Genomic DNA, 72,089 nt, shown 5'->3' on the forward strand with positions numbered 1-72,089 from the left:
CCTTCCTCCCCTGAAAATTATAGCACTCCTCCCTAAAAAATATTAAACTTGAACAAATATATTCACTTCATCTTAAAACTGGCACTGAGTGCAAATGAAATATATCCCTCTGTAATTATTAAATTAAGCAAGCCATAATTACCTCTAGTAAGATTTCCAGGGCTTCAGTAAGAGATGTGCTGAGTTTTAGAGCAACACTTTCACTTACTCTTGTGGAGAAGCAGGAATGGTTCTCAAGGCTGGCTCTGGTCCTTCCAGAGCCCATTTTGCTGGTGTGACCTGGCATGGGCTCCCTGCACTATCATGTTGGCTTGTTCCTCTTTCCCAAGAGCTCATGGAGCTGGATCACTGGCTGGGCTGCCTGAAGGCATGGTCCCTGAACAGAGGGGCTCAGGAAATACCCCCACACTATTACCTGAGGATGATGCCCTCTCCCCCAGCAGGGAGAGGGTAACTGCCCTGACATGGGTGACCACACGTCAGAAAGTTTTCAGAGCCTCCATGAAGGTCACCCTATCCTTTCGTAAAGAGCAGCTGTGGTTTCTTTAATGCCAGTCTTTCTTTGGCTTGAACCAGATTAAACACTGTCCACTGCAGTGGACATGGACACTAGCCCTGGCAAACTTTGGTCCCAATACTGATGCAGGCTTTAGCCTGGGACCCACTTCTATTTTAGGTGCAGAGCCCTCTGAACCTGTCTGTGTGCAAGTGGGCTCCAGGAGAAACTCCCGCGTGAGTGACCCGTGAGGACTTCATTTTGTTTAAGGCTGCTTAAAGTGTTATTGGAAAATTCTGTAAGGCAGCTCAAGTGAGTGAAAATGATTTGCTTAGGATGAATGTAACCACCAGTGCATTACTTCACATAATCTAAACAGAGTTTCAGGCACACTTCATCTATCATTCTCTGAAAGAGGGAGGCTGCGTTAATGCTCTCTGACAAATATTATGTTTCTCAGGCAGCCCTGGTGCTGTCTTCCACGTTTCCTGACCCACTTTGATTAGATATATAAACAGCATGACTAAAACACAGGTTGGATTTTGCTGTTGGAAATGCAAGATAAGGATACCATAAAGACTCATCAACACCCCAGCCCTCTCTGTAAGAGACACCCAGCACACATGAGATTGGAGATTCCTTCTCAGTGCTGTAAGATGAGTCGCTTGGCTAATAACTATGATTTATAACAGCATTTTAATTGCTCCCTGGGCTCTCTGATGAAGACAGAGGAGGGCAGGGTGTCACACCTCAGGACAGCGTCCTTCAGGGCAGGGGGAGAGGGGAGAGCAGGGCTGATGTCCAGCAGTGAGTGAGCATTGCTCAGAGGGCACCTGGAAAGGCCCAGGAGGAAAGAAGGAAAGGATGCCAGGCAGAGCCACTGATGGCTCCTGGCAGCTGGTTTGCTAATGCTGACACTCTCCTCTGAATCTAATATGAATGCCAGGGACAGGACTTGGACATGGTAATAAGGAGGGAAAACTCCAGCTCTTCCATGCTGCTTTTGCTACAAAAAGTGTGTCTAGCAAACCTCTTGGTGCTACAACTCTGTAGGGAGTGTCTGAGTAGGTTAATTTTGCCCTAAAAACACCCAAAGCCTCAAATGTATTCATTCACTAGCTCTAAGTGGGCTTGTAGCCACATCTCTGGGCATGTATACAAGGAGTAATCAGAAGAAAATGAGGACATTTCTTTCCAAACATGTAAACCTCCCACATCCATCAAACTGCAATTCCCCTTAAGTCAGTCCTCACTGCTCACTTTCCCAGAAAGAAGCATTACTGAGCAACTTGGAAGTCAGCAAAAAATGTACAAGGCACACATCCTTGCTATATTGCTAATCCAAAGGGCTCAGAGGTTAACTGAGAGCTGGCAGGAAGAACAAAAGAGTTTTCTTTATCTGGTTTCCCTGATACAATCATGTTAAAACACTGGCTGGAGCAGCAAAAGCTGAAGACAGCACTCCAGAGAGCTGGCCTTGTGCCCTATCTTTGGATCTTCGCTCATTTTTTTGGGGAGGGGAGTACAAGCTGAGCAATGTCACCTTCCTCAGGCTGCCCAGAGAGGCATCTTTCAGGCTGCTGAATTTTCACTTGTAAAAGCCAACCATACAATCTGTGTATCCTGATGGACTGAAACTCAGATTTAATTCTTCATTTTGCACAGGAAGTAAGAGTCTAATCCTACTGTCTTGTCTGTCAGATATCCAATTTACATTTCTAATGAATATTGAGACAGGAAGAAGAGCATCCCAGGGTTAGTGGTATTGTCTTATGTGGGTTATAATAAGGGGAACTTTTATTGCATTTGGTGAAATCTTTATTTAAAGACACTAAAGTTTTTTTAATAGGAAAAAGTAAAAAAAATAGCAAACACAAATTCAGTCATGGCTAGGAAATAAAAAATGGCTATGGTTGTCAGCCACAGCAACAGAGAAATAATTAAATTGGTTTTAACTACTCCCAGAGACCCCCACACCAGTGAGAGATTGCCACACCAAACTGGTGTGTGTGGGGCAACTGGCTGCAGACAGCTTACCTTTGGCCAGGTTATGCGCAGCCCCATCAGGCAAATCTGTGATCAGGATAAATTTACAAAAGAGAGGACAATTTATTAATTAACTGAGTCGACAATTACCAAGGACTCTCCAGCGTGCAATGGGCTGATGCAGCAGGGGTGGGAAGAGGCCTGACAGCCCTGTCACCAGCTCAGTTCATTGCTTACCCAGCCCTGATGCACCTGCACAAAGGGTGAATTGTGTTCCATGAGCCTGCTTTAACCTTCTGTGGGTGAACATTATTGTCTGAAGGTCCCTGTGAGCAGAGCAAGGCTCTGTGATGGGTGTCACTGCTCAGGGCAGGGCCAAGGAAACTTTGGACAACTGGAGCTTTGCTCAGGGTCAGAATAGCAGAGAAAGCAATCAAGGCATATCTTAGTCTGAAATGACAACTGAATTAAGTTAGGAATTCTGAAGAACAGGCTAGTGTTTTCTATTTTTCTCTCCTTCTCTATTGGGCCTTGCTTTCCTTTAATTGACCCATTTTATTGACTATGCTTGAATCATCTTCAGGTTGTTGCCTACATTGAGCCCCTTCTGGAAGCTGATTTCAAGCTCTCTGAAGTAAAAATGGAACTTTGTTTTCAGTGATCTGTGGGACTTTCTGCCACGGTCATCACTTCTGTGCAGCTGTTAGTTAGCCAAACAGCAAAATATGAATGGGGGAATGAAGAGTCACAGGTGGGTTTGAGGCAGCAACACCATCCCTCCACTTCCACAGTTGCAAGCTGTGTTACAAATGCTGGCAAGCTGTGGCATTGCAGAAAGGGCATCCACAAGGCTCTGCAATCCTGAAAACCCCTCAGAAAACATCATACGGCCTCAATCTGGGAAAGACCACACACGTTACAGTACTTGTGACACCTTCTACACGTCTTGCCAGTCACTACCTTACCTTGCCTTGCTGGTTCTGGTATAGAAGGTGATATTGAAAAATATCTTCTTATTTTTGTAACATTACCCCAGTAATAAATATAAACATTCTGAGGCTGCATTGCAGAAAGAGTGCAGGTCACTGAACCAGTGAAAGCCAAATGGCAGAAGCTCAGTTTCTACAGAAGATTAGAAGATTCTAATTAGGGTGGCCACTGGGGCCACCACTGCTTTGGGAGATTATTTTTGTCCTGAAATATAACTCACGCTGCAGCACCTGTTGTTTGGTTTTCCTGGCTGCTGGTTGTTAAGTGCACCCCACAAATGGAGATGGGAGGTCTGGGGGGTGCCTGGTGATTGTGTTTCACATCCCTGTGACTTCCTGCTTGCGCTGGCTGACCTGATTCTGCTGATAGAAGCCAAGAGCCAAGTGCCGTGCTAGCATGGAGGTAGTGGCAGTGAACAGCAACCTGAGGCATTTTGAGCAGCAAGGGACCAAATACTCTACTCCCACTTTGACAGAAGTACAAGTTTGCTACTTCTTTGTATTAGAATGGTCTTGGTCAGGGATTGTGTAGCAGAGGGCAAAATGTCAGTGGTAGTTCTCCCCTGGATGTATTCAGACATCCTGGATGTATTTCAGACATGCTCTGAAATCTGGCATAATTTGCTGGAAGGTTTGCATGAACTTCTCCAGCATATATAAAGTTATTCAGGCTGGGAATGCCATACCTTAACTAAGGTGCAAGTACCAGTGTGTGTCCCCCAGCAGGGACCAGGATTGCCACCTGCAATCAGAAGGACCTTCAAGCATTTCCTAAATTCCTAGGCAATGTGAAGAGTAAATGTGGCAGTAAAGTCACTGCAAAAACCACCTCTTACAAATAAAAAATGGGGTATCTGAAGTAAACTACCCAAAGGCTGTCAGTTCCATTTGAGTAAAGCAGCAGAGCAACTGCACATTCCACTCTGTTGGCTTCCAGGTAAACAGATGCACCTGGAAGGCAGGGAACAGGGCTCAGAGCAGGTTGCCTGTGCTGGAGGAGGGCTCAATTCCCATCACATTGGTGTGGTATTCAGGCTGCATCTGGGGTACTGTGTCCAGCTCTGGTCTCCCCAGTACAAGAAATACAAGGAACTACCAGAGCAGGTTTAGCAGAGAGTTACGAAGATGATTAGGGGCTGACACATCTCTCTTGTGAAGACAGGCTGAGGGAGCTGATCCTGTTTAGCCTGGAGAAAAAAGACTGAGAGGGGATCTTACCAATGCATACAAATATTTATCTTAATGGCCAGACTCTTCTGTGGTGCCCAGGGCCAGGACAAGGGGCAACAGGCCCAAACTAAAATGTAGGAAGTTCTATCTCAGTATGAGGAATACCTTTGGTCTTCTGAGGGTGACAGAGGACTGGAACAGGCTATCTAGAGATTGTGGGGTCTCCTTCTCTGGAGATACTCAAAAGCTCTCCGGATGAGATTGTGTGCAACCTGCTCCAGGTGAATCTCTTTTAGCAGGGGGTTGGGCTGGATGATCTCCAGAGGCACCTTCCTACACCAGCCATTCCGTGATTCTGTGATGTTCATTTTTATTTTCTTCAGTATCTATTATTAGAGGTTTTAACTTTTCTTAAAGTTTAGGAGAAAAAGTCCTAGATAGGTATTGCTTTGTTTCAAAATTCAACAGTAAGCTCTTTACCAATTATTCAGTCTTTATTTAAAAGCTATTTTGTAAGTCAGGATTTTAGACATTAAAAAGCAGTGTTTTACATCAGAACATATGCATGCTGGAACTAGGATTCCATTGTTTCACTCTAGACTCATTAATACATGTTTTATGAGTTCCTCAGGAATAATTGGTGTGTTGTTGTTATTCAGATAAGTGGATGATGCTTTTTATCTCTTCTGGAAAACAGAAAAACCTCCCTTGTGACTCACAGCCCTTCTGGACTCTTGGCTCCATCCTTAATTCCCCCAGCATGCCTTGCCTTTTCTTTCACCAGTGAAATTTAAGACACTTTAATAGCACTGATGACATTGCTGTCCCAAACCCAGAGGTCCCAGGTGACCTCTGAGCCAGTGTCAACACATGTCTACACGTTTTCTCCCCTCCTTTAAGATCTGCTGTAATTGCCTGCCTCCCGTGTTTGGGTCAGATAGGCTTTTTGTTTGCAGCTCCTCCTCCTCACCTGACACTCACTATTCCATGGTGTTTTTTCTTAGCCTCTCTGTTCATATCTGTAGATTTCACAATTAAGGAAACAGCTGTTTTAACAGTGCTCATTTGCTCATGGTTTCTGGAGAAAGTGAGATTGTGCACCTCCGGGTGTGCCATGGCCAGGAAGAGGGACTCAGACGTGGCATCCTCTGCACCACCTGTGTCTGACCTCTCTGTGTGACAACATCTACCACACAACTGATCTCAGGCAAAGGAGGCATCACAGATCCACCTCAGCTGCTGTGAAGCTATAATTAGGATAATCTCCCAGGTCATGGGAGACTTCCCAGCTTCAGGCCACAGCGGATGTTGTGTCTTGGGGACAGCAGAGGTGGTTTCAGAAACCACCTTCACTTTCTAAGCTCCTTTTACAGTGTTTAGAAATGCGTATTTCTGCCTTGCATTCCTGTAAGAAGTTTATGCAGGAAACACTTTCACTAGTCCAAATGTTTTTTCTGGTTGTATCAGCCTTACTTTTGCCCCTCCATCCTTCCACTTGTCTGGTGGGTGGGAGGGTAAATGTGCACTCTTCTGACTGTGGTTGTCTGCCTCTGCTTTATCTGACATAATTGTAGTGTGCATTTTTTTATCCCCAGTACTCATTTTCTTATGTTACAAAATATTAGAGAACTTTTCAAAGCAAAATATAATTTATTTGAGACAGATAAAGGAATGAAGAGAATAGAGAAATATTTTGGCTAGTTTTGTAAATTTATGAAGAAACATGAAATAACAGAGTTTTTTTTGGGTTTTTTTACATACTCAAGAAAGACTTTAAATAGCAAGGGAATAAAATCTAAATAAAATGAAATTTAATCAGTCCAGCTCCATTAAGTATCAAATTTTTTTGGGTTAAGGTTAAAGGCTGAAATGATGCAGACTCCCTAACTTTTCCATTGTGTGTGAAACTTGTCCACAAAACATTTCACAAGGCTATCAGCCAGATTTCTTGAGGGAGAAATATTCAGGGTCCAAGATAGATAGACCAGATACAGATTTGAAACACTAATCCTACATCTCCTCAAAACCAAATGAGGTAAGCACATTCAGAGCACCCTACAGATTCACTACAGCCATCTGAGATCCAAGCTGTCACCTTTCCTTTTGTTGCATGTTGGCACCCCCACAGCTGAAATCCAACAAGGGGAGATAGGTCTCTCTCATGTGGTCTTTGGAGGGCCAGACTCCAGCCTGCTCCACACAGCTCCATGGACTGCTCTACCTGGGGTGGGAGTCACATTGCCAGAGGCAGCATCAAACCATGATTACTCTCAGCCATTTAACACAATTGTAATTATCTCACAAAATAGGCAGATATGCCAAGAAAAGTTAAAATCTGGATCTGTAGGAAGTGAGTCAGCTGAGGCGATGAGAAGTCACTCTGAGGTACATTAGGGCCGTCTCTCACAGCATCACTTCCATGCTGCCTCGCTGAATCATTCCCATGGACATTGCCAGCTCCAGGGATAAGCATCAGGACTGAGTTGAGAAGCACACTTCCTGCTTTTAAAAGTTTCAATGGTCTTAACTCTCCCTATCCTTGATCCCATGTGGCTGAATGCAGCTGAATTTGCTGCTGTGAGCAGCACTGTTGTACTCAGATGGGCCAGTGGTACCTTGGGGCTTTCTGTCCTTTTTAATGGGATCACACCAATGTCAATGTTAGTCTCAGTTCCTTTTCCTTTATTTTTTACTCCAAGTTACTGATCTGTTTCAACCTTCAGTTTTTCACAGTTCTGTTTCCTGCTGCTGGTAAATTTTTAGACTGCAGTCACCTCTCTGGATAAATAAATACTTACAACAGTATTAGCAATTTCTGAAATAAATAGCTTTAAACTTTTCTTTGCTTTTTAAGCTGTGATTCCTAATTATGAAGCAACATAAAATGCATCCCTTCTCATCACTTTCATTACTTCCTGTCTTGCCTTCTAAACGAAATTTTACCTTTGCTGAGATTTTCCCCTGCCAGAGTGTCCTGGTTTCAGCTGGATAGAGTTAATCTCTACAACACTGATGCATTCAAGCATCTGAAGCATCTTCACTCACGATTACTGTGAAATTGTCTTGGTGCATTTCTATAAGGATGCAAGTATTTTTTCCTAAGAGGTTCAGATGTGCTTGAGTGGCCTGTTCATGGACCAACCCATGCCCTGGCTCATACAAATCTCTCTTGCAGTGCCTGTGTCAGTATGGATTTACACTTTGGCACCAATCAGTATCTTTTTACTGCTCAGAAAATGCTGCCTTTAAAGCAGTGCTCTGACTTTTGGTATCAGAGATTTTCTCATCTCCTGTGTCATTCTTTGTATTTTCTCAATCATTTAAAAGAGAAAGCTCAAAAAACTCTCCTGCTGCCTGTAACTCCAGGGTGAGCTTTGCTACACTGCTATACTTTGTCTGCTCATTACATGGGCCTAATTTCTGCCCACAGTGAGACCTTTTGTCAGACAGAAAATGTAAAGACAGGTTACAACTGATGCATGCCATGTTGTAGCCTAAGTGACTCCTTACACCTACAGGGCAGGGTAAAAGGCCATTAACCTAAGTGAAAATCTGCCTCTGGTTTCTTCTCTTGGGTCCTCCTCCACAGATTAAGGATATTTTCTCATTGTTTCTTTCTCTTGCTACATGCTCTGTTTATGGGCATTTCATCTCACAAAACAAAAACTCTAACCAGTGAGAAGGACCACTTGTTTGTTCATATAGATTCCTCTTCTTTCTTACTACGTGTAGCCATCAAGGGTTTGAAACCATTCCTGGCTGATTTTGGGGAGTGGGGATGATCTTCCCTACCAATCCTCTACAACACAATTTTTCAGACAGCATTTTGTTGTGAAATGTTTCACAAAGCCACATTTTCAGTGTGTTGAAGAAAACAAAATGGTTTTATACAGCAGAAGAAGGAGAACGCAAGGCTACTTCTTTGAAGAAAAAAGGGAATCAAAAAATGAAGGAGACCGACTTATAGAGTGGCTTTGTCTTTGTTCCAGCAGCGTATCATGGAGAACACAATATGAACACTAGACAGCTTGAAGCAAGTTATTTCTTAAATACTGAAGAGTCTCACTCTAACCCACTTCAAATCTGGGCACTTCAGATTTTCTGCTAAGAATGTATTCTATTGCTCTAGCTAATTTTAATTTACATGGGCAAAGTATTTTGCTAGTCCATCCTTATCAGCAAGAGTCTGATGCTAGAAAGGCAGGCAACTGGATCTTTGGTTTCAGCAAAGGATTGCCATCTTGTTTCAGACTACCAACTCACACAGAAGTGTCATTTGTCCCAAATTGTGACCCTCCTGTGTGTCACACAGATTAGGCACAAATCAGTCTTCCCAACAGGAACTTATGGGAATGATCTGGTTTTGGTGGGAGGAGATGGTGCCTGCGCCATGCTGCCATTCATCTGGAGGAGAAAACAGTGACAGCACTGATGAGCAGCAGGAAATGAAATGGAATACGTACCCTCACTATCAGCAATATTTGATATACAGTCCTGAAAGAGACAAATGGTGACTGTGAGTGCCTACAGAACTGTCAGTACCTTCATTGAAAAGGTGTTACTTCCATACTGACTGAAGGGAAGTGGGCGAGTATTGAATACAGATACACACCCATCACAGTTTGCAGATTCTATATTCACATCCAGAGGATACATTTCCATTGGACATCAATTCCTAAGAGTGAATTCAAAAATTCACGTTGTAACACTTTTGGTTAACATATATTTAGCTGTACCTAACATGTCACACATCAAGACAAGTGGAGGTTGCTCTCTTCTCCCATGCAGCAAGCAATTGGACAAGAGGATTTGGGTCAAGTTGAACCAGTGGAGGTTTACATTGGATATTAGGAAAAATTCCTTCACTGAAAAGGTGGTCAAGCATTGCAACAAGCGGTCCAGGAAAATGAAATCACTGTCCGTGGAAGAGTTAAAAACACCATGTAGATATGGCGCTTAGAGACATGGTTTAGTGTTAAGTTAATGGTAGTACTCAATGGTCTTTACCTTACTTAGAGGTCTTTTCCAACTATAATGATTCTAACAGGATTGCTTCCAGAGATTGCTCAAATAGCCCAGTATCTTCAGCTCAGTCTACACAATTTTTTAATCATGACTCATATTCCAGTTGTACTTGTACTTTTCCTTAAACTCTACTGCTCTTGTACTTAGGGTCTATTAGATCGTTCTACCACATACAATTAAATAATATTAGTCTGATGATTTCTCTAGAAAGCTAAGTCATTAATTCAATGTTGTAATATTTGCTAATTATAAGACAACATATTTCTGTCTTTCAATTTAAAATTGGAAAGGAAAACTTTTCTCAAATTGTGAACACTCAGAAAAGCTGAGAGGCAGCTGTATATAAAGGTCTCAGAGTTCTCTTTAAAGAGGCGTGAAAGGCTGAGACTTTAAAACCGTGAGTGCTGACTGCTTTGTTCCTGCTGTAACCATACTACTACTGTTCACTCAAAACACTGCATTTAGGTCCCATTTACTTACCCAAAAATGCTAGCACTCACTGCCATCTAGTGTTAATGGCACAGACTGCCAGGAGTTTAAAATGACTGCTATTACATTTTTCAAGTTTGCCCCTATCCTGAGAACCTGGCCAGGTTTTTACTGACAGAGGGAGCTGCAGATGCACAGCAGTGCAGAAAACCTGAACAGTATATTCACAGTAATAGATCTGACTTTAGAAGCCACAACAATTTCAGAGACTGTAGTTAAATTTTTACTTTTTCTGCTCTGACTCTGCTTACATGTTCCCTTCCTGTTTCACTGTTTTGTAACAGGCTTGCCCTGGAGCAGAGCTGCTCCTCCAGCAGCCTCCTCCTTTCTTTATTTTACCTGGCAAGGATTTAAAGTCTCAAAGCTGGGATAGAGCAGTTGGGTGAGAAAGAATTTTGCCTACTGAACATCTGTGGCAATTTTAAGGCACAGGTCACATTAATTTACGGTGCATCTTCCATCTTCTTTTCTGAAGACTGGATAAGTTCTGTACAGTGTGAATTACCTCCTAGTGACTACCTTTTAAATAAACAGGAATCATAATTGGTTTTTATGAGAAGAATTAATGTATCCTAAGTTCTTAAAGAAAATGTCTGAATTCAAATGCAGACCACAGAGCCTTACCACCATGCATAGCCATAATTTGTTTATTAGCACTGGTTTTGAAACAAATATATTCAAGTACTTAAACACATTTTAATCAATGTTTACTAAATTTAATATATTACCATATATTACATAATGCACTGAATATTCAGGAAATGAATAATAAAACCAAAGTGCAGATTAAAGTAGGCAAGATCAGTTTTAGCTTCTCAGGAAAGCCAAAATCACATTAGCAGTATAAGGACAGCAAGCTGTAAATGACTAATATTAAACATGTCATTCTATCACTGCTACATGCATGCTAGTAAAAATTATCCCACTGTGAACTGCTGCCACTTATCTAGAAAAGAAAGTAGCTCTTCCTTTACATTACAACTTCATGATCCTTCATCTCCTACCTTTCAGGTCTGATCCTGCAGTCCCTACTCAGCAAAATTTCCAATGCACTCTGTCAGATTAGTTTTGTACTTTTTCTTTAAGCTACACAAAAACCATTGGCTCTCTCCAGACACCTGAATAATAAATGACTAGAATCTAATTTCTAAAAATTTAGAAATTCTAAAAATATTTGTAACAGAAAATAATGTAATTACATACAGACCTAACTGTACTAGGGCCAAACCCAGGAACAGATCTAGACAGAAGCCAGGACAGCAAGGCTGGCCTCTGTTGAGTTAGGCACTTTCCTGATTAGCCAGTCACTTTTAGGATCACAGTTTGGACGTAGACATCTCCAGTCTCTTTAAATACTGTTTTGAGCACCTGCATCCTGGTTTTGGATCTGGCCTTTTTTTATATTTGAGTACATGATGTATCACATTAGCATTATGCAAAGACAATAAGAGAAGTGACCCTAAAGTAGAACAAAATGATAATACAACATGATATCATAGCCAAGTCTAGAAGAAGCTATTGTTCTTTTCTGTGCTTGGGTTAGGCACATTTGTTTTAACAGCTTTTAACACTGTATCCCATTTACTATTCTTGTGCTCTAACTGCCTTTTCCTAAATTTGTGCTGAAATAAATCATTGCTGTCTTCATCCTCAGCCTCTGATACTATCTCCATTTTTTGGATAATCAGTTTAATGAGGTCATGTTGCTTTTCCAGCAATGTTGATATGTCTTTGAGCCTAAAAAGCAAACAAACAAACAAATACGCATCAGGCTTTGGCATTTGATTTCAAAGGACATTTAAGTCATTAAAATTACAGATGCAAAAACTGACAGTACTTCACCCTTCTGACAGTACTTAACTAAACCCTTCTGCTAACAAGACTGTTATCTAGAATACATGTAATTCTTTAAGCTGAAATACCTCTCCATGTTACAGGAAATAGGATTAAAGAACAAATCTGTGGTTCTTGTGAAAAGTAACTTAATATATAGTTAAGGTAAAAGCAACTTCACTCTCAAAATAAAGTTGTAGACTGCTCTACCAAAAGTTTTTCCTATTACCTACTTCCTTATCTGGCAAGAAAAAGGCCAGAGTTGCAATGGCAATAAAGCAACCAAAAACATTTAGTGGAATTCACAACTACTTTTACAGCATATGAGAAATACTGATGAGGCACTCAGTGATCTTTTTCAAAGTGCTATCCAAAGTGCAATTGATGCAATTAAGTAGTTAAACTAAGTTAGTATCACACATACAAAACACATTATCTGTTATCTTTAAGGAAACAGGGAAATAAATGGATAATGTGACTAGAAACTGTCTTTATAATACTACAAAAGAGGCGTTTTGAAAATCTACTTTTCTGAATGTCTAGGCTCACAAAATTCCAACATGAAATCTGGTGTGACTGAAAAGGTTCTTTGTGAAGAACTGTTGGGGGGACTTCAGATGTAGTTAGGTTTTAGATTTAGTTAGGTTTGTCTTTTTTTTTTTTAACATGAAATGGCTTTTAAGAAATACATCTTAAAATATGTGAAAATCTCAAGTATTAAAATGCAAAGCAAAAGAAAACCCTGCCCCAAACCAAAATGGAAAAAAATGTACACCCAGCACTAACATTATCTCCAGTAGTAACTGAACTCTGTTTTGAACTCTGGTAAAAACACACTGGCAACGTAGTAAAATTTTTCAGTTAATATTTTCAGAGTAGTAAAAATGACTTTCCATCATGATATAGTCACAAGTTATTCTATTGCAAATAATTTCATAAAATTATAGTTTTCTTCCTTCTCTATAGGAAAAAAAATCCCAACCAAGAAAGAGTCTGTTTTATGCTATTTTATAACACATTGATGTAGTATGCATTTGAATAAAGACTTTCTAAAGCCCATGATTTCCCTGTGTAGGGTGTAGTCTCACTATCCTTCAACTCTTGCTGAGTCCTTCATGCAAAAAAAATACTCCATCTGAATCTGTGTAGGCAGACAAAAAATTTGGTAGTTTTTAAAAAAAAGGGAAAGGAAAAAAATGGAGAGAAAACAAGTGCAGGGGAAACCGAGACTAAGTGAGAAACAATGCTTTTCTAGTTGTACATTCACAGAAAGCTTTTTTGAAACCATTTCTATGGATATGTTGGTATGACAAGTAAATCAAGAAAGTACAAAGAATTCCTTCCAAGGCTTTGGGAAACATGCTTTGTTCAAGAGAGAATCAACACAAATCCATTTTTGGGGAAACAATCTGAATCTGATTTACCCAGAGGAAAGTCAGTAACAGATTGTGTATACTTGCAAACCGAACTGGAACTACATCACTTGGGAGTTCTGAATAACCCTTGAAAACCTCCATTTGCAAATCTGGAAAATGAAAATCTATCTCCTCCATCACCTCAGATTACTTCAATGAGCAACAAGCTGCACTGGTTTGGGCTGGGGACACAGAATTTTACTTTTTAGACATAGTATGGAGCTTTAAAATGCTTTTTAAAATAGGAGTATGTTTGTAATATTGGTTCCACTAATTTTTTCAACTGTAAAATATAACAAAAAATACCTGTATTTCTGCTTCAGAACTTCCAATTCTAGTGTTGTATCAGGGCTCTGCGCATATGTGGTAGAGTCCTCACACCCAAAGCAATATTGGAACACGCTCTAAACAAAACACGAAACCAAACTTAAATAGATCCTATAGTCTGACAACAGATTAAACATGTGAACAATAAATCTTCACACAGTGTTAACATTGAAAAGATTTTCTGTTATGATGTTATTTTCTTATATATTAAAACATTTGTTTTATAAGAAAATGCAGTCTCTCAACAAAAGCTCAAATAAAAGAAGAAAAAGCCAAAAGGGAGTAATTCTACTTTTTATCTGAACATCTTTTGTAGTTTGTCTCACTTTAATAAAGTTACAGTTCACTGAGTACTCAAACACTAATTTTATCTGAATACAGCTGCACTCAAACTGATTTATCATTTTCACTGACCTTAGTCAAGGTCTAATCACAATTCCCTTGATGTCAGTTAGTAACACAAAGTCCTTAGCAATGTGTGTACAAAGTCAATCACATCCCTTTTTGGTAAGAATTCTTCTATTCACCATCTTACCATAAATCCACAGTATCTTGGCCTGTTGGGATATACAGTGATTGATTCCTGGTCCACCCGACTTAAGAACCAAAAGGGCAGCTTCTTCTCTAAGTTGGTATGAAGATTAACCTAAATATGGTTTTGCATTTAGAATGAGACATGTTGTCTTTAGATAAATATACATTATACATGAAAATAACCATCATGCCATTTTATTCAATTCACTAGAACTACCCACTGCAAACAGTGGTATAATACCTGAATAGTCCAGCCCAGACACTAAAACTACATTGTCATAACCAGTATTGAGTATCTAAGCAGAATTAATTTCTCCACATAGATGTGCATTCTCTTTACTAATGAGAATTTAGTACAGCAAAATGATTTTGGTACCCTTTTGATTTTTGTGTGCCTTCTTTCCACTGCATAAGTTCTCTACTATAAGAAAACTGCAATTTCAGGCTTTTCAGTGACTGATTTTGAGGTTCTGGTTTTGGAAAAACTCAGAATTGCTTGAACTGATGGTCCAAAAATTCCTTACAAATGTATTTACTTGTACCCTTCCTTGGCAATGATTCATATGAGTGAAAATGAGATTCAGGATAAGATGCCATGTTCACCAATTTGCTTTACAGATATCCTAAGATAGTTAGGAATGTGATGACAAATCAACTAATTAACTAAATGGTGTTCTAGCAATGATGTGTACTTCCAACATTTGATACTTTTCATGGTCTGTTACTCACCTGCATTGCAATCCTTTTGAGTGCAGCATATTTTTGTACTTCAGCGATATCACCAACAGCCAAACCAATCTAGAAAAGAGAAATAGTTCATTATCTACTTTTTCACAGTCTGTGATTTCAATTGTATTTCTCATTCACAGTGAAATAAAAAAATATTCTAGAGTTAAATTTTTCACTTGAATTTGGAAACATTTTTGTATATTTGTAAAATATGTATCAATAAATGTAGAGAGTGTTTTTACTGACAACATTCTGTTGGTAAGGCACTGAAGTGCTACTTTTGCCAAGAATAACATCCCTTCTTTCACATTCTTCATTACTGCTGGAGTGTTAAGAAACCAGTTGATCTCTTGATTAAGTAGAATCATGGCCGCAATAAACAAGTTTAAAAAACATGAGGTATTTGACTTTTACTGCTCAGCTCAAGTGAAAAAAGTGATTTCTTAAATAAAAATTACATTCAACGGAACACGGCTGAAGATGTATTACATATTTCCCCCCCTTTCTGCCATTATTGTGTTTTCTGATTTTTAACTTTCAGGTCAGGTTTGTTAGTTAGTTCTACCACTACTTCTGATGGCTGTTTTATGTGCAGTGTAGATTTGAGTTTGGGCTTTTGGGGCTTTATTTTTTAAATTTAAATTATTGTTAGCGTTAGGTTATGATACAACAAGGGATTGAAGAAAAATCATTGTTCCTCAAGACCTCAGAATAATACATTGCAGCTCCAATTCAAATTCCATCAAAGCTACTACCTAAATATATACAAAATACCCCTGCAGGACTGAGGTGTAGGAAAATACTCAGAGCAGTTCACTGGATGGAAAACAAGTGCAGAGAACAGGGACATTTTAATATGTTACTGAATATATCTGTTAAATAATGAGTGGCTCCCTTACTGAAGTAATTCTACACACTAGAACTCCCTATACATACTCGTGTTTAACCACTTTTGTATATTAATAAATAGCTTATACTTACTAGCAAGTTCATAAGAAGGATTGGAATAAGCAAGGTAAATATAATGAGAACTGTGTAACTCAGGAATGGATATGGCAATTCACTGCTCAGTAAAGGATCAAGGAATGCATCGTGGTAATTAATGTCTCCCAGCATCATTGCAAATGTCTTCATTACTGAAAGCAGAGGTGTGCTGTATGTTTGCTGCAAAAAGAAACATCAAAATAAAGAAAAAAACACAACTGATGGAATTTGAAAATAAAGCCTTGAGGTGCTAATGTTAAAGATAATATTTATAATGATAAAAACTTAATGAGTATTGAACTAACCTGTGAACCCAAAAGGACAAAGAAACTCAGCCCAAAGGCCAGTATCAGGAAAAAGAAAACCACAGCAATCCGAATCAAAGTCCTCAAAATTTCCCAGAACATCACAACATAGATTCCATAGTTCTCAAATCTAGGCAATAAGTAAACAAAAAAGATATAGAATCAGTCATAGAATCACTTAGTTTGGAAAAGACTCCTAAGATAATCAACTCCAACCATTAATCCAGCACTGCCAAGTCTACCCCTAAAGCATTAAATAATGAAGTCTGAGTCCCTTTCAGTCATTTCTGTAAGGCAGTAAGTAATGCTGATTTTCTTCTGTGGAAAGAGACACTGCCTCTCTGAAAGATTCTGTGATGGTAACAAACCTGTTCTCCTTTCACATCCAAAAGAGTGCAAGTGATCCTACACACAGCATAATCTGTGCATAAACTGCATAATCTTATATTTTAAGGCACAAGAACAATTTTCAAGATACTGTTTTTCATGGGTAACATTAATTCCCTCCATAGGCATAGGAAGAACAGTATTATACCACTGTTGCATTCAGAATAAAAACATTACCAAACCATCCAACTTTTTTCTGCTTCTCAAAGCAAAGTAGCAACCAGAACAAAGGACAACCATGGCACCATGATCCACATAGAGCCACACGCCTGATTGAAAAGATTTCACTTTTTACAAGATGTGAAACAAATGACAGTATGTAGTTTTAGTGTAATGCAAACAATGGAAAACAAACAAACAAAAAGAAACACACTGCTCAGGAAGAGAAGGAGAATAGCATAATTTTAAGACACCTGTGTTTCCAACAACAATCTGTTGTTGGCAAGCCTCTCCTATTCTTGGTCAACACAAAAACTAAATGTCAGAACAGGAATTACCATAAAGCAGATTAAATGACTTTTTCTTTCAAACCTGAACTTGGGAATTGATGTCTTCTCTCAAATTCAGGGACCAAGAGGTTTTTTAATGCTACTACAGTAGCAACTGTGAAAATCCCTATGTATGTCTTTCACCCTGACACATTATGTGGAAGACTGAAAAGGTCAAGCTGGAAATAAAGCAGACTCAAGCTTCTCTTACTTATCAGGTATTTATTAGGCAAAATTCAGTTGAAGTCAATGGAATCACTGGTTGCTTTGGGAAAAGACAGCCTGAATGGGTTAGAAAAATCATGTAGAGCTCTACAGCTACACACTTGAAAAAAATAGTCAGTCCAGGAAAGCATTTCATCCCACAGCAGAAGGAAGGCTATGCAATCATCTGTTTACTTTTTCCTGTTTAGGCTCAACCCCCCTTTTGCCCGGAGCAGACAGGACACACCCATTCATTGGTCATCTGAGATCGGACACCGGGCGAGGGGGGCTGGGGATGATGACAAAGTTTGCAGCAGAGGCAAGACCATAAAGGTACTGACATTAACTCTGCTTACAAACCACATCCTTAAACATCCCTACTACAGGAAAACAACCCTGAAATGAATCAGCAAATGTTGTGTTTGTCTGTCTTCAAGACTTCATGGGGGTGATTAGTGCATATATACAATAAGAATTGGAAGAACATTTATGCAGTGTTACCACACGCAGTCCTGCTCAGACACAAATGTGTTTAATTTATTAGTCTTAAGCACTACACCCACACTATTTTTTTCCTCCACCCAGCTCTCCTGCAGTTCATAACTCTTGGACACTATTGTACAAGTGACAGCATTTAAGATAATTCAGGGCAATAAACAGGCATGATGTCAACTGAAGAAATTTACAATTACATAAATTGTAATTCTTTTACAGGACACTATGGCATAAAGTGAGACATGCCATTTAATATGGGAAATGATAATGGAGTTTACTTTCTTCCAGGTATTACTCATAAAACCTCACTTCCTTATGCCATTCAGAATTCATATCCTTCTAGGTTCTTTTAAAGTCAAAGTCTATACAGTGAAAGATGATTTTAAAAAAATTAAAATATAGCATGGCTGTGCTTAATTAACATTAAAATAAATATTGTTATTTCTATAGTTGCTATAACATAAGTTGTAGTGTGCTCTACATGAAAAATGCTGAAAATGACTCTACAGTTCTTCAGAAATAAAAAATTCCTATGGTCTTGATCTGGAAACTTGTATAGTTTCAAAAAAATAAAAATACAAAGTGGGACTCTCAAACTTGATCTGTCACAATTTAGGATATGTAAAATATCTGAAAATGCTAAAATATTTTATTGTAAAGCCTGGAAAAAAATTTTACCGTTGAAGATAAAGCAAGAAGTTCATCCAAGACAAGTACACAGCAATTGCTCCACATTCCCACTGCAAATGAGCTGGTGTATTAACAAATAAAGAAGACACAAAAATTATGCTTGTAGTATAAATGGTCCAGTCCAGTAGATTGGAGTAATCCAACAAATATTTCAATTTCTAGGATTTAAGAGAGAAAGGTTAATATTTACAAGTCATCCATCATTAAAACACTGACTTCAATATACTATTTAAATTCACTATTTAAAATCAGTTTTAGTCATTATACACATAAATTAAAAAGTATAAATTGTCATTTGACTTCTAATCAGGAAAAAAACAGATTAATTCCAATATCATACAAAGTGTCATGCAAGCACACTGTCTGATTAATGTTACTTCTCTATGTACTAACCTGCTGAATCAGCTGAAATATTTCTTTGCAGATGCCCAGTAAACTCATAATTAAAACTAAACACATACACACCCTTGTGAAGTATGAGTCCTGAAACAGAAATCAGAGCACAAAAAAAATTAGAAATTATCAAAGGAATGTTCATTTCATCTCTACCTATTATATATACATTATATTGCCAAGCAAAGTAACCATGTTAGCTTGTGTCATATACTTATTACTATCTATATTCTGTTTAACTAATATTTATTGTGAAATCCACGTTCTGGGTTGGGCTGTATAAGTGATTCTCATTATTTTTTTCATATATCAGGATATCTTCATGAACCTTTTATATCCCTTGAGTTTATTTTATTTCGTATTTCTACTAGCATATCCTTTCTGAGTTCCTGTTTCAGTTCTATGCTTTTTCTCTCATGTGAATCTTTTTTCTTCAATATTAAACAAATATTGTTCACTTCAGGGAAAAAACTGAAGCAACCATGTACCAAATATACATTTCACAGAAAAAAATAAGAGATGAGAACTGAAAATCATCTAAACTGAAAATTATCTATCAGCAGAGGTTGCTGCTGAATGTTTAGAAATATATACTTCAATTTTATTCCTTAGAATTGCTAGATCATAAATTAATCTAGAAATTATTTAAATAATCATAAATTTTTGCTATAAAAATCCGAAACAGATTGTAACTACTAATAAAAGTACCTCATATTCTAATGGTCTTGCTTCATAGAGCTCTGTTCCATTCAAAGGTCTTCCTGGTTGTATGTGAGTGACCAGAAGAGTCAGTGGGATGAGACCAAGAGAATATATGCCTAAATTCATTAAATGTGCTCGAAACCCATAGGCCATCCTTGAAAGTGAGAATGTTAAAGTTACAACACTTTTCAAATTTAGAAGGGCATGCATTCAAATTTAACAGTCAATAATGTCTTCAAGATGAGGAAACAAACATTTCTTGAAATGTCCCTTTGTGATGAACGTGCTTATCACTTATGTGGACAAAAGTGTATTTGCCACTCTGAAATAACGTTCCTCTCACTTTGAACCTGGCAATTATATATTTTGCAATAAAGAGGAAACAAAGATAGTTGCTGCCTTTGTTGTAAATATCAAAAAAAATTTTGCTAAATACTAAGTGGTGCTTTATGGAAAAGACATTTGCTCGGTCAGCTCTATAAACATGCACATTTTAATTTCAGGCAAAATAGTCTTTGTCTTGACGTGCAGTATTGTATTTTACATCCACTAAAAGAGACCAACCATTTCATAAGCAAATATTCTTTACACACAGGATGACTGAGTAGCTCCATGCGATTGTGGCGCACCATGGCCTACAAAACACAAATACAGAAGAGTCAAACTTAATTCATTTAGGCAAGCAAAGTGCTTAAAAACTGTCTAGACCTCCTTTTTTACCTGATTATCAGCCTAATGAAAAGTAAAATATGTGTAAGATATTGCAAAGTTCTTTTGATTAAGCACTCTGGCCCAAACCCCTCACTACCTTGCCCTCTCTGCCTGCTAAGGCATTCAGCTTCTCTGCTGGGGCTCTATTAGTCTATTTCAAGCTCCAAAAATTATACAGATTATTTTCAACTGTACCTGTGAGACCAAGTTTTACATTTAATGAGAAAAATACTTATTTATTTACTATTAGACAGTATAACAACTAATTGCCAACAGGAATCCCAAAAAGTAAACATATTAAGCCAAAAAGTCTGTTATATAAACATTTTCTGACAAAGAATGAGAGAACAGATTGACAATGCATAAAACTAGCAAATTTGTTTCAGGCATCATAAATATTTTGCAATTAGCATATGAAAAAAATCAGCTTGTCAGGTTCTTCAGTGCCTGACATTCCAGTGCATGGTCACTACAGTGACTGGAGTGTGGTTTTCTTTAATGTACTACCTGCACGTACAGCACAATATCTTGAGCATTTATTGTTTTTTCTGAACCTAAAAGAAATCTTATTTATTACTTAGAAATTTGGCCCATACTTAATTTCAATATACAGAGTTATGGGCTTTGGAGAAGAAATATTACGATGAAAAATTCAAGCCTCTTCATTTTATCTAAACCAAGAGAGCAGGCAATGATGTCAGAGTAAAACTTACATTTAAAGTGGTAAGTGGTTCATAGAAAATATCTTCACCATCCTTTACTTTCTTGTTAAGTGTCAAGGGACACTGAAGATATCTGAAGTTGTATTCAATCTATATAATACACCAGAAGTTAAATATAATGCAAATGATTACCTCAGTCTTAGATGATGTTCTTAACAAGTCTATCTGTTAGAGATCATATTGTGTCAAGGTAGTCAGAATTAAGATATATATTCATTGTCAGCTGAACACATGCCATCAAGATACACATCTGTGACTGCAAGGTGTCTAAATGAACAGCCATTTTGAATTTTAAAATAGAAAGTGCACATTTCTTGCTAAAATATTACAATTAAGAAAGGTCATTTTCATAACCGTGATTTTTTTTTAATGCTAACTTAAAGAAAAGCTTGTCTTTAAAAGTTATATGACTTTGATAATACAATATAAAGAAAATGCACAGTAGCAAAAAATTTGCAAGTTTTTTGTTAATGATGTGGACACAATCCAATGTAATCACTGATAAGGTGGTTTTCAATGTGGTTTCAAAGGTAACATAACTGGAGAACATTCATGGCTCCCTAGCATTAAAGGTAATCTACTGCTTAAGATTTTGAAGTATTTACAAAACAAAGACACATGTTGAACTCTAAATTATTGATGACAATTGCACTACTTATTATAAGCATACTTTCAATATTCATAAATAGATATTACATGTCTTCTTTCACTGCTATTTTGAAATACCCATAACCTCTGATACCCAGCTTCATTGCAAAAATTAACACAGCAAAGATACAGTTTATGGATTGTAGAAGTTTAATGTCACACTTACTAAAATATGTAAGCATGAAGATTACAGAAACTGAACTTCAAACTATTTATAGTTCAAAGGATAAAATAAGATCTGCCTCCTGTATTCTATGATAAGATCTGAGATTCATCTACAACAGTACCTTATATATATGAGCTTGACATGTACATTAAAATATATGTGTTTTCTACTTTCCCAGACTTTTTCATCTACTTACATAGAAGTCTCGACTTGTCTTTTCCTCTGAAGACTCAATTATGCAGTTGTCCAACACCAGCTTTGCAGAGGAACAGAAAAGTGAATTAAGGTGATATAGGCAATCTTCAACAGAAAGAATATGTTTAGACCAGAAAAAAATGACTGTCAAATACAATGATCAGCTAACAGAAGTGATGACTCAGTTTTTATGATGTATGTTTTGAAGACATAAAATTCCAGACTTTTCATGTAGGAGTTAAAAATAAATGCAGTTTACAAGGACACATGCTAGTTTACAAGTATGAAGTGTGAATAGTTTATGAATACATATGTACCACTTCCTATTTTAATTAAAAATAATTTCTGTTTTGTCATTTAGCAGTTAGCTAAGAGAGTGAAAATATCTCAAATGATTTCGAACCCAATTCACTTATAACTCTCATTACATTTATACATCATTTTTATGTTACTTTTATAACTCCATTGGTCTCAGGAAGCTAGGAACTTTTCTAATACTAAAGAACCTAAACTGGACAAACTGAGACTATTACTAAAATACTATTAAATAATTTTGTGCAATTATTTCTGTTTTAAATTAATACTTATTGGAGGGCACAGCAAACAGAAGAATTAATGCAGCACAGCAAAGGTTATTTTGTGAAGTCATTTCTTTAACATGTGCAGAAAACTTACTTTAAATGAATCAGGAAGATACTCAACCATTTCCAGCAAAGGACACTTATTGGCACTGGAAGAGTGAGAGAAAGTCACAACAGCTTCTTCCCATCTGCAAAGCATTATTTCAGATAATGTAAAATTAATTAATTTATTAATTAAATCTGTTTTGAATTAACTACTTTTTGATTATTTGAGTTTCATATAAGATACTGAAAAACCTTACATATAATGTGCTAATTTTATGCACTATTAAATGGAAACTAAGCTGTTTGGGGAGTAGCTGAGTAATATTCTGGACACTTCTCTAAGAATGATTCACGCTAAATTCTGTTATCAATTAAACAGAAATGTTTCAATTATGCTAAGGCCTCCTAAAAATATGAAACTGGAATGGATTTTGGAATATTGGGTTACAAAATTACGCAAACAATAATAAATACAGTAAAATCCTGTTAGTATTCCTGTAACTCTTACCAAAAGATGTCATCATTAGGCAATGGTGCAATGCTTTATTCCAAAAGTGGGGCTTCACTATGCCTTAACCTAAAATTTTCTAAACTGCAGTTGAAATGCCACATTATAAAATACTTGCAAAATTTAAAAGCATGATTTTAAATAAAATTTCTTGAATGATTTCAGATGTATTCACATTTTGATTAAAATTGTATAGGCATTAAAGCCTTATGTGAAAGGTCAAAATTGTTTCGGATGTCTTCTACAAGTTTTTTACACACAGAATCCAAAATACTCAATGTAAGATGAAAAACAACTTGCCATATGTCTGATGTCCATTACAATTATGCCATTTTTTAATTTGTGCTCATTAGAATAGAACATAACCTCTGGAATTTTAAAATAAGTACTCAGTTTTACTTATTAAATAACAGATATTCAGAACTTAATATCATTTTAGAAAACCAAAACAAAACACATGGGCAAACACATTCCAGAAGCATTTTCTCTATACTTTACCTTTTGTGCAAAATGACAGCAGACACCACATCTTTTCTCCTGTTGTGTATTGCTTCATGGAAAAAAGAAGCCACTGCTTTGTTGAACAGAATTTTTGCACCATAGTCCAGAAGTAACCTCACTGCTTTTGCATGTCCTTCTCGTGCAGCCAAGTGCAAAGCTGTGTTCTGTGCAGACAAGCAGTACACGAGTAATTTAATAAAAGTACATTTCAGTGCTTTCCCACATTGAAAAGCCACATGCTTTTCTCAGCTGCAAGTCTCAAATGCTTTCACTAGCAACAGAAAACTTTCGAATATTGTCAGATTCAGACAGAGATTAGAGAAATGTTCTTTATGTCTACAGCTACAGTAGGGTAAAATCTGAAGAGGAAACTCACTATAGGTAAGAAAAGCCAATTCATTAATATCTTTTAGTTTTGTAATTAATGAACTTCAAGTCACAAAGGGGTAAAAATGATGGCCTCTGGAGACACAGAACGCCTGCATTTGATAATCAAGAAGAGAAGCATACAATTATATCCAGATGCTTTCATACAAAAAAAATCTGGAGGAATATCTGAGGGTGCAATTTTGTAAGTGGAATATTTATTTTTTCTTTGGTGTTTCCATAAAAGTAAAGAAATCAGTGGTTTAGGAATCAAGGTACACTAAAGCTGACATTTGAGAGTCTTCCAGGTTTTTCTGATTGAAATTAAGGACTTCTCATTAATTGAAATTAAGGCTTCTCATAAATTTATAGTCAAGATTTGTTTCTAATCTAGTTATGCTAAATGCTTTCAACACCAGTTCTCAGAGAAATTAGCAACAGCTTCTGTGTTGGGAATCAAACAGTTCTTTAAAATGATCACCCTACATTTCTGATGGGACAGGTTCACACAAGAGGCCTTCAGTCCAAGAAAGGGACTCTGTCTTGACCTAATACACCCTGCATTTGTCCAAACTCCAGAGCAAGACAGGTGTTGTTTTTGTTGGACATCGCTGTGCAGTGGATTTCAAACAACATGTTAATGAGCTATAGTTGATACCAGATTTTTTCACATCAGTGTAAATTCTTTAAATTTGCATTACCAATGTTTGTACTACATTGCAAAATATTCTTGCATTGTATAGGGGGCAAGAGGAACACGTCTAATTCATTCAGTGTTTCATGTTTTCTATTAGAATATTTAAATATTTTTGATTTTTTTTCTCCTATTTAAAATAATTGGACAAAAATTTCAGCAATCATATATTTATCCAAGAAATGTTTTATCACTGGTGAACTATAATAGCACTGAGTCTGCCACAGGAAATAAAATATTACACATATAATGCACAGTGGAAAACTACTAATAGCCTAGCCCTGACATTTTATCTAGAAGTAACAGCAGACAAGAAACAAATAAGGTTAACACATACCCCTTCTTCATCCACTCTGTCAGTACACTTCACATTAGTATCCAAAATTATCTGCATTGTGCGAGTGTATCCTCCGAAGGCAGCATGGTGCAGGGCTGTCCAGCCTTTATAATCACTTACATGCAATGGTATAAAATTAGAAATTATAAATAAAATAAGATTTTTATAAATTTAAAGTGGATGTAAATGTCTGCTCCTTTGACTCGGACCTCTTTTCTTTGGCCGGAGTGCTGCAGAGATGTCCATACATTCTGTCAAATATTATGTGATGATCAATGCACCATTCAGAAGTAGAAGGTTCAACTCAATAATGTACTTACATCTCTTCCTTTTCATCTGTTTCTGAGATCTGAGGATCTTTGACCTGAAGGCAGAACTTACAGTGCAAGGCAGAATGCCTGTGAACTAAGAAACTCTTTTCAAGCCTCTGAGTGAAGCTGAAATGACTGTTATATTTCCAAACCAATTTTTTTTCTCACTAAAATGTTCAATAATCTTCTCTCAGTTGGATTTAGAGAAACCTCAGTTCCCCCAGCATTAAAAGCCTAGGTTTTTATAGCCCAGCTATTCTCTGTTTTTCAACCATGCTCTTCTACTGTATGTTTGCATTTGTATATATTAATATAATAATTATTTTAATATACTTACTGTACTTATTCTTATAATGCATTAACTTCCCAGCAGATGAACATAAAACATGAGGGATAGGGTTTTTTTTTGGCTTAATGAATGAAAATCTGTATACTTACCAGAGGAAGAGAGCCCCTCTCTTCAGAAGAAACTGAACCACCTTCTCATGACCATTCTGGGCTGCCAAATGAAGGGGAGTCATTCCCTTCTTGTCACCTTCATTCAAAAGTCTTGTGTCTTTCATGTCTCTTATAAGTCGTTGACAAGTATTGATGCGCCCATAGCTTTGCAAGATGCACACAGAAATTCATGTCAAAGACACAGGGATGAAAACCATGGCACGGACTCCACGGCCTGGACTGTGCTACTAACCTGGCAGCAAAGTGCAACGGCGACTTCTTGTCCCTGCTCTTAGAGTAGATGGAAACGTTGAGGCTGAGTAAATTATTTACAGAGAGGGCCACACCTTGTCTGCATGCATAATGCAATGGAGTGCATCCTTCATTATCTTCATCCACGACAAGATTTTTAATATGTTCCATCTGTTATCCCCCAAGAAGTACCCAAAAACAAAAGCACAGAATTACGTCTCTATCTCTTCTGCTCCATAGTTGCTAATAGTTTGCAACAATAGCATTAATACTCTAAAGCAAAAAATAGAGAGCAATCTAAAAATAAGAAATAAACTTCAGTAAAATTTAGGGACAAAGAGCACCTTTTTTATCTGCTGATTTGCTGGTCACCGTTTTTTCAAACAACTACTCTTCAAAGAGCACAGGAGTTTTCTATCCTGCATCCTTAGTGCAACCCATCCACAGCACAATAAAGAAGTCCTTCTTTGCTGCTATTCCAATGTAATGCTCACTGCTGGCAGCAGGCTTGTAACAAACATAAAGGAAGTCCCATAGTCTGTATTCAGTAGCAAAACCTCTGACTGTCAAAACCCAGCAGCTCACTGTTTTACAGTGTTAATTTATTTCCCCTGTTTCTCTTTTTCATCTTCATTTCCCCATTTTCCTTGTCTAACACTATCCTACAACCTTTCTTAAAGCAACTAAAAAACTCCTTCCACCGCCCTGTCCACTTATTTCTCTGAATTATTAATATGATCAATAATCAGAAAGTCAATGCGGAGGCTTAACATCACTGTTTTAAAACTGATTCACTACATCTGCTGAAAAGGGAGGTTAAATCCATTCTGAATTACAATCAAAGGTGTTCACAGATTTCAGCACATGTTGTAAGATGAGTTATATTTGATTCACATTTAAAAGGCGATTTCTGGAGCTCTGGAGGCCAGCAAATTTAATTTTTTCAGGCAAGCTTGGGCTCTATCAATATGAGTGCTTCATTTCAACATAGCCAAATACAAATTTATGTTTGAAATATTTTTAAAAACCAAATCCAAGACTTCATTATGGTCCAGTCCACAGAAAGCTCCTACAGAATATGCTGCAAACTATTTATAAAGTTCTAGATCTTGAGTGATTATGAGCATGTCTCCTGGCTTTACTGCATGCAAGCTGGGAAAACAGAAGTGAAAAGTTCTGTATTTTATTGCCTACCTCTTGAGCTATTCAATCCCCCAACAGCAAAATAATTTATGGGATTATGTTATTCCTTTGCCTGGCAATAAGAAAACTGTATTATTGGCTTTGAAATGTTTTCATGAGAGATATGTGATATGTACCTCTTCAAAACCATTTTTTGTGACACTGGGTTATTTAACAATTATCAAAAATTTTTACAAACATACCAAAATAAAATGGTAGTTGCTTTTTTCTTTACATTTTCCTAGGAAGGGTAACAGAAAGACAGAAATTGATGCTTACTGTACCTGCAGATATTTCTCATTCAGATGCTGTAATCCTCCAGGCTGCAACACGGTCAAATGCAAGAAATTCCGACCAAGATGATCTTTTAATGACACATTTGCTCCTAAATAAATATGGAAATAAATATCAGCAACTTCAAAACTGCTGGTTCTTGACACAACATAATGATATTTAAGACAAAGGAACAAATGTTGAACAAATGTTTATTAATCTATTAAATTTTTATAAAATAATTCTTATAAATCTCTAAAATATTCTTTCAAGTCAACCTTGTAACTTATAATTTTGTTTTCCAAAAAAATCACCCCTAATGATACTCAGCTTTCAGCATTTTCTTGTGTGCGTGCATTTTGTATTTCATCACAGCACTGAGTTTTTTATGGGGCCCTTACATTCCAAGATGCTGATCACCCACAAATCGAGACGAAATTTAAAGATGCAGATAGTCACTTCTTCTAATCTTTAAAGCTTTAACCTTTTAACAGTTTCAAAACTGACTATTAAGTTTTTAAAGAAAATCAGTTATATATATAAAGAAAAACAGTTTTATATATATATATATATATATATATATATATATCAGTTTTATATATATATATATATATATATATATATATATATATGTATGTATGTATCAGTTATATATATATTATTAATGAGAGGAAATACCGTAAAAATCATTAAGTTGCACCAAAATGCTGCAAATGAAAGAGATACAGCTCAAACATTTTCAAGGTGACTGTGATTTTATAAAACCACAGGTAAGGATTCAATGGTGGGCTTTAACATTTAATGACTGATTGCTGGTAAAAAACACAGCTCTGTTTAAGTGGTGCATTTATTCTGCAGTTCCGCTTACTTTGCGAGCTGCTGAGGACTGCAGGGATGGAGTGCCAGTGCCACCTCCACCTTGAGAAGCATGACACATGATACACATAGCCTATTCTACAGCCTGTTCATGCTGTAGTGAAAGGGGTGAAATCATCACACCAATTCGTCCTTTATCTCAGGGGATACCAGCAGTGTGCAGCTGTTCAGCTCAGCTTCTCCTGGGCTGGATGCTGAAGTAGGGAATTCAAACTGAGAGGGAAGCTGAATGCAGAGTTTTAAAATGAATGAGCCCTGCTCAAAGGAAGTGTATATATATTTATATTTATATTTATATTTATATTTATATTTATATTTATATTTATATTTATTTATATTTATATTTAGTATGTGTATATTCCTTTTTACCTTTCGAAAGCAGTAAATTCACAATTTTCCATGATGCACAGGAAGTGGCCAGCAGAAGCGGGGATCGACCTTCTATGTCAACACTATCAATATTAGCCCCCTGAGAAAAAGAATCCCAAGTTTATGGTGAATAATGAATAAATGAAACTTTAAAATCGCACCGCCTTTTATAAGCATAGCAGAAATACAGGCATTCTTAGTAATTCCAGATGGTCCAGATAAGTAATTTCACATTACATAAATAAATAAATAAATAAATAGACACATTACATCTCTCCATAAAACAACCAGGTTTGCTAACCATCAGCCACAGTCCAGTCACCCATGTATAAAAATTCAGATGCCAAAATAATAGTGGCCTACTTCTAGGAATACTGAACTTAGAGTTTATGATCTTTTGTTAGAGAACCCTTCCATGTACTCTCAATATAAAATTCTAACTTGAAAATACCAGGATTGACACTGTGGAAAAATGCAAAAATGCCCTTTCAATGATGTGGTCTTACCTATCAAACAATTACCAGAAACAGATCTTTCTAAACCTCTACACTGTATGAACACAATTCAAGAAGTAATGCATCCAGAAATTAGTATAGTTCAATCTGCACAGCTCAATCTACATTAGTTTTCTATCCTTCAGCATAAGTGATTTGAACCAAGTCCATTTTGATGCCAAAGCAGCTGTATCAATTTTATTCTGCTTTGTCTACTTTTGCACTGACACATACTGCCAGGACAGTATGGTCACTATAGTCACAGTATCACTACGGTCATATCAGTAAAGTACTACTATAAGCATAAACATAATTATCTAAAAAAATCCCACCAAGGGAGCAGGAAGATACACACAAATGAACCAATGAGATGTATGAATATTTTACGACAGTTTAGATATCATTTTTTCTAGATACTGAGCTGCAAGTCAAACTTGATGAGTTGAACAAAGTACACAAAAAAAATCTATTTTATTTCAGATAATATCCAAAGATGATTGAAAAAAAAATCGATGGCAGTTTTTCTATTAACTTGAATCATCTTTGGGATCAGTCTTAATTTGAGAGAGAATTAATCACAATCCTGAGTAATATTTACTTTCCAGGATGGTAACACCTGCAACGTGGTAATAAGAAGCACATAATAAATGTGCAATGATTACCACAGAGAACAGGGAGCTTCCAATGTATGTTCATTAAATATTTGGGAGTAATACATGCAAGACCCTTTCCCCATTTACCTTACTACAAGGTCAGACAACATCTTAAAAATGATTTTTTCATTAAGAAACTGACCTTTTTTATCCAAGTGTTTCATTGTCAAAGTGCCCCTCTCTCAGGGAAGCAATTTCTAGCTCCTTATGTAATATTTAATCACCTTCTCACCAGCTAACATAATTGCTCAGCTTTCAGTAAAATGAATTTTGCAGCATTCATAAATACTTATCACAGTAAGAAGTAACTTATATATCACCACATATATTTACCTCATTTATGATAGAGCTGAATTAAGGGTTTGTAAAATAGTTTCTGAACTTCATTTAATTTTCCATTTCTGTTGCCCCAAATGCATTAACATAAATGAATTAAACAGATATTAATATAAAAACAAACATGGCAGTTTTGTGAATACCAATTATTATTTATACCTATTTAATCTTTCATTTTCCTTTTAGAAAAGACAAAAGAAGCAAAAGGGGGATAAAGTCACAAAACCGGAAGAAAATATGTAAAATTACTGCTTATTTATTTTGAACAAAACGTGAGTATTTAATGTGTAAAATAAATAATGTTGTTCTTTACTAAAACTGGAAAACTTTTATGAACTGGAATTTGCTAGTCCTTTCAGGCAATTACATTGCTGCACCTTGTCTTTTTCACCTTCATGTACACCACAGCAGAGGCAGAACTCCATGATCGTGCCCGGAGTCCAAGGGAGGAGCAGCGCTGGTTGTACATGCAACACTCCACTAACTCCAACTGACGGATTTTGATCCATTCCCAGACAGGGCAATGGAAAACAGTCCTAAACTAAAACAGTCCTAAAGCATCAAACCTGACACACTTTACACAGAAAGCCAAAGAAACCCCCAGTAAACCTGCTACAGAAGAGGCCAAACTAGTCAAATTGCACTCAAGGAATGAAATTTTGTTCCTAGCAAATGCAGTGTTAAAGATATTTATGATATAATGTTTTGCACCCACAAGCCTCCACATGCAAAAATGTGTACCTGCATTTCTCAGGTAATAAGTTTTTTTGACAGTTGGTTTTGTCAGACAAGTTTGAGTAGTCAAACCTCACCATTTTGTATTTGAATCAAAAGTAAGCCCAACATCTAGCTCTAACTAAATCAAATCTCTATAACAGACTTTCTGAGAAAAGAAAAACTGTATGTAGAAGAGAATTTCTTGAAAATTAAGCAACAATCCTAAACACACATTAAAAAAAAAAGAAATCTGATGATTTCTGAAAATGTTCTCAGCTGAGTGGGGCACAAAATGATTACGAGCCTTAGTTTAACTGGCACAAATGGACATTGGGAGCATAGCCAGCGGCATGCCTGATTACATTTCTTCTCTTAGCTCTTCATAATTATTCACTGAAGAAATACAACCAAACCACACAGAATAAAAAATATTTCTAGATCATACACAAATTTTGATATATGGCTATGTTATCCCATAGTAATCATATGTACATTCTTTAAATAAATTATTTATGTCTTGAAAAAAAGTCAGATGAAATTCTATGCATGTTTAGCATTTTTTATATTTCATGTCTGAAGAGCATAGGATGACCAGACCACTTCACCATATTCGGTAAAAGATGTTTATGAAACTTTTCTGAGTAACTAAAATGGAAATAAAAATGTAAGATTTCATCCTCTGTAACTGTGGGATGATATTATGGATCAACAAATACTGTTGTACTGTAACTCTCAATTATACATTATGAAATGTATATATCTACCTATCTAATTAGCCTATACCTAAGAACACATTATACTTTATGATTTTCTTTATGCAGACCTGCAGCAATAGAGAGCAATAATCTCTCTAAAAATGTTGCTTGATTAAATATTTACCATTGAAATCAAATACTCCGCCAGTTCATAATGATCAAACAGTGCTGTTCTGTGGAGAAAAATGCAAAAATACAGTAATATTAGAAAGGACAAAGACGTTTCAAGCAAAAGGATAGCATTCTTCTCCAGTTTCTAGTATTTTCAAATGAATCAATTTTAAAATAAAGAGGCAAAGGTATACCCTTATTACATAATTCATCTTAATAATCTGGTTTTATATTTTTGCATGGAATTCTCTTTTCAAACTAAGTTCAGCTCAGTTATTACAGTCAAAACTCACTGCAGGAAACAAAGACCTTATTGGTAGGTAGACAAGTATTTTACCACTGAGTTTTAGGAGAAACAGTAATTTCATATGTCAGATCACTCAGTGTGCCACACAAGGTCAATAAAGAATTCCATACATTACATATGCAGTTTTTTTAAAGCATGCCTGGAGCCCCAAATTAATTTCATTATCCAAAAATAATTTGGTTGTATTTTGTGTAATGCCAGTGTGAGATTAAAATGGCAATGTCTAAATGAGTATTCTGACTGTGGCAGGCAAGTCTACTTGAAAAAATAGGAACAAACTACTTGTTATAAATTGGGCATTTGGAGCATTGTCAGTAGCATTAGTTAAATATACAGATAAAAAGTTTATGCCATTTACCAAAAGTATTTTAAAGCTGTCTATACATTTGGAATCTTCTCAGGTTTTATTCTACAGTGAGGCATTGAATTACATATTACAGGAAAAAACTGGTCGAAGTATGAAAGTATAGCACAGTAAATACACACAGACAAAATGCTTCCACAGGTCAGACCTCTGTGAAATATTTTGACTCAAAAGCAACACAGAAGGATCATTCCAAGGTTGTACTGTATCTCAAATGATAGCAGTTGCCTTAGCATTATAAGAGGTAATAAAACATTGGGCGTACTATAGTTAGAACTGATTGCTCAAAAGACATATTTTAAAAATCAAATCATGGTTCCAAATATGTAGAGATGCTTCCATTATCTACAGTGGACCTTTCCAGCCACACATTAATACTGAATGCTTCACAAACGCTAAAATAAATTCCAAGGTGACTGAAGAGAAAGCAAAGTCATTTTATGAAATATTTAGTTGAAAACATGACAGTAGGAATGCAAAAGCATCAAGTGCTACCTATACTTCACTGCTGCTTTGTTTCTCAACAAGTTAATGTTCCTACTCAGGTTTTTTTATATTCTGAGATATTTGGGTGACTTTCTACCTTTCTTATGATTCTTGCTAGTACCACTTACTGCTTTGCAGACGCAGGGACTAAAATAGTGCTGTCCTTTTTACCAAGCTTTTTTCAAGGACAATAATTTTCAGAGATAAGGCAGCCAGTTATCTATTAAATAGTACATGTGTCTGCACAATTTGATTTGGCATTCTGTCATCACTTTGTCTATAATCATGTTCTTCCATGGTAACATTTCCAAGTGTACCCAAACATTACCCTAATTTTACAACAAACCCTTTTAATGTCTTCAATTATCTTTGAATCATTCCACTTTATACTGTGTCCAAAGAAAAATAATCTCCACTGCTTCTTCCACTTACTTCATACTGTAAAACTTGCAGAATAACACTGTCAAATAATTTTGGTTAAATGCAGCAAAACATATCTTTCTTGCAAAAAAATATATAGATAGGGAAATATATTCCATAGAGTTTGGAGCCTTTCTGCTACAAAGGATTTAGGAAACTTCTCCACAGTCTAGTGCTCTGGGTTTCAATAGAGTGTGAAAGATTATAAGTCTTAAGGATTATGACATACACAAACACCATCTCTGCAACTTTGAGGACACAGGGAACTGTACAAACATTTCTTTTTACCTGATCAGGTATAAGGTTTTTTTTGAAAATAAAAGAAAATGTTTTTTTAAACAGTTTGTATTATTTTTCACTCATTTTCTGGAGAACATCATGTGATTATATAAGGGCATTTCTTCCATATTGTCAGAAGATGTTAACAATTCCACAGACTTGTTCCCTTACAATTTTACTGGAGTAAATTTTCAATGCAAACCGTTAGTGACCATTCCTTGACATGGTTCCAAGGTAACTGCAGCTGTTTTCATTTTGGTATCAGCACCGAGATTTTTAACATTCTGACCAATTTTTTTCCTGTTTCATACTGCACTACAACCATCTCCCATACCATGGAGAAGCTCCGAATTATGTGGAAGGGTGCTCCAAATGAAAGGAATAACGAAGGATATAATGCTTCACAATTCATAGTGAAATCTGGCACAGCAGCTTCCTACCTGTGAAGCAATGTTTCCTTATTTCCATCTACAGCATCAATAATGGATTCCTCCCCAGCATAGGATGACATCATTAGCTTTACAATCTCCGTCGCTCCTTGAGTGGCAGCAAAATGAAGTGCTGTGCATTTTTCATTCTATAAATGGGGAAACAAGACAAAATGCAAATATTTAAACCTCAGAAATCTAACTTCCAATCTATTAAACACACTAGCAAACCAGTCCAGGATTGGTAATTCATAAATACCTAAATTTCTATGCAAGTAATAAAGCTTTAGTGTTTAACTGTAGTAGAGTTCTAAAGACATTGACAAAACCAAAAGAGACTAAAGATGTAGTTTCAAAGGATTACTATGAAGCTTCTTATCACACTATATGAAGTCCCTAAGATTTGAGATAATTATACTCTTAACAACCTTTGGTAGTTTAATTAAAAACCAGACAGATGCAGCACCCTTTAATACAAGAGATGAAGCAAATGAAAGATACAGAAAACCATATCTAGGCCAATACAAATGAATAAGCAAAAATGGGCCTATATTATACAGAAAATGCATTATTTTAAAACTTCATTTACTTCCTAAAATTGAATCCTCCTTAGAAGTAATTCTTAAATCAGCTTTTCTGCAGGCAAAAAATAACAATATGCTATAAACCTATTATAAACTAGACTCATAAAATAATTAAGCAATATACAGATGAACAGAACAATATTTGCAAAAATGGGATTTTTGTTTTAGCAAGATGGGACTAACCAGCTTTGATATGATATACGTCTGAGGATTTTGACTCTCTCATTTTTAGAACAGGACCATTTTGGTGAATGCACTGGAATGGGCTTTTCCACAACGCCATAAGCATTCTCAAAATAGTTTTGCCCATCACAAAATCAGCAGCATAGCTCACTTCATTCAAAAGCTGTAGTGTGTTCAAAGAATCAAACCAGTAAAAGAAGGCAAAACTATATTTAGTTTTGTTCTCAGAGTTGATTTCATCCTTGCAAACAGTTTGATTAGCAATAGATACTTTTTAAAATGTTAATTCATTAATGCATCTGGCCACAGACCCTTACACCAGCAGTACTACACCATGGAAGCAGCAGTAGTATCACAAATTTGTGTTTGCTTACAAAGCAGATACTGCGAAGGCCAAGGCAAGCCTGGGGATAGAGAAGAATGATCAGGAAGTGTCAGATTTAAGATCCCACTTCTGGGAAGGGATGACCCAATGTAACTTGTGTAAAGAAACATATTCTGCCTGATTTGAACCAAAGACTTGCTTTCATTGGCTGCTCCCTCTGCTTTGCATTGGAAGAGAGAATGAACAATGATTATCTGCTCGTCTTTTTTTTCATACCACTCAGAGATTTAGAGATTAGTAGGTTTTATCAAAAATACAGTTCACTCCAATCTGAGTTTTACCTGTTTTAGATCAATTTGAGCTCCAAATTCAATGCACATTTTAATCATTTCGAGGTCGCCACTCTGAACTGCCAAATGAAGTGGACTGCACTTTCCATTATTGGTAAAATTGATGTGGGTTTTAGCAGAATGACCCAATTCTTCACCTGAGAGATGAAAATAAATGGATTTTTTTAAAAGTGAGAATGAAAGAACAGAAGTTATAAAGGCTTTCCAAACAAGCATGTTAAGTGTGCAATAATATTCTCCTCTCTCAAAACAAAAACCTGTCACATCTGTCATTTAACAATGGCTGAACATACATTTAGGAAAGCAGCTAGTTTGCTGCTGCAATCATACAAAAGTTGTCAGCATAAATCATCCATAGGAACAACTGCAATAACATCTTGTAAGTTCAAGCACAGTTATTATCGCTTGTTTTCACAGTTATTTGAGAACTAAAGCTGCAGATTGCTACTCACTACTTGGGAACATTGTATTTACCTTTTTTCAAAAGAATTTCCAAACATGTTTTTGCACCTGAAAATGCTGCTGCATGGATCGGCATGCATCCTGTTTTGTTTGGTTTACATATTTTTCCTCCATTTTCAATCTGAAAAATAATGTCTCAATACAGCTTATTGACATACAGAAGAATCTGACAAATGAATATACTATTATAGATATACTCTCCTGGGTAGCTGTCTCCTTTTTTTAATGTTACATATGTATTATGAAATTTTTATACAAGTATCTTTTGCATGTTATAGTTGTACAGTGCATATGCTTCACTGTGTTCTCATGACATTCAAAATCAGTTTTGTTCCTTGAGTTGGCCAGCCAGATAGCTATAGACATAATATACCCTCTTAAAAGATTAAAGTTTCTTAGTAACCCATGCAAAGCCAGTTGAACACTAGGTCCACGATTAACCTTCCTGCACTGAACAAACCCAGGAACTTAATTACTCTGCATCAAGGTAGAGAGAATAATCTCAAAAGATGATGGATAATTATACCTACCAGGAGTGTCAGTGCTTCAGGATTGTCCTTGTAACATGCTACAATTATAGGTGTGTTCCCTGCTTCACCTTCCAAGTTAACATCTGTACTGCTATGTTGGACTAAAACCTAAATGTTTAAGAAAACATTCAGTCGATCATAAGTCAAACACAGCAATAAAAGTCTCATCCATTATTTTTACTGTTTATAACCCATAGAACCCTTGCAACTTCCTTGTTTGGCATGCCAAAGGCCCACAATACAGTGGCAGATGAGGGGGAAAATTGCAGGAGAATGCCAAAATATGCTGGGGAAAAATGCAGATATGAACAGATATGAAGTACAATTCTTTCCAGCGGTCAGCCAAGTAGCTAAGTTAAACTTTGCACACAGCTGCAAAGCATCTTAAAGTCTGATTTAACAATTTCTTAATAATGGGAGAAAGTATTTTCTGTAGCACATTGCAGATAAGGATTTTCAACTGAAGTTTTCAACAGAAAATTCCCTGGCAAGTGGCAAAATTTCGGAATCTGCTCAATTAGAAATCTGCTCAGTTGAACAGTAAAATGAGGGGAGATGGGTCTTGATGAAACCTAGGACCCTGCAGTCCAGAAATCCCACTCCAGTCTCCATGCTAACAGCTGATACTGAACTATCAGCACGATCAATTTTCTCTATGGCCGCTTCCCGCACTTTTTGAAAAGCAAAGGATCTGGAAATTATAATGACCATACTGACTTAATTATTCCCCTAGCTACATATTTATTTAATTGTCTTTCAGTAATTTCAGTTATTTATTTTTTCTACACTAGAGGAACTGGTACATTTATTCACTCTCAGGCAATTTGGCAATAAAAAACAAGGGAGAATTAGTTTGAATAAACAACAGAGTGGAGAAAAAATGAGAGCACAGATTTAGTCAAGAACCAAAGCACAGAAGCTGATAAAAAGCCCATTTTAAAAATGTCATTGATTTCAGATTTCATTGCTCTTAATTCATAATAAATACAGATTTTGTAAAAGATTTGAGGACACTGAAACATTTCCAAAGAAGTCCTTATTTTTCTTGAATATAAATAACATGTGTTTCTTTCTTTTGCATGGATGAACTAGAAAAATAGACAAATTTAAAGAGAAAAGGAAGTGTTGCAATTTTAAGGTTGTATTTGTCTAAAATATTAAAGAACTTTAAAAATTATAAAATTCTAACCCTATGCTGCATATGAAGTGAAAACGTTCTCACTGCACTTAGACAAATGGTTAAAAATTATGCTGCTTAAAATCTCAAAGCTATCACTGTTTTACAAGGTTCAACATGGACACTTTGGTAATTTCATCACAATATATTTTTGTGATTTTTATTGCAGCTTAAATTATGCTACCATTCAATCGATTATTAGAATGTTGGTTATAAAACCTGTACTTTCTAACTAGTTTTAATCTGCTTTTTATTTTAAAAATACACTAGTTTCAAGAATGTTAATACTTCCAAGACACCCTATTCAATTGTAAAAAGAAAATAAACAGAATATTATAATTTGAAATGCACATGCCTACATGAAGTTTCCCTTTTAAAATGAACTTTTAAAGAAAGTACTTTGTGTCTGAAAAATTGAAAAGCATTTTCTGTGAAACATAAGGACTACTATCATAGCACAAACTTCACTACTTCCATAAATCAGTAAGTTACTTTTTACTGCAGTGCTAAGAGGACACCAACATTTTTATAGGCATCATGTTACACACCCTGCTCGCTAAAGAAAACACATGAGGAGCTATGGCATCTATCAACAAGCCTTGCTGCTCTGCACACCACTCTGCCTGAGCTACTCATCAAGTGTGTATATTTAGGCAGACTTTAGACCTACCTTCACAATTTCATTGTGCAGGGACTGAACAGCCATATGCAAAGGTGCCATCATATTGGAGTTGAGAATGTTTGGATTGGCTCCTCTGCTGAGAAGCAAGCGAACGCTTTCAACCTGGTTTTTCTTTGTGGCCCAATGCAGTGGGGTATTTCCAGAAGAATCCATCACATTTAATACTAGGTTGAAGGAGAGAAAACAAAACAAAACAAAACAAAAAAGCAACAAAGCAAAACCATCAAATGTTCTGCTTGCACTGAAACAAAAAAAAAAAAAAGGTGTCTTCAGTTTCACGTTTAGGTCTGTGCTACTGCATTTCTTTGGAAAGGAAAAGGAAAATACTTCATGAAATGCAATACACTGTGTTAAACTGATTAAATATTGTGCTGAATATACAGTATTGGTGAGAGGAATGGAAGTGGTGAAATACTTGTCTATTTTTTGCCCACTATTATACATGTTTCTCCTCACCCAAGAGTTCGTTGATTTCCCTCTCTCCTGGATTATTCTTTTTCCTGTTTTATTTGACTTCACAGCAATCTCTTTAGAGACTGCACAGAATAAATGAGCGCAAATAACCTAAATAAGAGGTAACAAATAAGTGCTTGCAAATGGTAAGAAAATTAAAGACCTTATCTACTCTGCTTCAGAACACAAAGGTAAATCAATTCACACCATTTTAAAAAAGTAGTCCATTCTAAACATAAATTTTGAGCTTGAAAACTGAAGATAAACTTCTATAAATATCCTAAAAATTAGGACAAAAATGACAGACTAAAAATTAAAAAAAAAAATTTCATCCAGATTAATCTAAAATTAGATTGGCCATCAATAAGTGAAAAAACCAAGCTTTTCAGGGCCATTGTAGGTTTACTCAGTAGCATACAGTCTATCAGTGGAGTCTGATGTAGTTCACAAGGCTGACTATATAAGAGACACATGACATGAATAAGGAAGACAGAAAGTCAAGTCTTCTGTTCAGTCATTGCAGTTTTCTTTCTCACATCTGAAGACTACACATCTGAGCGTCAAACAATGCAAGACATATTGATTCACTGTATTAGAGAGAAAACAGTCCTACATAACAAAAGCAGCCCAAAACACACCTGAGACAGCGCTAACTGCAGCAGGCAGTTTGAAATATATTTGAATCTATAAATGGAGATAACACTTATCAGTCCTATTTCAGTTGGGTAATGGGCATCTTGGTTATTGAAATTTTTATTGTGCTAAATGAAGTAATTCATAAAATGTTACCTTCATAGGAAGAATCATCTATGATCAACTGCATGAGTTCTATTTGTCCTCCTTCCGCAGCGTGATGCAGCGGGGTGGCATTTAATTCATCCACTTTTGTAAGCCCAGAACGATTCTTCTTAATGAAGCTCCGTAGCCTACAGGCACTTCCATCTGAAATAACCTGTTTTGGGTAAAAACATTCTCATTTTCTCATTCCCCTAAAAGGCAGGAAGTTAGCAATGCTGTAATGTGCTTTTGTGGGCATGTTACCAGTCAATAACTCCTGCCCAGTTGTTTGGGCTGATACAGAAGTTCACAAATCCTATTCAGATTGAGCCAACTGTGAAACTCTGATTGGTTATTGGTGTAACAGACTTCAATATAAGATCCAGATGAGAAACAGTGCAAAATGAACATTGTTCTCTCTTCTGCAGTGAGATCAAGATCCTTCCTTCACCATGAAAAATCTCAAACAAGCAAATTCATCACTTATGTTTTTATACTCTTTCTTGCAGTGGCCATGTATAATGAATTCAAAAGAGAGGAAAATTAATAGTCTTGATAAATTCTTTTCTTTAGATCTTTTTACAGAGATTGATACTGTGTTCTTGGCTTTCAAGTTCAGCATTGGGCTTCTGTGATGTTCTTTGTGTCAGAGAAACCAATATATTTTTTTAATTTCAGCAGCATGCTTAGAACATCAGACTATTATCTCTGCCTGAAAAAACTCAGTATCTTCCCAGTGAGCCCACTGACAGCTTGATACATTCCAGGTACTATGCTTTACAACCACAGCCTACTTCGGAAACTCTGCTGTTTATTATTTTATGATTTTCTCCAAATATTTTTGTTAAAGCTATTAAAATCCCGTATTTCTATGTAAAGTGATAGAATAACATGATTGCAGTAGAATGGGCAAGAATTTAAGAAACAGATACTAAAAATTAAGAGAGAATAAAAAAGTAAAACAGTTCAACTACATTGGGTGGGGAAAAAAAAGAGAAAAATGCTTATCTAAAGTAATGCAAACCTTCAAATGGTGTGTAAGCAAGCAAAGAATAAAAAAAGGGAATTCCCTAAAATCACTGCTGCCTTCACACCTGAAAAAGAAAACTTTGCTCTCCAGGATGCCCTGAGTGTCAAAGACTCAACAATTTTTGCCAGCCTTAAGCAAATGTACATTACAGGGCAGCCCATTCATGTGCTTGAGCACGTGTTTAGCTTCATTCAGCTCAATAGTCCCACTGACCTCACTGAGGTTACTCATGTCAATAATGTTACAAACGTGTTTAAACATTTATAAGACTGAGGCCAAATACGGGGCTGGTATCAGCTTTAATAGTGCAATCAGAAAAAGGTAATTGAAAACATGTGATATAATTGTGGAAAAGTTATTCAAGATGAATCCACTGTCACAAAAAAAAAAAAACAGCTCAATTACACATGCAGTATCTATACATTTTAAACACACCAAAAAGCTGTCTAAGAAACCCTTATTAGAGAGGCCAGTATTTTCTACTTCTTCTAACCTTCTACCTTTATGATTTCTATTGATCAAGACCACATTTTTCTACTTTTAACGCTGCATTCATCTCTCAGTGTAAGACAAAATGTGTCATGGTGATAATTTCTATCGACCAAAGTAAGATTTATCAGCCCATACTGCAGTGTTTCACTAACAAAATACGGAAGAACGAAGTCATTAGGTGTTCTCAGTACTTGGGTTAGCTAAACACAGCAAAGCAAGCTATTTTAAACAGCAGCTCCTTTGCCCTGTACCTGAACACCTCTGTAGTGACAGATCACCCACCAGAGTGACCAGCCATATTATGCTGAAGAGGTGCTGCTCAGGTCTACAGCCAGCACACAGAAAACACATGTGAATGGAAATGACCTCTGGAGGTATTTAAACCGATCTACAAACTTTGTCAAATTTGTTTAGGCTGCTGTTAAAAATCTCCAAAGTTATCCAAGTCTTCCATCCTGTAAGCAAACTCTTCCTTTGCTTAATTATTCTTATGCTTAAAAAGGCTCCACTAAAGTTTGGTCTAGGTCTCCCTAGCAGCAATACAAATACATCACTTCTCGTCCTAATCTCTCTTAAAAATGGGAAGATATTCTGTCTTTGTGGCGGCAATATCACTTGTGTAGGTTGCACCCTTTCCCTTTGTAACAGTTCTAGCGCTTCTAAACTCCTTCGTATCATTTTTGCTAAGATGATCTATTCATTTCCATCGTGACCTCGGCTTCCCTCTAAGAGGGGGGGTCTCTTTCTGTGCCCAGGGGAAATGTGAGTTCTGCCTCAGCAGCCTGCCACCCACATCCTCCTTCGCCTGCTCCCCTACCTTGCCGCTCAGCCTGGGCCACGCAACATCAGTGTCCTGCGCCTTCACACCCCACGGCCAGGGCAGCCCCCAGCCTGCCTCCCATCCCGCATCGACCCTCCCTCCCGAGTCCACTGAGAGAGCGGACAGGGTCTCCCGGAGGAATGGATCCCTGGGACACAACCCCCGCCGAGCCCGCCCAGCTCCAGACACCCTCTGCCCCTCGCCCACCTCACCCTCCACCTCCATCCCTCTCTCCCAGCCCGGGCCCGCCGTCCCTCCGCACGCACCTTGAAGACATCCTGCGAGGCGACGGAGGCGGCATCCGCCTCGCACACGACGCCCTGGTAGGCGCTGGAGGCGGCCGCCTTCTCCCGGGAGCGGCAGAGCCGCAGCAGAGAGCGCTTCATGCCGCCCGCCCGCCCGGCTCCGAGCAGCGCCCGCCGCCTCCGCTCCGCCGACCTGCGAGGCGACACAGCGACTGACGGCCGGCACCCGGCGGCGGCGGGGGAGGCGGGGAAAGCGGGGAAAGCAGGGAAAGCAGGCGGGGGCGATCCCGCCGGGGCGGGCATCCCGCCGGGCGGCGGCTCCCACCGCGGGCGGGCAGCTCCGGGCGGACCCCGCGGGAGCGGAGCGCCCGTGCCCGCCAGGAGCCGTCGCTTGAAGCGGTGCTGCCTACCCCTGCACTGCCCTCCCGCCCCTAAAAAAGTGGTTCGAGTTCTCTACTATTAGCTTCTCTGTGTAGGCATAACCTTTTCTCGCAGAATTTGTTTGACCAGACAGTTTGGGGAGGTGTAGGAAAGCTGCAGGAAGAGTAGAAAAAGAAGGAGCATGAGGTGTTTCAAAGGGTTAATCCTAAAGAGCCTGTAACTGAGTCAGTCATTACGGAAATACGTGTAACAAATATTTTACTTAACGTGAGATGAGTAGCCCTGCTAAAGGTCAGGTAGTGGAGGGGGCAGAGGATTAGGAACAGCAATAGGAGCCACAGGAGGTGATTTTTTGCCTGTGTTTTCATGGTTTATGGCAAACGGCAGCTTAAGGACTGCCAAAACCAAGTGTCACATCCCACATTGCCTATTTAATAGTGCTCAACAAGCAATTCTCCATTATTTCGCTCATTCCCTTTTAAAATCTTTTTTCTACTGTCAGTGCCACAACATCCTGTGGCACTAAGTGCCATAATTTCATTATATATTTGTGAAAAAAAATGTTCTCTTTCACCACTGGCTTCACTTAGTGGTCCCTAGTGTTTTTATTTTGAAAAATGGAGCATTCTTCCCCCTTTTTTTTTCATCTCCGTTAATGCTCATTATTTCACAAAGTACTTGCTCATTGATGCACTTTGCTCATTGATGGGGCCTTGTACATGTGGTTTTCCTTCTTACAGATGCCACTGTTTATCTCTGAATAGCCACATCCTGCTACTCTGAATCTTTTCCCTGTTCCTTTTAGGTATGCAATGGGAAGACTTACATGGTCAAGGTATATTCAGGCAGAAATATTCTTTTTTTTTCATTTTCAGCTAAGTTTCCATAGAAATTTTCTCTACCACAGTCCCTTTTCTAGCTGGTGATAGTATCAATAAATAGCATTCAGGTACACACTCATATGAAGCTAGTTAGGGTTATGTTTCTTGTGGGTACTCACCTAGAATTTATCAACATTGAATTCCATCTGACATTTCATTACTGTATCACGAAGCTTTTGGGATCTGCCACAATCATCTGTATTTTTGGTCATTCTGAGAATTCAGTAGTGCCTTCCAAATCACCAGAATGTTTTTTGCACCTTTATATCATCACTGACATTAAGGGGTCCCAAGGAACCTCCTTGCTTTACAAAGTTGTATTCCTACTCCATATTTTCGAATGCTTAACCAAATTCAGAAAATTGTTCTCGCCTATCCTATGACAGTTCATTTTCATTAAATACTAGAAGGAGGTACCTTTTTGAAGGACTTTCCCAAATCCACTTATCTCTGGTGTCATTTGTACTTTTTTTGCTTGCTGATTCCTTCAGAGAGTTTCACTGACGTGCCTAACACCAGACTTCTCTCTACAAATGCTGTGTTTGCTATTTGATCCTGATTTTTTTGAGCCTGTAGCTCCAGAATTGTTGCTAAAGTAACTCCAGTAAATTGCTGAAATTACAAATCCTTAACTAAGTAGCTTTAAGACCATAAATTGACATAGTTCTAAGACTAAATGGGTGGGTTTAAGTGCTTGTGGTATAAATCCTCATTCCTGTCAATTATCAGGCAACATTTAATAATCAAACAAAAACTTTCTTCCCCTCATAAACCGCTGTAGCCCCAGGTATTGCAAACAGCAGTGCATTAAGGTATGTTTTTGTTGCTACATCATCATTAATTAGGACCAAAAGGAACAGGGATGTTTATAGTATAGCAAGAAAGCTATACTCAGGAAAACTAGCAATTAGTGCCTGCAGAGATTCAAACTGTGTGACCTGGGATTAAGATGCTGGAGGAGATCTCTGTATTTCCCATTGTTTTCATGGTGCCTCGATTAGAAGCATTCTCAGTTGGTGAGCATGTTCACCTTCCTGTGGTGAGATCCCTTTGAATTCTCTGTCTGGCCTTGACTTTCCTGTTGCTCACAGTCCTCTTTATGAGAAATTAAACTCAACATCTGGGTATTGTATAAAGAAAATAAATGCCGTTTTCTGTAGGAATCATTATCTGGAAATAGAAGTGTCACTGAAATGTCAGTAAAAATTATCATCCGTTTCTTCTTAAAATCCCATAAATTGAAGCCCAAGAAATACGGTGAAACAAGAGAAGTAATGAACCTCAACCAACCATAGCTTTACTAATTTGCTTGAATCTGATAATACTTCTCCCTTCTTTTAAAATTATTGCTACATTTTATTCTTCTAGTAAGTGTTCAGAAGAATGTTCAGAGTATGAAAAATAGTACAAAGGTTTTCCATTCCCAGGAGGATTCAAATGGAATTTTAAGTGGGCTGACCACAGCTTTTATTTCTGCATAATGATTTGACATAAGGAACTAATTCACAGAAATAGTGGAAGAGTAACCCTTCCTACAGCTGTTTTTCCCTAGAGTAGATTAAAATACATTTATACCATTTTATTTCAAACATGATCTTGCTAATGGAAGGAGTGGATCCATTAGTACTGGCAAAATTCACTAAGGGTAATCATACCACAGCATTTCATTAAAAATATGATTGTTTAATAATTAAATTTTATATACAGTAAATATGCACCATTAGAATACTGGAGCCTGAGTTACACAGTACTGCAATTTTGTTAATACTCCAGACCCAGGAACCATAAATTCAAGCAAGTGGCAGTAATGAAAATGATGCACTGTATGGTTTTTTGCTTTGAGAGTGATTTATTTGGCACCAGTATTATACAAATTATGATGTGTAAAATGATCGTTAGGATTTAGTGAATCAGCTCAATTCAGTAAGCCAAATGAAGTCATGATGCTACTTTAGATATTGATTACAGCCATTCAGAAATTAATCTGAGTTGCTGCCTTAACAAGCAAGAATGCATTGTCGCCTACAAATTTTCAAAAACATACTTGTACATACCATGGAGAAAAAAAAATGCTGCTGTCATTGTCAAAAAAGTGAGGTCAACTTGACTAACATTTTACACTTGTGTCTAATGGATTTTTCATTGCATTCTTTGTTCTTGAGATTTTGCTGTAGTAAGGAATATGCTGCTATGCTCATTAGAAGGATTTAAGTTATTGACAGGTTTCTTACACTCCTAACTGTAAAAAAAAAAAAAAAAGGTCGGAAATAGAAAACAATAATTCATTTTATTACACTGCGGAGCCTTTTTTTCTCTAATGATAAAATAGGAAATAGTATCTTACAGATTTTGAGTCCTACTCTGACTGTTTTGGACAAGAAGAAATTTAAGAAGAGGCCTGCAGAGTAAATCTATGCTTTGAAAGGAAGTATAAATTGATTTTCTGGTTAACATCTATAGTAATAAGCAGGCGTCACTCCACGAGAACATTCTTGGTAAAGATACTTCCTATGTATCCAGGGCAGCCCAGCAGTTCATTGAAGCAACTATTGGCTTGAAATTAGCTCCTAGAGAAAAACATTATGCTGGATCTAGAAGAAGTTTAGGGGACTGTTAGCAAAAGTGAATGTAAGCCCTTGTCCTTGGGGGGGTTTGGATGCTTCAGAGTGGAGTTTGTACAGGTGAGGGGTGACTCATTTCAGGCAGTTATCCTTCTGTGAAGGTGGGAACTGATCCATCTCTTGCAAACTACCTTTTAAACAAGTGAAGGGCCTCTCACATGGCAGGCATCATATTTCTCCCTCAAATTAAAGAGATTAAAACATTCTCTCTACTTCATAATAAAAATAATCATGGCTTGCTTTCTGATAGCGATGCTCTCTCCTCCTCCTATTGGACCTCTGCCCATGTACTGCTAGAGACTGGGTCAAAGTGCTGATGTTTGATTCTCCACCACCCTGGTAAACTCGTCTTCTTGCTCCTGCTTTCAGCACTGGTTTTGTGGTTTCACATTCAGTTACCACTGACCAGACCCAGAAACCATCTGTGAAGTTGGGGAACTCCAAGCTGGGCTTTCCCTGACCATGAAATTCAGGAAAAACTGAATTATCAGGCTTCAGAATATTTCTGATCTCTCAGTCCAATGAGACTAAGGCATTGAATATATGCTTTTCACTGCTTATTTTGAATGAACTTATTTTGGTTTTGGAGATTGTGGAGATATACCTTCAGTTGTACCATATCTGGAAAAAAAGGAAGAATCTTTAAAGTATCTAGAACTAAATATTAGTTTGTGTTGGAAGGGACCTTTAAAGGCATCTAGTCCAATCCTTCTGCAATGAGCAGAGACATCTTCAACTAGATCAGATTGAAGATACTGGTGCCTCAGGATATTTATACATGTGAGAGTTAGACAAGTGTTTGTTTGGGGCAAGACAGTCCTAGATTTCAGAAGATCAAATCTCACCTGCAATCTAATTCAAGCACTTTCTTGATGACCAGTAATACATTCAGAAACATTATTTCTTTGTGCTGCTTGGTGTTTCCTCAGCAGCTGTGTGATTTACATCACCAAGGCATCCCTAATATGCATCCACAGAACTTTCCTCCTTAGTCTATTTTCTGCCTGTCAGGGAACGCAACATATTCGTTGCAATGGTGCTTTTCATTCATTAATTTGTCCCTTTAGAAATCCTTTTCTCCTATGGGCATCATATCCAGCCAAATCTCTTCTCTACAAAGACATTTTAATCCCACAACTTCAACTCTCTCTCCCCATCTGTGAAAAGAGCCTTAGTTTACTTTTGTCCTTCCAAAGATATAGTCTTTGGTGGTTACTGATATTGAGCTGTTATTGATAAATGTCTTTAAAGGTGGGAGTTCTTAAAAATGACTGTCTGAAGGAAACCTGCCAGAATGTGTCCTAGTAATTCATAGCTCTCTATTGGGATGTACTTGTCTTTACCATATGCAGTAACAGAAGGACAAAATAAGTAGGAATAATTTCTCATCACAATTATATAAACTGCATTATTTATAATTCTGTCAAATTTTTCCATGCATACATTATTTTCTAATGAAAGCATGAAGTAAATTTTAAGCTCACTGACTTGGAATTCCCCCATTTTGTCATATATTTCCTCAGAGTGCGGTGTACATTTCTCTCCTGAACCAGAGCGCTCAAATCTTTTCATGCTTACAGTTGTTGGGAACTAGTGTTGGATAATGTCATGGATGTTTCCCCTGCCACCAGTTTGCAAATATAGAAAATGAAGAGTGACAACCTCAAACTTGGAAAAGTAAAACATTAGTAAAGCAACAGAGCATATGTTCTCCAATATCTTCATGCTGGCATTTCAAACTCATTTTTATGATCATTTCTGTATCCTTCCTACCATCTCTCTTTTCTGTTCTTCTCCCTTGGCTTCTCTATATTTCAAGTCTGCTTAATCCTCTTTCTTCTCTTCCCCTGACATTACTTTCTTTCTGTCCATATTATCTATACAAAGCCCGTCTTCCTATTAACTTCTGCTGACTATAGTTTCTCTTCTTTTAAAGAAAGAGGATTCACTTAACTTTCTAACTTTCTTAGGGACACACATTTTTCTGAAAGCACTTTCATGGTTTCTGGTAGCTGAAGAGAGATATGGATCCTGACTTTCCAGTGGTTAACCTGACCCTCTTGTTTAAGTAATGGGGAATAATGAACTGATGCTACTTTGCAGAAACAGGTAACACTTGAAATCTTCAGTAAGTGCTTTCTCTGGATCATCACACACTGCACCATATTCTTCAAAATAGAATGCAATTTCTATTTTTGTTGTCAGATTATTCCTCAGGTCTTCACTTCTTTGAAATACCAACAATGTGTTTTGCAAGTTTTCTGTATCACTTCTATTTCTTCTTGATGAATTACCTGGGCAATTGCACTGAAATCGGGAGGATAACTATTGGTATATTAAATTATATTTCTGTCAGGTTAGAAAAAAAGACTAATCAAAAATTAACTTTATTAAAAGGGAAGTTATATGGTGCGCATAAACTATATATATATACATATATATTATTATGTAATAGAAAACATCATCTTGAAAATGGTTACATCTATAATGAAGCAAAAATGATGCTCACATACCTGAATCTAAAAAAAAATTGAAAATACATTGTCTTGTTTTAAATGAGCGAGTTTAAACAAATATAATTCAGGAAAGAAGAAATAGGCAAAGATAATGGAACTACTATCAGTACAGTACTGGGTATTTTAGCACTTCTTTAAGACTTGTTGACTATTGACTTGATTTCCACAAGCCCTGGCCATTCCTGCCCTAACTGAAGGATGGTAGCTAAGTCAAAATCAGTCAGACATTGTGTCTCACTGCCTAAGATTAAGTTATGTTGGCTTATTAGATGAACTAGATATGGGTATTTGTTTGAAATATATTTTCTATTTCATATTTAGTCGATATGAAACTATGACCAGAGTCTCAGCAGCAATAGTCTATTTTATTCTATTTAAAGCATATTTAATTAAATATTTCCTTTTTTACAAGCATCACCTGGAAATATAGTTAATATCTACTGCTAAGTTAGGTACAATACTTGGAATGTTTTTTTTCATATGGATATATTGGGGAAAATAAATTGTGGTCAAAAAGAAAAAAGAAGATTGTGAAAAAATTTTGCTAATAAAAAGAAATGTAAAGTCCATATGGAACATGAAGGAACATGAAAGGATGTACTATTATTTGTATATTACTTGCATTTTCCTGCTTTTAAAATACAGATTTCATGAAAATCAACTGAAATACGTATATAAATTTTTCCAATTAGCTGAAGTTATGCCAAATTTACATTTCAATATGAACCCAAAAAATTCTATGTTGTAATTTTAACTAAAAAAATAGCCCTAAAAGCAAAAAAAGAAAAAAATAGGCCCAACAAAAATTTGAGTGACAGAATTTGAGCAAAAACTATATTACGCTTACCATTCAAGAAGTTTGCAGATGATTTCTCTCTGAAGCAACACATATATAAAGAACACAAAGATATGACTGTTTGAATCCTTATCTGATGTTTATATCAGTACGATCTTGTGGCAGGTGAAGCCACCAGTTGTGTCATTTGGCGGCTCCCTTTGTGTAAGGAGATGCTTATTTAAAAGAGGTAGGTATGCATTGGTCACTGTGGGAGGAGCATCAGTGCTCATCAAGGGATCCGTGAAGCTCTCTATTTTTAATACCTCTAATCCAACCCCATTTCAATTCTGGCTGCAAATGTACCTTCCATACAAGAAGTTTTTTTCTAATGCAATATCTTAGAGTAGTTTCAGTTTGTCAGGTAGTCACTGGAGGGTGCTTGTTTACCTATTTGCAGTGAACTAATTGCCTTTAATGGAAAATCTAAACATCACTGAAGAGGAAAACTGCCTACTTAGGAAATTCACTTTACTAATAAATGTTTCAAAAATTAGAATTCCCATATAAAAAGTAGCGGACTGTGATCGATTCCTAATGCAATATGGAACAGTGTAAGAATTGCATATGCTTTCTCTTTGAAATATAAATCTTACTTTGTCTTCTGCACTTTATTTTCAAAGTACCACAATGTTACTTGGTTCATTTGAAGTAATTCTCAGGGGACTCCTTGGCCCCATCTGCATTAGACTGAAAGCAAGATTACACAGTTTCCTGAAGCTGGAATAGGTACAGTGGTCAGCATTTTGATAAAGAACAAAGTTTCCTTGTCCTAGCACCTATCAATTACAATGTCTTATCATGTATACTAGAATACTTAATTGTGCAGTCTGGGGAGAGCAGTATCTCTGAGAGCAGTATATGAGTATATATCTCATATACTTCAAGCAGTATCGCAAATTTAAGTTCTGTGCGATTTCATATTCTTTCAGAATCCATAAGCCTTGCTGATTCTCAAACAAAGGATTGATTTGTGGTTCAGAGAGTGACATTTTCAAGTTTTCTATCATTTTGATAACATAGAAGTTGGACAGCAATAAAATCTTCAGAATAAAATACTTATTCTAAATTTAAATAGAAATTTATTTAAATTTATCTTTAGATAAAGAAATTTAGAAAAGTCTTCTAAAATGACATTGGCTAAGGATGACTGGGGCTCTTCATTCTGCAGCTCTTCTTTGCCCGGCCTGCTAAAACCCACCAAGCATTGTCACTCAGTCATGCTAGTACTGGCTTTGGCCAGATTCCTTAGTGACTTGAGGAGACAGATGAAGCTTCCTAACTTCTCAACAGTCAAGCAACGTGGACATTTCTCCCTACAAAAGTTGTCTAGCATCACTATGTAATTCTATTTATCTGTCTCTTTGGAGATGAAGTCTCTATCTCAGTAAATACAAAGTAGATATGAACACAAAAATAGTCTAAGTGCTGGTTGAAGTTTTACAGCACCACATGATTATCATTAAAAACATGGTCTTGACAGACTGTGTTAACCTACCAGTGCAGTTTGAATTGTTTTCCAGTGCTGCTGGAAATTGAGGCATGAAATTTATTATGTTCATAATAAATTGTTGTTACAGCAGATAACTAAATATTACAGCACACTGTTTTATTAATGTGGACGTGGTTGGAATTTTGTGGATATTGAATAGTGGTTGTCAGCTAGAAAAACAAATTTTCTCAAAATTAAAAAGAGGAGTTAAGAAAGTATTAAAAGTATTCAAGTGTTTTCTTTCTTGAAAGCAAGTTGTGTTTTAATGAAATTAATTATAAACTGAAAATGAGAAAACCTATGCACAGGTCATGCTCAGTGACAAAACAAATCAGGTACTCAACACTGTCAAAGGTGAAACAATTTGGAAGGTTCACAGTTAGAAGATTTTAATCAGAAATGTTGTCTAAATACATCCAGTTAAATACACCCTAGCTAATTTGCTCATTTATTTTACAATTTTTTCCTCTCCTAATGATTTCATTTCTGCTCTCTGGAGTGGAGATACTGCACTAGATTTCAAAGCAAGAAGCAAAATAATTATTTCTAAAATTATGTAGAATGTATATGAAGATAAAACCCGTATTAAGTTCAAGCTTATTGTTTGAACTGTGCTATCTTCTCAATGAATATGTGACTTTCATAAAAAGACAGATTTTTTTAATATAGAATTTAATTATCACTTAATTTCATTAAACTATAATAGTTAATATCACATTGCAAATAGTGTGTTACACCCTTGCTTCTTGGATACATATTTTTTTTTTACTTAGGGAAAATTCTAATGACTATGAATGCAGGTGACTTCAATGGGATGACAGTGTGAAATATTTTATCCAGTGTATTTAAGGCATTAGTATGTATTTTAAAGAATTCTAACATTTTGACAGTACTCCTTCAATACATATCGTTGTGAATCACCCCATCCATTATTGCCAAACCAGAAGATATCTTTTAAAAAAATCTAAATCCTTCATTTCTTCTTGAGTGGGTTTTCTGGCATTCATTAGAACATCAAAATTGTTCCAGTAATACAATGGCTGTTCCAGTGTTTGAGTTACTGATTCAGCACCAAGAACATTAGCATGCTCTGCAACTGCCCTGGGAAAGCAGGATGGCATCCAGCCACTCCTTTCCTAGCACAAGATTCTCAAATACTCATATTCTCAAATACCTATTTTATGCCTCAAATAGGTATAAAAAACCTATGTCCACTGTATTTTTGGAGTTTCACCAACCTGGAAAAACATAAAGGAATACATTAAATGGAAAATATCCCTTTGATTTCAAAACTAAAGAGATTAAAGCAACTAGGACTCATTCTTCAATTCTGTAGATATTAGTACTTCACAAATATTTGGGGTTTTTTCTAAAAGTCTACATTCAGTGCTAAAAAAGTTTGAGCTGTTATGAATTTCTTTTCCGCTTATGTCTAATCAGCTTGTATGATTTCCCTGAGCATATTATATTGACCCTCAGAGACATTCTGTATTTTTATTCAGGAATTAAAAGTAGTAATCAGCATAGTTTATTTGTCTTCTTTCCAAATTTGCTCAGTTTCTTGTAAAAAATTTATATGTCAAAATGTATGTTTGCATTAATTTGTATGAAATATGATGTGAAAGCAGACTTTCAGAAAAGCTTCAGTTACACTTTGTCTCAGGACCGAGAAGGAGGTTAATTAACTGTTTCCAATATTATTAGCCACTGTATTTGCTGTTGTCAAAACCTGTATATTTTATGGGAGTATTTATAAAGTTAACATCCTGTATTAACATGAAATAATTATTAAGTAATTATGTATTAAAACTGCAGATTTTGCCAACAGTCACTCTTTAGTTGCTGGAAAATAGTAGATCCTGGTATAGTGCTTTCTAGCAGTAATTTTCACTGAAATGACACTGGATTTTTAGGTATTGAAATAACTGTAAAATGTCTCATTTTGTCAGAAACTCCATGGAATGGCATGTGAATTACAGGAAATTAGAAGACTGTTACTTTTCTGTCTTTCATAAGTACACTGAGGACCCCAGGCTATATGTATAATACTAGATATTTCTAAAATGAGAAGAAAAAAACTTCAAACCTTGTATCAGGGGAGACAGGAAGAAAAGAAAGAGAGGGAAGAAGGGCTGAGAGGCCAAGGGCAAGTGAGGCTGGCAGAAGGTAGGAAGGAGAGGGAGGCAGGTCAGGGGGGAGATAAAGAGAATTCTTGGCCACTACTGCTTCTACACTGTCTCTTCCTCTTTGGCAATGAATGAATTGGTTTGTAAATACTTACCAGTTTTTATAAGTAGCCCAGCAATCTGGACTTTTATGGTATTTTTGTATCCGTGATAGGAGCCAATTTGCTTTATTTCTTATTGGTACATCTCATGGATCCCCACATGAGTAAAGTGGTACAATGGTTTGGGTTGGAAGGGGCCTTAAAGATCACCTAGTTCCAACTCCCCTGCCATGGGCAGGGACACCTTCCACTAGACCAGGCTGCTCAAAGCATCATAAATACTCCATTAGATAGCGGTTTGTAACTGTCTTAGACACTCTGAAATGCTTTACTTGTCAGCTTTGCCCACTGCATTGAACTTCCAGACGTGTGTTTGGAGAGGCCATAGTGATTGCATTACTTAAACAGAGCAACAAATAGGACGACAGCCATATGCCAGTCAATGGTGTTGCACAGGAAGTCACAAGACACCAGTGTGTTTACATCTGGTTACAGGCATCACCACATCTGTTAGTGTGACTCATTCTGTTCAGTAAAGGTCAGAAGCCATTTGAAAATACTTTTTTCATTAAAAGTATTGTTAAAACTACACTAAGGTCACTCCAGCTGAGAATGTCTTGCCATGAAAAATGAAAATACAAGTGAGAGCTGCTGAAAAAATAAGAACATTTTAGAGAGATTTGTCAGATGTTTGTTTCTAAAAGGGTTTCAGATATATAAGCTGAAAGTCTGAAAATGCTGCATGTTTTTCAACTGGCTCATAATAACTAAATCATCAGATGATGGAAAAATGGGCTCTACAACTTCTCCATCAGACTTAGGTCATGCCTTTCCTCTGTCAGAAGCTGGCTATCAGGCTTGAAATACTGTCTGCATCTGTCACCTCCATATACCTTATCTGAAGCTGGATGAGGATCTGTGTGATTTAAATATTTACATTGAGTCCCTTTTAATGTTTATAGTGTTAGTAGAAACTTTATTACGTGGATTGTGTCAGGACTGTAAATATTAGCTTGGATATTAATAGTAGTCTTACAAACACAGTAAACTGACTTCATTTGCTTCCCGATTCAGCTTAAATTAAAAATTGTATTGTTGGAAACAATACAACAAGAAGCAAATCCCAGGTGATGAAGTGTTCAGTACATACACACAGTTTCTTTCTGCACTTCCCTAATGACAGAAAACCTGACATGCAATTGCACAAAGCCATCAGTCTGCTTAAGCCACTTACACTGAACTGATGTAAAACAATTATCAACTTTGGGGCAATAAAGCTGATGAACCTCAGTTCAGTGGAATGTCTTATTAGTTAGTGAAAGCAGAGTAATTATTATAGACTGTGCTTCAGGATTCGACAAACTGAGGGAAAAAGAGGAAATGGAACAATGTAATTAGAAAGTAATAGCAGTAATAGAAGAAAATAACCTCAGTTATGCAGTCCAGTTTTGAGACTAAAACCTTGATTGTTGTGGAATATCCACTTAGAAAGACCAATATAGCATGACAGTCCATTAGAATTCCTTACAAATAGGTCCACTACCAGGTGGATCTAATAAATTCTCTCTCAGATCTAATAAATTCTCTCTCAGTACTGTTTGCCCTAGCTAATGGGCTTAGTGTTTCAATTTTAAATCCATCTTAAACATCTTGATTTTTTTCCAGTATGGAGTCAATACTTGAGTTTTGTGGCTGTTACTTGTTCAGAAGAGATACAAAGCTGGATCTGTCACAACTGGTGGCTGAAATTCTCACCAGATAATGTGAAATATATTCACCATTGTATTTTTTAAAAATGTATTTACATATGTGTTTTGACCAGAGATTAAAATGTCTCAAGATTTATCATAAAAAGAAAAATATTTATACATATGCGTTTACAAATTTACCTTTAGCTACATGTGTTGCTTTTAAATGGGACCAAGATGTGCAGCATGTTATACAGCTGTATATATCTGACAGTAATCAGCTCCAAACTGTGTGATGTAATCTTCCATGAAAAAAAGGGCTATTCTTAATGTTCTTCAGAAAGGCAGAAGGAAATATTAGTAAGACAAGCCAAATATACGATCCAGATGGGCAAGTATTAAATTTTATACAAATGAAGCAGCAGAAGATTGCAGCTAAAACGTTGCTATGACTTGACAGCCCAACAGCTGACCAAGGCCTGTGGCTACAAAAAGGACTTCACTGAGAAATCTCACATCAGTGATGTTGCTGTGCATTCAGGAAGATGGTAGCACAATATGTGAGAAGTAAAACAAGAAAAAAATGCAATAATTCTATGCTGAATTGTGAATTGATTAGGTTAGGCTACTGCAGAGCAGATGCTTGAGCACAGGGGAACCTGAAATCAGACAATTCAAGTACTAGCTCTTCCAGTGACTCTCGTCAAACAAACACGACAAACACGAGTCATTAGTGTATCCAAGGCATGAAGGCTTTTAAGACTGTCCATATTTTCTCTGACTGTGACATTGGCATATGCCCAGATCCACCAAGATACCTGGACCGGAAATCTTTAACCCCGAGGGAGTTATAAGCATCTTTCGTCTGTGTTGAAGTCCCCAGCTGGCTGATCTTTCTGCATACTTCTTCCAAGGGTATGTTGAGACTCTTGGATACATAATGGTTTTGGTTGGTAGCTCTTAGGATCAGGAATATTCTCTTCCTTGAGTACATAAGTCTGTCAAATAGACAGAGAGCCAGTTTAACCAAAAATAAGTGTTTTCTTAAGATTTCACAAGCATTTTTTTCATTCCCCATTCTTTGAAGTGTGACCTGCTGGCCTAAGAGTAATTACCACTGCCTCCATGAGAAAGGATTTATGTAAGGATTCATGTAATCCATGTAAGTATTAATTAAAATCCATGGCATCTGTGGAGAGACTTATTCATCTGATGTATGTTCCCCATCACACATGCTTGTTCACATGTCCAGAGGATCTGTTCCATGATCTTACCAGGCACTGGGGTATGACTCACAAGTGGGTAGTTCCAGTTTCCATCTTTTCCACCCTTCAAAAATATGGTCTTGCTGTTTTCCTTTTCCCAGTCACTGAGGAATTTGCCAGACTGCCATGACTTTTCAAATATCCTTGGGAGTGGCTTGGTAACATCAACCAATTCTCTCAGGACTCTGGGATGCAGCTCATCAGGTCCCATGGCATGATATATGCTTAGCTTCATCAGGTGGTCTTGAACTTGGTCTCGTCCTAAAATAGGAGGGACTTCACTGTCTCTGCTGGAGCCTTAAGGTTCAGGGTCTTGAAACATGTAGGAAGAGAGAGTACCATTGAAAACAAGTGAAAAAATGGTTGAGTTCCTTAGCTTCCTCCATGTTGGTTGTCACAATTTCTGTCTTATTCTTTAATTTTCTTTTATTCTTGGTATTCTTTAATGTTCACTTTCTGGCCAATGTACCTGTAGGAACCTTTATTATTTTTTGCATCTCTTGAAAAATTCAGCTCATGCCTTAAGAGCAGCATAAAATTTGAAGCCCAAATCCATGAAGACACTTTGTACTTACCATCACACTGGCTTCAAAGTGAGATGGAGCTAGGAATGGACTTAGGTTTCTAATATTTTGTAGAGCTAGATCTTTGTCTCATACATTATTCCATCAACATAATAAAGAATAAACCACAGAACTTTAGCTATTAACTTTTCCTAATCATTTTTGTGTATTGTCGGAGAAGAACATTTGAAATACATACCCAAAACAGATCCTTAGTGCCTTTTCTTCCAGGTTTTTGTTCTGCATTTCAAAGTAGTTGAGAATTTAGTTTAATGTTACAATGTTTTTCCCATGAGGTAGACAAAGTAATTTTGGCAATTTAAATGTTGATTCCGATGTATTGTTATGGGCAAATGTAACATTCATTATATTCTCTGCAGTAACTTGGAAGTAGCTCCAGCCATTAAATCTTGCGTAATTGAAAATTTGAATACAACCGAGGACACCATGGCTTGTCATCTTTCGTGCATGTTCTGTGATTTAGAACAGAATGTCCTTATCCAGCACTATCACTGGAGATATTCAAGAACCATCTGGACATAATCCTGTGCCCTGTGCTCTAGGATGACCCTGCTTGAGCAGGGAGGTTGGAAAAGGTGACCCTCTGTGCTCCCTTCCAACCTTATTCATCCTCTGACTCTGTGATTATTGGGACTGAACTCATGTAAACTTTGGATGGAGAAACACCAAACATAATTTGAAACCAGGATGAACAGGATTTGTGCAATCTGCATGTTTAGGTAACTGTCATGAACAACTGTATTAATGAAAGTGAAAATGTTTGTAGTGGCAGTGACTATGAAATCTTGAAGCTCCTCACCAACTGTCGCCTTACCCATCATCACAAAACTGTCTGGTGTCTTATGATTTGGGCTGAAAATACTTACATGCATTTCTGATGGGGTCATATGAGAAATATCATGTAAGTGCTGCTTTTTTCTCCATATATTCTGAAAAAGAATTTTGGGTTTTTTTTTTTCCCCTCAATTTGATTTTCAAGTATAAAGCAAAGAGTAACAAAACTTCTGAATAATGGTTTGATGTTCAATATTATGACCCAGAATAAACAAAATGCAAAATTAAAACCAGAATTAAGCCTTTTGAAAAAACTGAGGTTAAAAAAGGAATTAAAATTAATGAAAAATATGTATTGGGCTAACAATATGTTGGTAATCAACACATGGCACTAGCAATATGTAAGTACATTCATGATTTTGGGGAAACAAAACAGTCTGGTACTGGGACAGGCTCTTTTGAGTGACAGTAGAATTTCCTGGATGATTGGTCTGGTTCTGATTGCACATGGATCCTTCTCTTTGGCTAGAACATCTGGTGATGCAGACACTGCCATTACAGGGTGCGATGTACCCAGCTAACAGATAAGCTTTCTGGCTTTGCTGCACTCCACAGTGTCTGACACAGCCAGAGTGTTTCCTCTGGTTTGCTATCTCTGCAGCCCTGTTAGCAGCCCTGGTGTGCAGATAAGTGACTGGCAGTGAATCCCATAGGTATGAGGAGCTCTAGACCATCACACCCTGGCCCTCATCTCCACTGTGGGAAAGGCTCCAAACTATTGCAGCTGCAGGCACTTGAGCAGCCTGCACAGAACTTACGGTCACTGGTGTTCTAACAAATTCCCTCCAAAGATATGCCTCAGTCTCACAACTGCTGGTCCTACAGTCATAAGATTCCATGTCAGTACTTACAGAGATAATTTGCATCAGGAAATACAAAACCAGCAACGATATGGGAGAACTCTTTGGTGCTGTGGTTTTCATTCAGCCAATAAAACACACCTCAGATACTTCAGTTCCTTCAGTCTACATCATGTCAGTGTTGAAATCCAGGAAATAATCAATTCAAGTGTGGGGAGCACTCCCACTTCAAAATGGAAGATATCCTATTTTCATCTTCCAAAAAAAATTCACAGATTTGGCCACATAAACAGCTTTTTTGAATTTTCTAATTATTGTAAAAAAAACCAAAACAGCAAATATAGACGCCAAAATTTTAAAAAAATCTCTTTCTATTGTAAGACTAAAATTGGGATAGAACTATTTGGTCACAAAAATCATTACTTTCTCTTCTCTGTTTCGAACTGGAAGGAAAAAAATCTCCTAAAATCCTTATGGAACTCAAAAAACTTGTTTCAAGTAGCTGAATGCATCATTCTCTTGTAGATGATACACAAAAAACCATTTAGTTTATGTCCATGTTTCTTAACCAAAGAAATCAGGAGTGATCATATGAAAAGAGAAAATAATCATTCTGTTATATGCATGAGTGGGAGCAGGACAAAGGTTCGACCAGTTATTACAGCAGTGGAAGGCTACTGACTTCTGCCCCTGATGGGGAGTTGTATTCATGCTTGACTGATCTCTAGTTCAAAGTAATCTACAAATACTGAGTATTTCAAATATCATACTGAGGTAGGGAGCTGTTATTCTTCCTGTTGGCTTTACAGATTGCCTGGGCAGAGAGGTCAAACAACTTGCGCAGGGTGATGGAAGGAAAAAGAGTGTTTCACTGCAGTGTTAGCTGTCAGTCCAGTGCTCAGAAATAAACTATTTTCTTATCAACCTGATATATTTGGGGAGATATCAACATATATCAAAAGAAAAAACAAACCAAAAACCAAATGAGAAAACACCTGTTGTTTAATCATCAGCCTCTAAATGAGAAAGATGTCACTTTTCTAAACATTTCTTCATGTATTTTCTCTCTTCTTATATTTGTACTTTAAATGTCTGTTTAAATACAGTGAGACTATAATATTTACATTACTGCCAGGTGTGATGTGCTAAGGGGTTATGGTAGAAGAAGAAAGGCAGTAAATGCTCCTGTGCTCCTTTTTCTTTCCATTGTTTTGACGTAGCCCATTTGCAGGAGACTGATCTATTCTTCAGCCACATTTGAGTGGAAATGCGAGAAAGCTTACATTAGTAGAGGAAGGAACACAGTGAAAGGATGCTATCCTTTAATCTAGCTTTGTGTTTAGTTGTTAAATGTCCTTGCATGTCTTCCCATCCATAGGCTTACCCTTTGAACACTCTTATCTTTTTGCACACCCGTGTATGCATTCCAGCATGGCAAAAGCTATGTCCATATTAAGTGTACAGGCAGTGAAGTGCACGTATGGAACAACATTTTCATCCAAATGATCCATAAAAAAAGTGTCAGACCTTTAGACACAATTTATCCTACTGTCAGTGAAAATAGAAAAGCAGAAATAAATCTTGCAGAGTTCATTTATACATGAGGATTGGAGCTGCCATTGCACAGTAAATCTGAGTTCATAGTGCCCAAGCTTTTGTTTCCCCTCTCCTCCTTATTGTAAAAGGAAGACTGAACACTTTTAAACTGAAGAGTGGAGGAAAAACCAAAATGGCAAGAAAGACATAACAAAAAATTACAAAGGAGAAAAGCTATGAGTCAAAAGTAGCTGTGTATGCAAAATCTGTTTCACTGGTTCCCAGGGTATGTGCAGTCAGTAATGTGTCTGCTCAACCCACATGGAGGTACTCAGATGTGAACCTTCAGCTCCCTGAGAACCTGCATGAGTGGGATATACTGCCACAGGTAAGAAAGTCCACCAGGATACCAGTGAATCTGAAGCAATTACTACTTTATTCTTTTGTCCTACGGAATCTTTCTCTGAAATGCAGATTAAACCTCAAGCATTTTGTTTGTGTCCATGCCTTCTTTTGTCCCCATAAGCTTCATTGAAGTGCAGTACAGTTTTATTAACTGATAGTCTGATTTTATGAAGTGTGCTGAGAAAGAAGATATATTTTGAACACAAATTTTGTCTATAGTTGTATCTAGATAAAAACACACATTACCTCCAACCTAAGCACTTCAGTATTTCTAATTTCATGTTTTAGTATTTCAGTATTAGTATTTAGTATTTCAGTATTTCTATTTCATGTTTTAGTTTTTATAACATCCATGTTTTTAATCATGGAAATCTTTCTAAGTGCTTAAGCAGAATGCCTTTCTGTAATTTGATGTTGGTGGGATCCTACCCACATCAGGATTTGATCAAAGCAAGTTTTACAATGTACGAAATGCATTAAGCTAAGGAGATGCTGAAACTGAAGACCAGTAAATGAAGGAAAGTCCCCAGTGCAGGTACATTTTCTAGTAGAAAGAATAGTCTGTGTTTCTTTAGGGATTAGGAAGAAGTTACTGAAAACCAACTTTGAAATTTTTCTGACCTCAATCACTACACTGTGACCACTACACTACTCACTCTTTCATGTTTTTTGTCAATTTTGGTTTGTTGGCTTTGCTTTAAAGTGCCTTAAATTTTGAGTTTTTTCAGTCTCAAGAATGTTACACTCTCCAGGATAAATTACCTTCTCTGACTTGGTTAGAATGCAGTAGGACCTTTAAAAAAGTTCACTGAAATACCTGATATTTTTCTGAAGAATTTAACATCTTGCTTCATACATCCATATTAAAACTTCTATTTTATACTATATAAGATGGGACGAACGCTGTTGTCCAAGGTAAAAGTCAAAAAGGGCAATATCTGCATTCCTGGTACCTTCCCACTGGAGTTAGAGAGCAGATTTTTCATTTAATGTACATGGAGATAAATGTCTGCTGCAAGAGTTTCTTCTGACAGACAGGAGGCAAGGCTGTTGTGAAAATTTCCCAATGGTATAAATTCCATTTCCAACCGGATGATTTGTAGCACACTCTCTAGCCCACAAGCTGACTTCTTCTTAGAGAATAAGAAGGAACTTGTTCAGGTCTACTCAAGAAGAGTAATGGCTTTAAGATGAAAGAAGATATATTGAATTAGATGTTAGGAAGACATTCATAACTGTGAGGGTGTTGAGGTACAAGAACTTGTTGCCCAGAGAAGCTGTGGATGTCCCATCTCTGGTAGAGCTCAAGGCTGGGCTGGATGGGGCATTGAGCAACTTGTTCTAGGGGACACGGCAGGGGGCTTGGAACTTTTAAGTCCCTTTAAACACAAACCACATTATAATTCAGTGATATGTTATGAGGACCCAGCATATTGATCCTACATAGAAAAATGTAGGTCAATAAAAGCTCAGAGTCTTCCTCAGCATCTGGGCTCCTTTTCTACTACTTTAATTTTTGACTATAGGCCCTAGGGTCTTAAAATATTAGACCCCAGCAGGGGTTTAGAACATAAAATTTGGGCTGAAGCACAGAAACAAATGTTTTTACATTTAGACCTTCAGTGGACTGACCCATTTTGTACTTAAATCTTCAGAGTGAAATTGAATATATATTAAACATTAAACATATAATTGCACTTCTGTCCATCTTAAAATGCATGTACTGTGCTGCAGCTGCATGGCCATAAGAATTTGCATTTTTCCTCTGGAAGGGCTTCAACAAAGAGTCCAGAGAATACTTGAATCCTAACTGCCCTCTTGTTTAGCCACTTGGCACACTCATTAAATGTGAAATACAGATTTGGATGTCTTCTGCACTAAAAAAGAGCTAAATATATGTTTCTCCCTTCCTGCATGGGTGGGCTATTAAAAAAGCTCCTAAGGAGTAGTACAGTACACACAGTACAAGTTACAAAGATACTGCTTCAAATGAAATGGGATGTGACAACAACATTTTGTAAGAAACTCGGGCTAGCAAACATGGAGAATGTCCCAAGTTCACCTCCTGGACTGGGTCAGCCACAGGAAATAGGCAAATAGATTATTAAACTGAATTTTTTAAGAACGGCTGTGTTAGAGACCAAGCTGAGCATCACAGAGCATGACAATGGGACAGCTCTTTTGTGCATGTGCATGAGCAGAAGTCCTGCCAGGCACGCACCTGAGAGAGGGATCCTGAGGATCTTTCTTGTGATCATGGAGTGTGTTTTAGTGGCTAAACCCTTTGACTCATTTGCCATCTTCTGTTTTGCCAACAGAAAATATTTAAATATTTTGTAGACTCTGCAGTACGTTTCTGTCAGAACATTTTCCTCACCCACTCAAAAAGGAATGATTTCCTGAAGTAGTTTACAATAGTCAAGAAACTCAGGAAGATGTTTCCAATTATGGCTGAAACCATCATCCTAAGCTATTACACAAAACCTCAGGCCTCTGTGGCAACACTGGGATTAGGGTTTAGTTGCTTTTATTGTAGAAGTTTGAAAAGTCTTTCTTAAAGCTTTTATTGCCTTATAAAACAGAATCCTTGCTGTACTACAGAACTTCAATTTTAAAATGTTTTAAAATTGAATCTATTGAAATGTCTAGCCTACTATTCAGCAAAAAGAAAGAACATTATTGACCACTTAGAAATTTAACGCTTACCACAAGAAACAACAATATCCTAAAGGCACAAAAATATGATTTTAAGGGACAGTTATGAGCTTAATGGGCTTTTTTTCCTCTACTGTATAAGAGGTAACTAGTGTCTGAACCTCTGCATACAGAACATAAAAATAAGTTTATTAGAAATAATCTTTGCTTTGCTCAGTGGCAAAACATATTTATTCTGGAAATAAATAGGATCCTAGAATCATGGATCAAGAAATGGCAAGGACTGATTTTCAAGATCATGAATATAATGAATTTATGTCCTATTGGCCTCAGTGAAAGATGACAATACTATCATTTTCTGACTATTAACTTTTCTTTAATAAGGAAAGATGTGATAGGGAGATGCTGTATTTAATTTTCTCTTTCACTTCATTACTGAAGAGTGTTTTATGGCAATTGCCATTGAACCAAAGAAGATGCGCCATAAAAATGTCTGGTCTTAATACGAAAATCTGAAGAGATGTTGTCTTTTACTTAACTAGGATTTTCACATGGTTGGTTTCCTCTCAGTTCTCATAGTGTGATGCAGCAGTGTTAGGATGGGGCATGATGAGCAAAGTATCTGACTGATGGTTCTTTCATTCATACTGGCTTTGTAGCTTTAAATATCCTACCAGTATACTCAGTCTGGACTATGAGCCATGAGGCAATGTTTTATTTTATCTGTCTTTTGCAGTGCATCCAGCACCTAGCTGCATTTCATTCAGTGTTTTGAAATAATTTTTAAATGTTCTTATGGTTTTCTTCTTTCTCATCTTTTTTTTTTATTTACTCTAATATAACTTTAATATTGTTAATGAGGCAAAAATGCAAAATGCTGATAAAATCTTTAGAAGAATTAACCTCCTAGTTCAAATCCCTTCTCTGCATCTGTCTTTGGATCAGTCTTCATACACCCTGTCTAGATATTAACTGGATACCTCTTTAAAATATTAATGGAAGATATATATAGAAAGTAAGGTGAAAAATAATTCAGGGTCAATTTTCATACATGTTCAAAAGCTGAAGAAACTCAGAAGTGCAACTTTCTGCATTTAGTCCTGTAGTGCCTCCAAAGTGCTCTAAAATATCTCCATACACATTCGCTGTTCATGTTGTATTCACTTTGGTGTTAAATTTGCTGCCAACTAAATTCTTTTTCCTAGTAGTTTGTAAACACATCTGTCCAGCACAAAAAGGAAACCACCAGCAGTTCATTTCACATATTTCTAACAAATGTTCAGGAAAATGTGACTTGCATTCACTATTGATCTTGCCGGCACTTGGATGAAATTCCTTTTGGCAGTGAGGAGGATCCTCTGCTTCTTACTAAAAAGAAAAAAAAAAGAGAATTTCAATATTGACATCATTGTTGTTTACTAATTTCAGAGAACCGTAAAAATAAAACTGCAGGTATTTCTAATATTATTATTTAACAATGTTTATTGATTTTTAAAACTATTATACAGCCCAAATTACAAATTATGTAAATGTTTGGTATAGATGGCATTTCCCTGTTTCATGCTCATGCTGAAAGCATGCTCATTCATACATCAGTAGGATTTTTATGCTAATAAATGTGATACATTTGCCAAAGACAGAAATGACTACATATAAATATTGAATTTTTTTCTATCCTTGATGGGGTTTTCCTGTTACTCTGCTTTTCTTTTATTATTCCAGACTCTGGTGGTAAGAAATAAGCAATACATTTTTGATATAGTTTTGGGACAATACTTAAAGAAAGGCATTAATTTTATTAAGTTTTTAAAATTAATATTATTTTCCAGGACACAAACTCATCAATATACTTATATTATATACATAAGACTACAAATAAATTAGACTTCCCAAATACCAATCTATGCAGATTTAATTACTTTCAAGACTGCTTTTGTCTAAAGCAGTGCATTAACTTCTAAATTAGAGTTAGCCTGTTTGGAATGAGCTGAGAGAGTAGATTTAGACATGCTACATGGGACAAGAAAGAGAAAGACAAAATCATACAGACCCGTGAAATACAATCTTTTTACTTTCTTCTTTTTTTTTAAATATTGTATGTAAACTAAAAAGAAGGAATGTACAATCTGTTTGGCTTTGCAGAAATCCTTTAATCAAAGTTCACTAAAACATGCATTCAGTGTATTCAAATGAATTTTGCCTATCAATTTTCAGGGCTCAATACACTGAACAGTCAAACCACACCTCTGCACTGAAGGTACGCTTTAATTAAATAAAAATATGTGTTTGGTTTAATATCTCAAAAGGCCTGGAGAAGTGGGTTGAGACAGGCTGTACAATGTTTAGAAAGGCTGTCAGAGATGGGATGCTTTTGCTGCTCCTTCTTGGAGTGGCACCACTCACAGGTAATTACTAATGAACTGGAGCATGAGAATGTTCCTTTCTCACAGATGTTTTTAGCATCTCTGCTCTTTTCCCATCTCCCTTTAGCATTCCTTCTTCTGTAGACTCAAGCACTCCTATCACGAGCCATCCTTCCTAGCATCAGTACTTTGAACAATTAATTCTCAGACTTTTGGCAAAACTCACACTTCCTAAAGACTGTTTTAAGACTTCACCCAGGATGATTTTATTCCTGTTCAACAGGAATAAAACATACATTTCAATATTCAATATTTCAACAAGGGGATAATGTTTTCTGAATGTTTTCCTTGTGACCACAGTTTGATCCCTGGAATTGCCATCTGCTCAAAACTGTCAACCACAGGTTACATGAAATATCCTGTTTCAGCAAGTTGTGCATAATCAGGAACAAGTCCTCCATGTCCCTTTAAACAAAACCCCTATAACTTTAATTTGAAGCATTCAGACTTTACTAAAAAGTTAAAATTAGTTAAATATAAGGCAAGTTGTATAATGCTGCTGGGCAGTTTGAATAGATCACTGCAGATGTATCATTCTTATAGTGATTTATGTTATAATATGTTAATTATTCCCATCCAACCTTAGTTAACCATCAAAAAAATTGCAAGCAATATATTAACACAACAATGTACTTGTATATCTCTTCTCCTTAGAAGTAAAGTAGCACTTTCTGACTTGAATAAGTACTGTGAGAGTTACTTTTCCTTCTGTCAAAGAAACAAGAGTTTTCTCTGATGTCTTCATAGTTTTGCATCATCTAGTTTGATATGAGGCCACTCCTTCCTTCCCATCCAACCTGGATGCTGCTGCAGAGGAGTTCATCTGTTCCTGGTGAATGGGAAAGAGCCAAGAGGGTGGATGCAGTCTCCAATGCTGGCAGGGAGTGCAGGATGGGAGCCAAGAAGGCTGGCAGGATGCTGTGGAAGGACACCATGCCCTGCACAGAGGTGACTGGATGTGGGATGCTTGCAACTCTAGCCTAAGAAGGGAAAAAGAAGACTGTGATTAGTAAAGATAGAGAATTCTAATATTTTTCTGCAGAAAGAAATTGTTTTAAAACAATATTTTACAGGGTATAAAAATAAAATTAGTTTAGAAAATCCTGGATTTTAAGGGTCCTAGTCAGCTCAGGGCACCAAGGGCCTTACATACAGTCCAGGGGCGTAGGGCAGCTTGTGGGACAGACTGACACATGCCAGCTCTGGAGTTCCCACCACCAATACCAGTTTCATGGCAAGGCTGTCCACAGCCAGCAGTTAAGCTGAATATTTTCTTGAGATGTTTCCCTGATGATCAACTATTGGTTTTCCTGATATATATATATATATATATATATATATATATATATATATATATGTTTTTTTCACTGGATATTTTTTGCTAATTTTATTGTTGCTTTCAAAGTGACAGTACATGCTCAGTAAATCTGTGGGGTTTGGGTCTTCAGCTTTTCAACCATCATGTCATGGGTAAATGAATGGGATACAGGGAAACTAGAGCCTTCCATCCCTTAGTCAGATCTTCTCCATATTTCTCTTCAGGGTGCCTCCATGCACATTCATTTTTCCAAGATAAAAAAGCATCTAAGGTTTGTAGTACTGCATTGAACTGCACTGAGAGATTACTGAGGGACTTGGAACAATCCAAACAAACAGCTCTGGCTTTAAATGGCCCGTGTAGGAGTGTAGGACAGACCCCAGGTAGTTCTGAATACTACCTACAGAAACAGCTCAAAATGTCTCAGTTCAGGTCTCATTACAGTGATCTGTTAAATTGTGTGCCTTCCTTGTCAAACACAGAGGTTTTGCAAAGAACTGGTAACTGAAATCAAAGGTTATTTGACAGTAATCAGAGTTATATATGCTCCATGTGTGATTCGTTCTTAGTGGAATATGAAATGATGGTAATATAGGCTGGTTATTTTATTTTAGTGTAAAATATTTTGTATTGTAGAAAAGAGCAGTACTGGGTGTACTACAGGAAAAGACATAGAGATTTGAATGCATCCCATTAGATTTTATATTTTCAGTTAAGATATATCAATTGAAAATTTAGTAATCCTAAACACTGCCAGCAGAGGAAAAAAAGAAATCTAGTTCATGTCAGATTTTTATGATAAAAGTTTTGAATGAATGTTCAGATAACAAAGTTTTTTTCTAAAATACTTAGAATTGAAATGATGGACACCTCAAACTGCCAAGAAGAACGCTGTTTTGTACCAGCGCACTGGTGCAACCTTCCTTTCTACATAAAAACTTTATGCAATTCACTCTCCTGGATTCTTGCTGAAAGACATTCTTTTTTTCTGGTATGATACAGAAATGCTTTGTGTCCAGTGTCCATGTCACCATGTGGAGGGGTCAGCAGTTCCCTTCCTGCTCAGGAGGCACTCTGGGTACTCCTCACCCCCGATGACTGTGAAACTTCTCTTTTCCTGGCATGGGCAGCCCCACCTGTGCAATGCCTGGCTGTTTGCAAGCAGCAATAGTCAGGTAGAAAAAAAAGTAGAGGCAGGCAAAAATTCTTAAAGTACCACAAAGAACAACAAAGTTGGTTCTCAAAACAGAACCACAATTTATCCTTCAGAATGAAAATATTTGTTACCAAAATAAATGTCTTGCAAAAAAAACCCCCGAATCCTCCACAGATATATAACCAAAAAATCTTTGCTTACATTTTTTAGCAGAAAGCACAGGGACGTTTGATCTTTTCCAAAACTCTCCCAGCTCCTTAACTCATTGCCCCCTTGTCACATCATGGTTACTCCCACATGCCCAGCTGAAATACAACAGTCCAGGACTCCATTATTCCAACATCCCTAGCACAGTGCACAGTATTTCACTTGACTTGTTGTCCTTGAGAAAGACAGTAGGAAGCTAACATTTTTTTCAAAACCAAGCTTATGCTTTGCATATTTCTTTCCAAAATTCAAATTTCCACACTTTATAAAATTCTAAACTTTATCCTCTATTTTATTTTCTGACTTTTGCCAGTATTACATCTATAAGCACAACAAAGTGCAGTTCCTAATATTTGTTTTCTGAGCTTTGCTACCTTTGGTGGTGTTTGATCACCTAGCTCTGGGACAAAAAAGTTCCTATAGTTTATAGTGGTTATCTTATCTGGGCTTGCCAGGTCTATGATGACATTATCTGTACCACCTCTGCCCTCCTCTGAAGGATGCATTGTGTTCACCACCTCCATTGAGCAATTTTCTATTGTACTGGATAATCACCTTTCATAAAAATATATTGATTTGTATTTACTGCCTTTTAGCTACTAGTTATTTCTTAATTGCTCTACATATGAAGAAGGTTTAGCTATTTCAGGCAGTTGAACTTATACAGACTGGTAAGGAAATTCCTCTTAAACAGGTATGCAATAGCAAATGGTGGGTCTACATATGAGGACAAATTATTGCAATCACTTTCTCAGGTTTTATCCTACTGGAGCCACCAACATTTTAGATTTAAGTTCCTCCCCCTCTCCTGTTTATTCTTATAATTTATACACGTGTATATGTGATATACTGAATGTAAGAAATATACTGTGCACTCAAATATAGACATGGCACTTAAATATGAATTTAAGTGAAATTCAGTCAACAATTTCATGTTTCAGAAAGACTCTAGAAAGTTGATCCTTTGAAGCTTGCTGACAATATCATGATGCTGTGGTAATCAAGCCCCTTTGTGAAAAGATTCATTCTGAAACTATGCAGTTTGTCTATTTAGTATTCCCAAGACAGTTTCACAGCCCTCCTTGGAGAGCCATATATTTTCTAAATTAGTATGAATGAATATAAAATATAGAGTTTTCTCATTTTATCTATCTTGGCAGTGTGCCATTTGGATTGACTTCAAATGTTAAAGAATTCATTAGTCTGTTTATTTTGTAATGTAGGAAGGTTGTGCTTTTCTCTAATGGACAAAAAAAAAAAGAAAGCAGGATTCCCTTCTTCTAGTCATTTATACCCTTGTTAATTTAAGAAGTCAACAAAGGTTCAGTTCATTTAACAAATTTGTTCAAGTACAAGCATGAAAGGATCTTTCACATTTTAATATGTAATTAAGCCACTGTGTTTTACTGAGTACAGATGTAATAAGCAGAACCAAGTTTTATACATTACCTAAAAATAACTGAAACACTGATTTTTACAAGTCTCATGCCTCAGGGTAGGTATGAGATTTTAGTCTGTGACAATATTTAATACTAGGAAATTTTTAATGCATAAATAATTACAAGTTTTCCTGTCACTGGACCTAAGAAATAGAAAAAAAGAAGGAGTGTGGAGGAAATGCCATCTAAAAACCAGGTTCCAAGTCTGAAAAAACATACTTCTGAAGAGAGATTCCATTCAGAAGAAAACTATAAAGCTTCATGCATTTTATTTTAATTTCTCTCAAAATTAGGCATGCTCTGCAAGACCTTTAAGGACACACAAGCACTTTATGCTTCATTAAAGTAATCTGCTCCCCTCCTTCACAGAGAAGTCCCCAACACACAGCTACCTGAATTGCACTCTAAGTCTGGCACCATTGCAACCACAGATTATCACAGGTAGAGCCACAGTCCTCCATCTCAAAAATTATTTGTTTATTCTATGTTCTGATTAGGCCAGAATTTTTATTTAGGCAGAAATTTGCTATTACTCTCTCAATTTTTTTCCAAACAGTAGCAAAAAACTAAGGATTATATTTTTAGTCATCCAGATGATGGCAGTATTTTCACAATTTAGTTACACAGTAGGAAAATATTGTTGAATAACAGAGATTTCCTGGTCAAAGCTCAGGGGTGTTGTCTTTCTTTTTCTCTAGCCTTCAATTAATCCTGCATCATCCATTCCTGTCCTTGTACTTCTTTACTTAACAAAAAGAGCTTTACTTGAAATCTTGCTGCTGTTCCCCAGGCAACTCTGAAGTAGTTTCTGCACCATGTCACCTCACTAATGTCACTTTTCAAACCAAATATTTCAGAGCAAATAATGGCTGGCTGTGCACAGATGTGTGGGAAGAGGAAAGGTGACAGGGGACTGTCTTGCCAGCTCCCAGCCATTACCCTGTCCCTGGGGAAGCTCAGCAAGTGCAGAGGGAGATAGGATGTCTGAGGTATGGATGAGTCCTGCCCTGCAGCGCTGAAGACACTGAGGTGATTAAAATATCCTCTTTCCTCTGCTGAGGACTTTAGTTGTCTGTGCCACAGGACCCGGGATCAGCCAAGGGAGAAAAAGCCTCTGTTGGTCCTTCCCCACGTATTTTGGGAACTGCATCTAAGGAGAGTGCTCATACTCTTGCTCTTGCCCCAGGTGTCCTGCCACCCTCCCAGTGTCCTGCCAGCCTGGCCATCCTGTACCCCCAGGTCACCCCCTGCTGCAGGCAGCCCCCTCCAGCCTCCTCTGGATCTGCTCTCATGATGAGGAAGCTCAGGATGAGCTGACATCAGAGTCCAGTCCAAGTGAGCTCTGGAAGCAGGCACTCATCCACCCCGTCTCCCCATGGGCTCAGAGCAGGGGACCTCCCTGCAACCCACTCGGGTGAGGGCAGGTCCTTTATCAACAACTTCAGGAGACAGAGAAGCTCTCAGAGGATGGACAGGGACCCAGCTTCCTCTCACCATCACTGCCAGATGGGTGTCCTGCTTGCAAAGCACAGTGAGCCTTGAGCTCTGTGCTCCCTTCTGGATGGGCAGTGGCTTCCTTGTCCTCTACTCCTTACCAGCCCTATCCCTCTGCTAGGTGCCAAAGGAACACACCAAAAAGCTGGAAACAGCTATTAGCCACACGTTGAGAATGGAAATGGATGGACATTGCCTTGGATGGACAAATTTTGCAGGAGTTGGGGAAGAGAGGGGAAAGCAGGAGATGAAAGCCTGAAACCTCATTAGTAGCCAGGGTACATTATCACTTGGAATCAGGGAAAACTGATGGAGCCACAAAAGGTGCTGCCTTTTCAGCTGCTGTGATAGCACTAGGTATGTTCCTCTCTTTGAGATCAGTAACCTTTACACAGGCTGGAATCCCCTGGATTTTCTCATGTGTCTGAGGCAACAGGCCCTTTGCATGAAGTTCAAAGCTGAATCCAGCTGTATATGATGATTATTGTCTTCTGTCATGCTACTCCATTACTAATTTATACATGTTAACTAAAATAATAGAATAATAATTCACAGCATCACATGAACATATATATTTGCATCTCTCCCGACTTCAGCAAGGGTAGAGTTAATATTTCTTCTCAGTAGCTGTTACAGTGCTGTGTTTTAGATTTAGAATTAGAATGGTGCTGATGGCACACTGTTGTTTTGGTTTTTTACTAAGCTGTCTTTGACCTAAGTCAAGGACTTTTTTTTCCTCTTGTTTCACACTGTACCAGTGAGGAGGTGCACAAAAAAATTGGGAGGAAACACAGCTGGGAGACAGGTGACCTGAGGAGACCAAATGAAGAGAATGTCATGCCAAGTATATAAACTGGGGGGAGTTATCTGAAAGAGGGGCTGATCCCGTTTTGGGAAGGGAAGTCTGGCATTGGTCAGTGGGTGGTGAGCAATTTCATTGTGCATCACTTGTTTTATCCCTTTTTATTATCATTAGCATTAATATTATATACCATTATCATTAAATTTTACTTTATTTTCAATTATTAAACTGTTCTTACCTCAACATACAAGTTT

The 72,089-nt window shown here is 37.0% G+C and overlaps 1 protein-coding gene across 2 annotated transcripts; it reads right to left on the reverse strand.

Annotated features, from left to right (window-relative positions):
• Window positions 1-10,906: 10,906 nt before the first annotated feature.
• Window positions 10,907-42,454, reverse strand: TRPA1 (transient receptor potential cation channel subfamily A member 1). Of its 2 annotated transcripts, XM_038128066.1 has the most exons (27): window positions 42,298-42,454; window positions 39,702-39,864; window positions 38,448-38,623; window positions 36,601-36,708; window positions 36,083-36,191; window positions 35,600-35,745; window positions 34,179-34,315; window positions 31,896-31,944; window positions 28,817-28,916; window positions 27,583-27,683; window positions 26,118-26,287; window positions 25,865-26,029; window positions 25,116-25,230; window positions 23,716-23,882; window positions 22,759-22,852; window positions 22,085-22,144; window positions 21,066-21,164; window positions 20,206-20,276; window positions 19,648-19,795; window positions 18,940-19,029; window positions 18,535-18,704; window positions 16,283-16,412; window positions 15,975-16,157; window positions 14,994-15,062; window positions 14,266-14,376; window positions 13,710-13,807; window positions 11,469-11,892 (listed from the first exon to the last, which is right to left on the reverse strand). In XM_038128066.1, exons 1-27 carry the CDS (start codon window positions 42,415-42,417, stop codon window positions 11,661-11,663), a joined length of 3,381 nt encoding a protein of 1,126 aa, XP_037983994.1. In that variant the 5' UTR covers window positions 42,418-42,454; the 3' UTR covers window positions 11,469-11,660. The 2 variants fall into 2 exon arrangements, with proteins under 2 accessions (XP_037983995.1, XP_037983994.1); XM_038128067.1 differs by lacking the exons at window positions 35,600-35,745; window positions 36,083-36,191 and having other exon boundaries at window positions 10,907-11,892.
• Between the last annotated feature and the right edge of the window lie 29,635 nt (window positions 42,455-72,089).

The sequence above is a fragment of the Motacilla alba genome, chromosome 2 (genome assembly GCF_015832195.1).
Source record: "Motacilla alba alba isolate MOTALB_02 chromosome 2, Motacilla_alba_V1.0_pri, whole genome shotgun sequence".
Classification (NCBI taxonomy): domain Eukaryota; kingdom Metazoa; phylum Chordata; class Aves; order Passeriformes; family Motacillidae; genus Motacilla; species Motacilla alba.

Bases quoted from the DNA above. Each gene is read 5' to 3' on its own strand.
- TRPA1 (XM_038128066.1), bottom strand. From the start codon at position 42,417: ATGAAGCGCTCTCTGCTGCGGCTCTGCCGCTCCCGGGAGAAGGCGGCC. The intron at 28,917-31,895 runs GTAAATATTTAA...TCTTTTTCTCAG, and splicing joins CGGAGTATTTGATTTCAATG to GGGGCTAATATTGATAGTGT. The intron at 19,796-20,205 runs GTTGGTCTCTTT...CTCACTTTCAAG, and splicing joins GAATATTTGCTTATGAAATG to GATGGCCTATGGGTTTCGAG.